The 72,089-nt window shown below is 45.9% G+C and overlaps 1 long non-coding RNA gene across 2 annotated transcripts; it reads left to right on the top strand.

The window, feature by feature from the left end:
* The first annotated feature begins 30,016 nt into the window (after positions 1-30,016).
* Positions 30,017-51,856, top strand: LOC141069549 (uncharacterized). 2 transcript variants are annotated; one of them, XR_012226589.1, is made up of 4 exons: positions 30,017-30,099; positions 33,700-33,847; positions 47,481-47,602; positions 51,774-51,856. It is a non-coding gene; the product is annotated as an uncharacterized lncRNA (long non-coding RNA). The 2 variants fall into 2 exon arrangements; XR_012226588.1 differs by lacking the exon at positions 30,017-30,099 and adding an exon at positions 32,813-32,903.
* The last annotated feature ends 20,233 nt before the right edge of the window (positions 51,857-72,089 follow it).

The following is a 72,089-nucleotide window of genomic DNA, read 5'->3' as shown; positions in this document are numbered from 1 at the left end:
ACAAGTTATCACCTATTCGCAAGATAGGGGATAATTTACTGATCAGTGGGGATCCGAGCACTGGAATTGCACTAATTACCAGATTGAGGAATTTTTATCATAGATGAGGAAATTTTATCTCCGTTAGGCCGGGGTCACACTTGTGAGTGCAATGCGAGAAACTCGCGTGAGTCTCGAGCATCAATACCCGGCACTGCCGCCGGCAGTTCGGACCGGAGTGTTCAGCTGCACAGTCCCGAGTGCTGGTGGCAGTGTCGGGTATTGATGTGAGAGACTCGTGCGAGTTTCTCGCATCACACTCGCAAGTGTGACCTCGGCCTAAGTATAATATAACGCATATAATGACCCACAGAAGGTAATACTATATGACTAGGGTTTCCTGGGTAAAGCTTCATTTGTATGAGATATTTTCTTTGGTTTCACTGAGTAAGTAAAGTGAACGGCAGCATTTCTTTATGTAAAGCAGATAAGCAAACAACATGCGCGTTACCAGCCCTATATACATCATGTAAATTTTTATGTTTGTGCCATGTATTACCTGAAGCCATAACCTATGTACATTTCTTCAATGGGCAAGTTAACACGTCAACTCTAATGCAAGATCCCCAAATTGATTAGCAGTAGTAATGAGTGAGTGTGCTCAAATAATGTGTTATCTGAGCATGCTCGGGTGTTATCGAGTATGCTCGATTGCCTGTTTGCTAGGGAATCCCAATATGTGCTCAGGCTGTCTGACAGCCGCAAATCATGTAGCCGCAGGGACTCTAACATAATAAACAAGCATACCCAAGACACTCGGAGAACACCCGAGCATGTTCGCATAAGACGTTTTCTGAGCACGTTCGCTCATCACTAATTAGGAGCTTTCTGCCTATGAACAGTGTATAACAAAAGATGCCAATCAATGGTTTGGGCACAGTTATGGAGAGCTTCACATTCATAGTACTGCTAAATCTGCAGCGAAGAAAACTGTGATTGTATCAAAATGACAGCAAGCAGACCAGCAAATGTCACATTGCTGGAATCGGAGCCTCAGCCCCTACATCCTACTGCTCTCAGATTACATATTAGAAGCCTTGTGACAGATTCATTTTAAAGTAAATCTAGTAACAGATCCGCTTTAATGTAAAACCTACAAGCTATACGTACTGGATATATGCTGATATTTTGCTGCATGTAAAAGTGATCTGAAAGAGAAGGAAACCCATTTACCCTTTATGTATACATTTACTATTTCTGAAAGGGCATGGTTTATTTTCTTGGAGGTTGGGGTTTTCTGTGATGTTTGCATTTGTCCCATGTGAACATGATGACTCCATCTACACACACTCATCATTCTAGAAGGCATTTTTTTCTAGGATGTGGGTAAATGTATACGTGTTCAGTATATACAGCTTCAGATGTCATTTGTCTAATTTCCATTTTGATCTCACATTCACAAACAATAATAAGTCTAGTTTTAGATTACATTGTTTTCATTCTTTTTACTCTGGACATTATGCCATTAATCACTTTATTAGTCAGCTGGGACTCAAAGAACAGAAGTTTTTTATTCACAGGAATTAAGCCTTGATACATCAGCAGTGTTTACAGGATGACTCCCTGAAGGTGAGGTTGAACTGTATGACTTATATTTAAGCTACCCACATGATGACCTAATATTCGTAATTAAGATATATTTAATATTGTATTTACAAGAGCTTTTGCTGTTGCTGTTGTTGTTGTTTTTTACTAAGTATTAGGTAGAATGTACATGGTTGAATTATTAATCTGTGTTGCACAGATTCCTCAGACTGGTCACTGACCATACTGTACCTCCTGATTTCAAACTTAACACAGATTTTTTTCAAGTACAGTGGTTTGCAAAAGTATTCACCCCCTTTGGCTTTTTACCTATTTTGCTACATTACAACTTGTTTAAGTATTTTTGTAATCTAATTTGTGTGTGATGCATCAGCACTAAATAGAGTACATTGAAGAAGTGAATTCAGAAAATATAGGCATAAATAAAAATGTATGAGATCAAATAACTAAAAACTGGCATGTGCATATGTATTCACCCCTTTTGCTATGAAGCCCCTAAAAATTTCTGGTGCAAACAATTACCATCATAAGTCACATGCTTAGTGAAATGCAGTCCACCTGTGCGCAATCTTAGTGTCACATGATCTGTCAATATATACACACCTTTTCTGAAAGGCCGCATAGGCTCCAACACCATTAACCCTTTCACCTCGAAGCCTGTTTTTACCATCTTAACCAGGCCAAATTTTTAAATTCTTACCAGTGTCACTCTATGTGGTTAGAATTCTGGAACAATTCAACGGATCTCACTAATTCTGAGATTGTTTTCTTGTGACATATTGTACTTCATGATCAGGGGTGAACCTAGCCTCTCTGCTGCCTGAGGCGAGCAGCAAAATGATGCCTCCCCCCGCACACAAAGTAGATTTTTATATCTATCCTGTAAAACTGAGTACAATAGTGGACATTTTGATTTAGATAAATGGAAAAAAAAGGTGTCCAAACACAAGGACGTCAGCACCATCACACGCACATACAAGAACAACACAGAAGTATCCAGAACAAGGGTCATTAATGGCAATGGTAGGCCTGGCACAGGACCGGACTGGGACAAAAAAGCAGCCCTGCCACACAAATCCCACCAGCCCACAAACTATAACAGTCATCAGCCCGATCAGTGAATTTTTGCTATACTTTGTCGTGCCCCTCATCTCTCTTTTAACCCCTTCACTACCAAGGGTGGTTTGCACGTTAACTCCCGGGCCAATTTTTACATTTCTGACCACTGTCCCTTTATGAGGTAATAACTCTGAAACGCTTCCATGAATCCCGGTTATTCTGACCTTGTTTTCTCGTGACATATTGTACTTCATGTTAGTGGTAAAATTTCATTCAAATAACTTGCGTTTATTTGTGAAAAAAATGGAAATTCGGCGAAAATGTTTAAAATTTCGCAATTTTCCAACTTTGAATTTTTATGCCCTTAAATCACAGAGATACGGCACACAAAAAATTTAATAAATAACATTTCCCACATGTTTACTTTAAATCAGCATAATTTTGGAACCAAATTTTTTTTTGTTAGGAAGTTATAAGGGTTAAAAGTTGACCAGCGATTTCTCATTTTTGCAACACCATTTTATTTTTACGGACCACGTCACATTTGAAGCCACTTTGAGGGGTCTATATGATAGAAAATACCCAAAAGTGACACCATTCTAAAAACTGCACCCCTTAAGGTGCTCAAAACCACATTCAAGAAGTTTATTAACCCTTCAGGTGCGTCACAGGAATTTTTTTGAATATTTAAAAAAAAAAATGAACATTTAACTTTTTTTCCACAAAAAAAATACTTCAGGTTCAATTTTTTTTATTTTACCAAGGATAACAGGAGAAATTGGACTGCAAAAGTTATTGCGCAGTTTGTCCTGAGTATGCTGTTACCTGATATGTGGGGGGAACCACTGTTTCGGCGCATGGCAGACCTCAGAAGGGAAGGAGCGCCGTTTGACTTTTTCAATGCAAAATTGGCTGGAATTCAGATTGGACGCCATGTCACGTTTGGAGAGCCCCTGATGTACCTAAACAGTGGAAACCCCCCACAAATGACCCCATTTTGGAAACTAGACCCCCAAGGAACTTATCTAGATGTGTGGTGAGAACTTTGAACCCACAAGGGCTTCACAGAAGTTTATAACGTACAGCGGTACAATTAAAAAATCATATATTTTCCACAAAAATGATCTTTTCACCCTCAATTCTTATTTTTCCAAGGGCAACGGGACCCTAAAAGTTATTGTGCTATTTGTCGTGAGTACGCTGATACCCCACATGTGGGGGTAAACCACTATTTAGGCGCATGGCAGAGCTCGGAAGGGAAGCAGCGCCATTTGATGTTTTTGGCTGGAATTGAGATCGGACACCATGTCGCGTTTGGAAAGCCCCTGATGTACCAAAACAGTGAAAACCCCCACAAATGACACCATTTTGGAAACTAGACCCCCCAAGGAACTTATCTAGATGTGTGGTGAGCACTTTGAACCCCCCAGTGCTTCACAGAAGTTTATAACGCCCGGGCGTGAAAATAAAAAAACATATTTTTTCCACAAACATGATCATTTAGTCACCAATTTTTTTATTTTCCCAAGGGTACCAGGAGAAATTGGACCCCAAAAGTTGTTGTCCAATTTGTCCTGAGTACGCTGATACCCCATATGTGGGAGAAAACTACTGTATGGGCACACGTCAGGGCTCAAAAGGGAAGTAGTGACGTTTTGGAATGCAGACTTTGATGGAATGGTCTGCGGGTTTTATGTTGCTTTTGGAGAGCCCCTGATGTACCTAAACAGTGGAAACCCCCCACAAGTGACTACATTTTGGAAACTAGACCCCCTAAGGAACTTATCTAGATGTGTGGTGAGCACTTTGAACCCACAAGGGCTTCACAGAAGTTTATAACGGCCGGGTGTGAAAATAAAAAAATCGTATTTTTTCAACAAACATGAACTTTTAGTCCCCATTTTTTTTTATTTTCCCAAGGGTACCAGGAGAAATTGGACCCCAAAAGTTGTTGTCCAATTTGTCCTGAGTACGCTGATACCTCATATGTGGGAGAAAACTACTGTATGGGCACACGTCGGGGCTCAGGAGGGAAGTAGTGACGTTTTGGAATGCAGACTTTGATGGAATGGTCTGCAGGTGTCATGTGCGTTTGGAGAGCCCCTGATGTACCTAAACTATTGAAACTCCCCACAAGTGAACCCATTTTGGAAACTAGACCCCCCACGTAACTTATCTAGATGTGTGGTGAGCACTTTGAACCCCCAAGTGCTTCACAGAAGTTTATAACGCCCGGGCGTGAAGATAAAAAAATAATTTTTTTCCACAAAAATGATATTTTTGCCCCCAATTTTTTATTATCTTAAGGGTAACAGGAGAAATTGGACCCCAAAAGTTGTTTTGCAATATGTCCTGAGTAGGCTGGTACCCCATATGTGGGGGTAAACCACTGTTTGAGCGCATGGCAGAGCTTGGAAGGGAAGGAGCACCATTTGACTTTTTCAACACAGAATTGGCTGGAATTGAGATCAGACGCCATGTTGCATTTGGAGAGCACCTGATGTGCCCAAACAGTGGAAACCCCCAATTCTAACTCCAACCCTAACCCGAACACACCCCTAACTCTAATCTCAACCCTAACCCTAGCCCTAACCCTAACGGGAAAATGGAAATAATACATTTTCTTTTTAATTCTATTATTTTTCCCTAACTAAGGGGGTGATAATGGGGGGTTTGATTTACTATTTATGGCGGTTTTTATGTTTGGCATCTGTCACACGCTAAAAGACGCTTTTTATTGTAAAAATAGTTTTTGCATCACCACATATTGAGAGCTATTATTTTTTCATATTTTGACCCACCGAGTCATGTGAGGTCTCATTTTTTGCGGGACGAGTTGACGTTTTTATTGGTATCATTTTCGGGCACGTGACATCTTTTGATCGCTTTTTATTCCGATTTTTGGGACGCAGAATGAACAAAAACCAGCGTTTCATGAATTTCTTTTGGGGGGTGCGTTTACACCATTCCGCCTGTGGTAAAATTGATAAAGCAGTTTTATTCTTCAGGTCAGTACGGTTACAGCGATACCTCATTTAGGTCTTTTTTCATGTTTTGGCGCTTTTATGCAATGAAAACAATTTTATATAAAAATCATTATTTTTGCATTGCTTTATTCTGTGAGCTATAACTTTTTTATTTTTTCGATGATGATGCTGTATGGCGGCTCGTTTTTTGCAGGACAAGATGACGTTTTCAGCGGTACCATGGATATTTAAAGTATATGCGTCTTTTTGATCACGCGTTATTGCACTTTTTGTTCGACGGTATGATAATAAATCATTATTTTTTGCTTCGTTTTTTATTTTTATTTTTTAAGGGGTTCGCTAAAGATTTTAACTAATGAGACAATTTTATAGGGTGGATCGTTACGGACGCGGCGATACCAAATATGTGTACTTTTATTGTTTTTTTTTTATTTCCAAAAAATGAATTTATTTGGGAATATTTTTTTTTTTTTTAATTAGCGATTTTTTTAAAATTATTTTTACACTTTTTAAACTTTATTACATTGTCCCAGGGGGGACATAACTGTCATGTGACAGATTGCTGATCTGTCGCTTCACAGATCATTGTGACAGATCAGCGATCTGTCATAGGCACTGCACAAGGCTTCCTCGTGCCTGCGCTTTGCAGGCACCGAGGAAGCTAGCTCACTGCAGGCCCCCGAAGGTCCCCGTCGCCATCTTGGATCCGGGGACCTGCAGGGATGGAGCCCCCCGCAGCAGCGCTGCACATTGTGCTGCTGTGGGGGGCTCAGGGAAGCACGGAGGGACCCCCCTCCCTGCCGATGCTTCCCCTTTAACCCCTGGTACATCGCGATCGTGTTTGATCGCGGTGTGCAAGGGGTTAGGCCGGTTTCACATTTGCGCTTTATGGCGCTGCGACGGCCTGCGCACGGCCGCCGCTAAGCCCCGCCCCCTGCCGGCTCCCTGCTCGCCCCTTCCTGTCATCGCCTCCTACTAGCGCACATGGACGCTTGCTATCTTTAGCATAGGGTGCGCAGATCGTGCACTGGCCGTGCACTAGCAGGATTTTGCCGTGCGCTGCGCCCGTGTGCGCCGAGCGCAGCATGTTGCATTTCGGAGCGCACGGCGCACCTTCAAAAGTGCGCAGCGCACGGCAAAATCCTGCTAGCGCACAGCCAGCGCACGATCTGCGCACCCTATGCTAAAGATAGGGTGCGCAGATCGCAGGCGTCCATGTGCGCTAGTAGGAGGCGATGACCGGATGGGGCGGGCAGGAAGTCGGCAGGGGGCGGGGCTTAGCGGCGGCCGTGCGCCATAAAGCGCAAATGTGAAACCGGCCTTAACGTGTCGGGGGCAGTCCGTGACACATTGTGCCGGGTGTCAGCTGTGATAATCAGCTGACACCCAGCCACGATCAGCGGTGCTCACCACGTGGGCGCCGCTGATCGCTATGACGTAATATTCCGTCTATGGGAATTAGGTCCAGGGTCACATGGACGGAATATTACGCCCATTGTAGGAAAGGGGTTAAAGGAGTTATTTGAAGAGCCACATGTGAATGGCACCACAGTGCGTATGATTGACCACAGCTCCATTTACATGGTGCTCTTCAAAGCTACGTTTCCTGGGATCATGGGGGTCCTAGCGGTCAGATCCACAACAAACAGAAAGTCATCCCCTATCCCCAAATAATGCTCCATACAGTATTATGGGCCCCATATATTACTTCATACAGCATAATGGGCCCCATATATTACTTCATACAGCATAATGGGCCCCACATATTACTTCATACAGTATAATAGGCACCATATATTACTTCATACAGTATAATGGGCCCCATATATTACTTCATACAGTATAATGGGCCCCATATAATTCTTCTCCCCATACCCCGCTGCTCTGGTCTCCTCAGTGTATTCTGATCCTCCGCACTGCTTGGCACAGGGACATCATTAACTTTACGTATATAATTGTCCACTTGGACTGATCGTAATAGTAATTTGTTTGTACCCTGTTGTCTGGGGCTGGCCCACTTTATGGGGGTGCTCAGGGAATATGATTATACACCAGTAAAAAGTATGAGAGGCTCAATGTGACCAGTGCCACATAGTTTCCTACCCCTCTTATTCTACTGGTACTGTGGGCACACAGACTAGTACTGAGGAAAAGAATTAACAGAGAGAGAGAGAAAGAAAGAAAACAGAGAGAGAGAGAGAGAGAAAGAAAGAACAGAGAGAGAAAGAGGGGAAAGAAAGAAAGAACAGAGAGAAAGAAAGAAAGAAAGAAAGAAAGAAAGAAAAAAAGAAAGAAGGGAGAGAGAAAGAGAGGAAAGCAAGAACATAGAGAGAGAAAGAAAAAAAAAGATTAGAGAGAGAAAGAAAGAACAGAGAGAAAGAAAGATTCTATAAAGATACTATAGCAGCCCGGCTCCCATTGCAATGCCCACCTGAGCCTCCCAATGCAGGACATATCATGATCCGCTCACATGGCTGGCATCCCCGAGTCCAAGGCGATCCCGCTGTCCACGCTGTTGGAGCAGGACACGGTGATGGATCTGAAGCATTCCCTGAAGTGCCTCCATGGTTCCGTCACAATCTCCTCCCAAAATTACCTAATTTCCGGTAAGCTTCTAGCACGTCACTTCCAGTGGAACGTCATGTGAGAATTTTAAAGTGCTCCTCGGGGCTCCGTCGTGTACTCCAGTGTCCGTCGGAAAAGTAAGCTCCCGGCAGGGGCAGTGGGGCAGACTCTCTCTCAAAATCGGGAGTGTCCCGCTGGAAGGTATAAATGCTCCCCACCATACACCTTGACACGTATGGCTCCGCACATCTCATACACACACAGTTCCGCTTTTTATGCCTCGTACACACATGGCTCAGCTCTGTACACCTCACACACACACGGCTCCACTCAGTGCACACATGGCTCCACTCCGTAAACCTCGTACACACATGACTCTGCTCCGTACACCTCGTACACGCGCGGCTCTTCTCCGTAACCCTGTACATGTGTGGCTCTGCTCTGTACACATTGTACACACATGGCTCTGCTCCGTACACCTCACACACGCGCGGCTCTGCTCCGTACACCTCACACTAGTGCGGCTCTGCTCCGTACACCTCGCACACGCGCGGCTCTGCTCCGTACACCTCGCACACGCGCGACTCTGCTCCGTACACCTTGTACACACATGGCTCTGCTCCGTACACCTCTCACACGTGCGGTTGACTGTGCAATTGAGTTGATGCCTGGGTGTAAATTTCCCAAGGGTCGGCTTTTCAACTTATCAGTACCCGAACATGATGCTATGCGATCCTATATTAAGGAGTCATTGGAGAAGGGTCATATTAGACCATCCTCATCACCTTTAGGTGCTGGGTTTTTTTTGTGGCCAAGAAAGATGGTTCATTAAGACCGTGTATTGATTATCGTTCCCTTAACAAGATGACGGTTAAATATCAGTACCAGTTACCTCTGATGTCTGATTTATTCTCCAGAGTTAAGAGTGCCTGCTGGTTTACTAAGCTTGACCTCAGGGGGGCGTATAATCTTATTTGCATCAAGCACGGGGATGAATGGAAGACGGCATTTAATACTCCGGAGGGACATTTTGAGTACCTGGTGATGCCTTTTGGGCTCACTAATGCCCCTTCTCTCTTCTAGTCCTTTATGAATGATATTTTCCGTGACTTTGTGGATACGTTTTTGATCATCTATCTGGATGATATTTTGATCTTTTCTAGTGATTGGGATTCTCTTGTGGAACACGTCCGGACTGTCTTCCGGATTTTGAGGGAGAATTCCCTGTTTGTTAAGGGATCGAAATGCCTCTTTGGTGTACAGAGGATTTCATTATTGGGATTTATCTTATCTCCATCGACTATTGAAATGGACCCGGTCAAGGTACAGGCCATTTATGATTGGGTTCAGCCTACTTCTTTGAAGGCCCTCCAGAAGTTTTTGGGTTTTGCTAATTTCTATCGTAAATTTATAGGTAATTTTTCTGGTATTGTCAAACCACTGACTTATCTGACCAAGAAGGGCGATGATGTGCTGAATTGGTCTCCTGAGGCTATCTCAGCATTTCAGGAGCTTAAGCAGAGATTTACTTCAGCTCCAGTTTTACGGCAACCTGATGTCTCACTTCCATTTCAGGTGGAGGTAGATGCTTCTGAGATTGGTGCAGGAGCTCTGTTGTCCCAAAAAGACTCTGTGACTTCTAAGGCCTCTTTCACACATCCGGTTTGTGCCGTCAGGCACAATCCGGCATGTGTGTAAAAAAACGGATCCGTTTTTTTTTACCGCCGGATGCGTTTTTTTGTCATTGAGAAGCACATGCGCCGGATCGCGCCGCATGTGCTTCCGTTTGTTCCGGTTTTTACCGGATCCGGCTGAATTCCTCTGTCCGGCAGCCGGACAGGACGGGTGCTGCAGCGTTTTTTTGTCCGGCGAAAAAAGCCGGACATGGCCGGATGCGGCCCTCCCGGCTCTGCGGGACAATGTTACGCTATAGCACATTCCGGCCGCCGGATCAGGCTTCTACCTGATCCGGCCACCGCATGCACGGTTTTACCCTGTGCGCATGCCCGGATATCTCTCTCTTTCATACCCCGTTCTCTCTCTCTCTCTTTCATACCCCGTTCTCTCTCTCTCTCTTTCATACCCCGTTCTCTCTCTCTCTCTTTCATACCCCGTTCTCTCTCTCTCTCTTTCATACCCCGTTCTCTCTCTCTCTCTTTCATACCCCGTTCTCTCTTTTTCATACCCTGTTCACTGGCTCGTGGATCCTTTTCTTCCCCGGCGACTCCGCAACATAGCTGTGTCAGGCGCCGTAAGATGCGCCGCAAATACTTCCGGTCCCTCCATTCACGGCTGGATCCGGCACTCCATCTTTTTGCCGCACGGAGCCGGAATGCCACCGACGGACGTGTGAAAGTAGCCTAAGATGAATCCCTGTGCCTTCTTTTCTCGAAAGTTCTCCCCATCTGAACGCAACTATGACGTGGGGAATCGGGAATTGTTGGCCATGAAGTGGGCATTTGAGGAGTGGAGACATTGGTTGGAGGGAGCTAGACATCAAGTTGTGGTCCTCACCGATCACAAGAATTTGATTTATCTGGAGTCGGCCAAACGCTTGAATCCTAGACAGGCTAGATGGGCCTTGTTTTTCACGCGTTTTAATTTTGTGGTCTCTTTTCTTCCGGGCACTAAGAATGTTAAGGCAGCTGCCCTTTCTAGGAGTTTCTTTGCTGATTCTCTTAGTGTGACCAAGCCTACTACCATCCTAGGTGAGGGGGTAGTTCTTTCTGCCATTTCGCCCGATTTGAGACGCACCCTGGAGGAATTTCAGGAGGATAAAGTTGAGCGTTGCCCTATGGGAAAATTGTATGTTCCTGACCAGTGGAATAAAAGGGGAGATACAGGGCGCATCCACTGTGTGAAATCCGTATAAAACAATTAAAATTGTGGAACAGTAAGGAAGGTGCTCACCTATTGGGGTTGTGAGGAAGTCACAACACCCATGAACGCTTAAGAAGCAGCAGCAAGTCTGCACAGGGTCCTAGGACAGAAATGCAGAAATGACGTGGAAGTGCAATAAGGACTGCGCTTGCTTCTGGTAGAGTAAAGGGTTCTTTATTCAGCCAACGCGTTTCCTGAGCCTGCTGGCTCACTTCATCAGGGCAGATTACATTGGAAGACAGTGAAACATACTTATAGACAAAAAAGGCGCCAATACAGGGTCAAACAGAATCAGCAAAGGTAAAAAAAAAACAAAAAAAAAAAAAACAAACAATGAAACTTTATTACAAGCATAAAAAACACAACAATAAGAGTATATATAGAAAAGAAAGAATAAAAATATGTAAAAGTACAAAAAATTAAAATATAAAACAGAGTGCTATGGATCACGGGGTTAAAACATGGCTATAGTTAAAAAAGGTGAGTCCTCAAGGGGTATTAGAAACTGGCTCATAAAATGCAAATGGAAGGTATTAGTCCACTAGACCATAAAGCTTGACTGTGGTGGTGTGAAGAATAAATTGAGGGGTTGTTTGTCACTTTATTTAGAAAAAAAAAAAAAAAAAAAACAATATAAGCAAAGGTCAAAAATGGTAAAGAATAAAAACAATGAAATTACAAACATAGAAAACACAACAATAAGAGTCTATATAGAAAAGAAAAAATAAAATTATGTAAAAGTACAAAAAATATGAAACAGAGTGCTAAGGATCACGAGGTTGAAACATGGCTATAGTTAAAAAAAGTGAGTCCTCAAGGGGTATTAGAACCTGCCTCATGAAGTGCAAGTACAGACTATAAAGTGCAGATGTAAGGTATTAGTCCACTAGACCATTAAGCTTGACTGTAGTGGTGTGAAGAATAAATCTTTTCCCCCTCTTCTATCAAATAAAAGCATCATTGATAATATTGAGGCCATAGGGACCAATTGTCTTTAATTTATAAATCCAATAGACCTCTTTTGTATTCAGTGCTTGGGTTCTATTGGAAACGTGTTCAGGGATGTGTTCTATAGGAAAAATGATAGCTTTAGAAAAATCTCTTTGGTGAAATAAATCAAAGTGACGTGACAAACCGTGTTTTTGATACCCAGTTTTAGTGTTGTGTCTATGAGAATTCATTCTACAGTGAAGGGGTTGTGTGGTTCTGCCAACATACAATTTAGGACAAGGACAAAGGATGACATAGATGACAAAGGAAGACACACAGGACAGGTGGTTAGTGATGGTGAATTTTTCTGAGGTGAATGGATGTGAAAAGATGAATGTATTATGAGCAATATTACTGCATAGGCTGCACCTGGGTTTCAGGCATCTGAAAATGCCTGGTGTCAAGCCAGTGCAGTTATCAGGAGTACACTGGGTCAATCTGCTAGGGGCCAGATGGTTTTTTAGTGATCTGGCCTTCCTAAAAGTGACAGTAGGTCTATCAGGCAGAACTTTATTGAGTATTGGATCTTTTTTGATAATATACCAGAGGTCACCTAACATATTTTTTATCTCTTTATGTTGGGAGTTATAAGTAGTGATGAAGTTGGCCTGATAGTTATCATGTGCATCCTTTTCTTTAGATCTCTTACTTAAAAGAGTTTGCTGATTAAAATTTTTAAAAACATTATTAAAAGTAGAATGAACCAATTGGGAGGGGTATTTTTGAGCAAGGAATCTTCCCTTGAGGACCTCAGCTTGATTATTAAAATCCTCGTCCTCTGTGCATTTCTTTCGGATTCTCTGAAATTGATTATGAGGGATGTTAAAAAGCCATTTGGAATAGTGGCTACTCTTAAAATGGACATAACTATTGGAGTCAACTTTCTTAAAAAAGGTTTTGGTATGAATTTTGGAATTTTTTATAAAAAAAAGTGATATCAAGAAAGTCCATCTGGGTATTACTAATGTGGGGGGTAAATTCCAAACCCCATGTGTTATTTTGTATAGAAGAAATAAAAGCATCAACTGAAACGTGACTGGTGTCCAGGATTAAGAATAAATCATCAATGTATCTTCTATATAAAACAATACCCTCTAAAAATGAATCAATAGTAATAAAAGCATTCTCAAAGACCCCCATAAAAAGATTAGCATAAGTTGGCGCGACCCGTGATCCCATAGCGGTGCTTCTGATCTGATGATAAAAATCCCCCTAGAAAGTAAAAAAATTATTATCTAAAATAAAATCCATCCCATTAAAAACAAATTCCTTTTGAGGGTCAGACAGTCGACTGTCAGTTAAAAGAAATTTTTTAAAACAGCTCAAACCCAGTTGGTGATCAATGTTGGAATACAAAGCAGATACGTCAAAAGAAATAAAAACATAAGAATCTTTCCAAGGTGTGTTATTAGTTAAATTGATCAGTTGTGTAGAATCCTTTAAAAAACTAGGGAGCTGTGAGACATGAGGCTGCATGATTCTATCTATGTAAAATGATAGATTACTGGTGAGGGAGTCAATACCCGAAATAATGGGTCTTCCTGGTGGATTAATAGTATTCTTGTGTATTTTGGGTAAATGGTACAGGAAGGGAGTGGAGGGGTTCTTGACTGTTAAAAACTTTTTTTCATGGTCATTAAGAACCCCAGAATCATGCGCCTTTTTAATAAAATCATTGTAAAAAACAGTGGCTTGGGGGATGGGGTCCTGGGGGATGGGTGAATAAAATTTTTTGTCAGATAAAATTCTAAAAGCCTCGTTCACATAGTCAGTTTTATCTTGAATCACTATCCCTCCACCTTTGTGGAAGCAAGCGCAGTCCTTATTGCACTTCCACGTCATTTCTGCCTGACCAGTGGAGAAAGAGAGTGATGTCTGAAATTCATTGCTCCGCATTGGCTGGTCATCCAGGTATTTTTGGTACCAGAGATTTGGTGAGTCGGTCCTTTTGGTGGCCTGGCTTATCTCGTGACGTCAGGAATTTTGTACAGTCCTGTGGGACTTGTTCTCGGTCTAAACCCTGTTCTCGTTCTAGAGGGTTGCTGATGCCCTTGCCGGTGCCCAAGAGGCCATGGACCCATATCTCAATGGATTTTATTTCTGATCTTCCTGTCTCTCAGAGAATGACTGTTATCTGGGTGATTTGTGATAGATTTTCGAAGATGGTTCATCTTGTACCACTCCCAAAGTTGCCATCTTCCGCTGAGTTGGTGCCCTTGTTTTTACAACAGGTGGTTCGGTTACATGGGATTCCTAAGAACATTGTGTCCAACAGAGGAGTCCAGTTTGTTTCCAGATTCTGGAAAGCCTTTTGTTCCAATCTGGGAATTCAGTTATCCTTCTCCTCCGCGTTTCATCCCCAGACCAATGGACAGACTGAGAGAACAAACCAGACCTTGGAGTCTTATTTGAGATGTTTTATATCTGCTGATCAGGATGATTGGGTCTCATTTTTGCCCTTGGCCGGATTCGCACTGATCAATAGAGCTAGTTCTGCCACTTTGATGTCACCCTTTTTCTGTAATTTTGGGTTTCATCCTCGATTCTCTTCAGGGCAAGTGGAATCTTCGTCCTGCCCAGGTGTGGACACTGTGGTTAAGAGAATGCAGCAGATATGGGACCAAGTGGTGGATAAGTTGTCACTCTCTCAGGAAAAGGCCCAACGATTTTCCAACCGGCATAAGACCATTGGTCCCCGGTTTAAAGTGGGTGATATGGTTTGGTTGTCATCTAAGAATATTCCTATGAAGGTTGCATCTCCTAAATTTAAGCCAAGATTTATTGGTCTTTATAAGATTTTGGAAATTCTTAATCCTGTTTTATTTCGATTGGCTCTTCCAGTTACGTTCAAGATCCATAACGTATTTCACAAATCTCTGTTGAAGAGGTTTGTTGAGCCAGTGGTTCCTATGGCAGCACCTCCTGACCCTGTGTTGGTTGAAGGCAATGTGGAATATGAGGTAGAGAAAATATTGGATTCTCGTTTGGTTAGACGGAGACTCCAGTATTTGGTCAAATGGAAGGGTTATGGTCAGGAGGATAATTCTTGGGTCTCTGCCTCCGATATTCATGCCAGTAGATTGGTTCGTGCTTTTCACCGGGCCCATCCTGATCAGCCTGGTGGCGTGGATGAGGGTTCGGTGACCCCTCCTCAAGGGGGGGTACTGTTGTGAGCTCATTCTCTGGTTCACCAGTTGTGAGTTCTCCTTCCAGACTCCCTCTGGTGGTAACTGGATGTAGTGAGGCTGATTTGATCGGTGGAGATCTGCCACCTGAGAATGAGGATGACGATTGGACCTCAGGAGTCTCAGATTGGATTTATGACAGCCGACGCCCTATTCAGTTGCTGGTGATTCCTTCTGGCTTGTCAGCTCTTGATTTTCAGCTCTGTTCCAGTCATCTAATGCTAAGTTTTTCTGCTAATGTTCACACTTGATTTTGTTGGTCTATTCAGTTTTTTGGTGTGGTCAGCCAGCCCCGGCTGGGGTTGTGCTGAATTTCCACTCTTATTTATCAGTATTTTGCAAATTTGCTTTTTGTCCCTTACTAGTTTGGTCTCTTTTTGCTCTGTCTCAGAATATTTCAGAGTGCTGATATAGTGGGAGAAGTCTAGTGACTTCAGGGTTAATTTTGCTATCAGAAGTGTTGGACATTATTTTTGTAGGGTTTTTTGCAGGTTGCAGACAGTGTCTTTCCTTTCCTCTCTAGTTAGTTTGGGCCCCATCGTTTGCTCAGCCTATTTTCCTGCCTGTGTTTGTGCTTTCATCTTGTTTCACCGTCAATACTTGTGTAGGGGCTATCTATACCTTTGGGGTCTGCTCTGGTGCAGTTAGTTTTTCCCTTTTCATGCTTCAGGCTTATTTAGTCCTCCGGCTGTGACAAAGCGTCTAGGAACATCGTAGGTACGCTCCACGGCTGCTGCTAGTTGTGTGGTAGGATCAGGGATCTGCAATCTGCATAGTTACCAACCTCTCTGGTTTTCTGTGACTTAGCTTGTTTTGCTTTTTTCTCCTTGGTGACCCATTCATAACACGCGGCTCTGCTCCATACACCTCACACACACGCGGCTCTGCTTCATACACCTCACACACGTGCGGTTCTGCTACATCTACCCTGTAAACCCCCCATGACCCCACACATAAACTTACTCATCCAGCATCATGGCAACCAGCACTGCAGAGTCCTGCACACACGGAGGGCTGTGCCACAGGACCTGTGATGAGGTCACAGGAGGGGAGGAGTCAGGAGTCACATGATCAGGGGGCCCTGACTCCTTCCCTCATGTGACCTCATCAATTACAAGCCTCTGCACGCTACTGCAGCACCAGCGTACAGAGGCTAAATTGTAGGTGCTGCGGGTAGCAGAGCGCATAATGCCACCCCCTGTGCACAGCATCTGCCTGCCGCCTGAGGCGGCTGGCTCAACTCGCCTCATTATAGGTGCGCCCCTGTTCATGATTGTCATAAAATTTCTTCAATACGACTTGCAGTTATTTGCAAAAATATCGGAAATGTGGTGAAAATTTGGAAATTATCGAACTTTTAATTTTTATGCCCTTAAATCAGAAAGTTATGCCACCCAAAATAGTTAAGAAATAACATTTTCCATGTGTCCACTTTACATCAGCACAATTTTTGAAACATATTTTTGTTAGAAAGTTATAAGGCTTAAAAGTTGACCAGTGATTTCTCATTTTTCCAACAAAATTTACAAAACCATTTTTTTAAGGATCGCATCACATTTGAAGTCACTTTGAGGGATTTATATGACAGACAATACCCAAAAGTGAAACCATTCTAGAAACTGCACCACTCAAGGTGTTCAAACCAAATTCAACAAGTTTATTAACCCTTCAGGTGTGTAACAGGAATTTTTTTGGAATGTGGAAGGAAAAAAATGAACATATAACTTTTTAAAAAAATATTTTACTTTAGACCCACATTTTTTTTATTTTCGAAAGGGTAACAGGAAAAAATGAAGCACAAAAGTTGTTGTGCAATTTCCCCTGAGTATGCTGATACTTCATATGTGGGGGGAAACCACTGTTTCCACACATGGCAAAGCTCGGAAGGGTTGGAGCGCCATTTGACTTTTTGAATGTAAAACTTGCTGGACTAATTAGCAGATGCCATGTCACATTTGGAGAGCCCCTAACATGCCTAATCAGTGGAAACCCCTAACAAGTGACACCATTTTAGAAACTAGACTCCTAGGGAACTTATATTAGAGCCACACAAAGAAGGAAGTAAGGAAAGCAAGCAATCAAAATTAATGTGTTATTGGTGATTATATAAAATTATTTGCAATTGTTTGGTAGCTAAAAAATGGACTTAGGTAATCAGGACAGTCGTAATTTACCAAAGACAACACAGAAGAACCACGTAACGACCATAAGTCCCTGATGATTAAAATAGTTATTAATACAACAAAATCATATATTAAAATTACATATCAATAGTAGGTCAAAACCAGTTTCTAAAGCATATGCTGACAGATGTAATATTAAAAGGGAAACTACCCAGACATAAATTATACCGTTTACATATAATAGTGCAAAAATTGTGATAAATACACATCAATATTAAATGTGCAAAAATGTGTTGGTTCTAAATCTATATATACTTAACACATTGTTTTATAGAAATAAAGTGCTGTGCAATAAAATAAATAATATGTCTGTGCACAATACATAAAGTGCAATTGCAATTCAACAATACACCAGTAGGTGTCAGTGTGCCTATGCAGATCATACGTATAATACTAAGAGACACACATAGTGTCACAATTCAGTCAGTATGTCTGCAGACCAAGGAAACAGTCAGTGAAGAAACCAATTAAAAAATTCTTTACAAAAGTGACTTACAAAATAATTATGTGTTACTGCTCCAGGTCATCTGGGATAGCCGCCCAGCCCCAATGCGCGTTTTGGCGCTATGCCTTCATCAGGGCTAGCACTGATTGTGGGTGTCACTGCAGGGTGTCAGCTCTCAAATACAGCTGACACTCGCACTCAAATGTGGTGGAGCTCAGAGTGAGTCTGCGCAATCACGGTGCCGTATATATACACAGCGGTTTGCGGGAACACAGCTCCCGTGGCACCATTTGTATATAGCACATGTCGGATTGCAGTTAAGCAAGAGGCACCACTAGCCAAAGAACACCATGAAGGCCAAGGAGGTCTACAAACAAGTCAGGGACACAGTTGTTGAGAAGCCAGGGTTGGGCTATATAAAAAAAGAACACCATGAAGACCAAGGAAATCTCCAAACAAGTTATAGACACAGTTGTTGAGAAGTCAGGTTGGGCTACATAAAAAAACAATCCCTGATGATCTCCCTGAGCACCATAAAATCCATTATCATCAAATGAAAAGAACATGGTACATCTGAGTCAGGTGCTTTACCTGCTCAGAAAGAGTGTACATAGGATCACACACACAGGAAAAAAAGTAGTGGTCAGTTATAATGTCATGCACCCTGTAGGGTACTTACAGACTGGTCCGTGCAGGTGCCCTGAGCTGCAGTGACAGAACACAGGGCAAGCAATTAGGGATCCCAGAGGAGTGGTGTGGTCGTGGCAAAGAGAAGCACTTCAAACATACTGGACCTTAAACATGTGACTATCAGGGGAGTATCCAGGGGAGGAGCCAAACCCCAGAGTCCCGGAGGGCTATGCACTGCTGGGAGAAACAACAGACAAACGAGAGTCACAACCAGAGGACAGCACAGGTAACAGAAGGGGCAGACAGGAATGAAGACAGGGAGAATGCCGAGGTCAGAACCAGATATATAGCGCAGTATCAGAGGGGTCAGACAAACCAAATGTTAAGTGTTGGATTCCTGCCTCTGCACAGGAGGAATCTCAGGCCTTGCCCACTGCGGTCTCCCATTCAGTCCCAGCTGCAGATTAGACTGCTCAGCAAAGTCATTGTTCCTGGCATCTTGCTCAGACTAGCACTGTGGGTTTGGTTGCTGCTGCCACCTCTGGTCCAGCTATAGCAACGCATGCTGATCAGCAACAAGCTGCTCCAGGGACTAAGTCCTCCTTTCGGTCCACTCCAGCTCGGATTGGACCATCAGGAAGGTCCCGGAAGGATGCTGCTATAAAAAGTTTGCATGGCCACTAGGCCATGCACTAATATAGACTCTGATGGGTAGTTGTGTGTGTGATGACGGATGTATGAGACTGGTGACTGACTCATTATGAAATCCCTACCCTCGGTTGTGTATGTGTGGCGCCCCTGAGGCTCAGTCGCCACAGAGGTACTGCACCTTCTCCTAAGGTGTAGTGCCCCACCAACTAGGTAGGTTGGGAACTCCTTTCCACATGCCCAACACCTGCATCCCACACACAGGATAGTTCAGTAGGTCCGCCTAGCAGCTTCAGGCTGGGGGTAGCAGAGCACCCTTCGTGGAACCCTGCTTCGTAACACGAGATGTGCTGGGAGGTGGGTGGAGTTAGTATAAAAGAGAGGGAAAGATGACGATAGTAGGTCAGTCTGACGGGAGGTCAGGCGAGAGGAGTTTAGTTCTGAAGTTAGTTTTGAGTTCAGTTTGAGTTCAGTTTAGAAAGAGTGCTGCAGCTGCCTCAGTGATCTGAGCCAGCTGGCACAGGAAAGAGAAGAGAAGGAGAAAGACGTAGACCTGCAACCTAAGCTTCCATAAGAGGGAGAAGGAACAGCGCGGAACGAAGGAGTAGGAGAACAGAGAGGAGTTGTGGGTTGGAAGAGGAACCCTGCCTATAGGTTCTCAGCGCAAGGCCGGGGCCCGGTCCCCGAGGTTGTATGGACACTTATGGTTCTGTAGCAGACAACGGTGGAGTAGTTGGCTGTAAATGCCCTACTCCCATCAAAGACTTGGGACACAACAGCAACCGATTTGCGAGCCAGGACTCCGAGAGGAGTCCCCGATAGAGGCTACAGCTGTCTGTCATACAAGTAAGGTTCTAGGAACATCTGACAGGAGGAATTCCAGAGAACTACGGTACTGGAGCTATTCACATTAAAAGGCGCAATAGAGGAGTCATTCAGGAAAGGCACATGTTGGCGGAGTGTTGGAGAGGAGAGCCCTGACTTGCCCGGGAGGTTGATTGAGTCTCTACCCCGGAGGACACAGCACGGAGGCAGGCTCCAGTGGGTACCACGAACTGTGAGTAAAGCTTTGAAACTACAAGCCCTGGTGTCCTCCATTCATTCGTCGCTAACACCTTCAGCACCGCTACATCTGGGTACCAGCATCTATACCATTCTGCGCCTCTCCTCATCCATTGCACCCACACTGCCCAGGGACTACAGCTCCACCTGCGGGGAGCTACACCATCTTTGCTGCACCACACCATCAGTCCCAGTGGATCTGCATGCAGCTTTGGCTCAACATCTTACTTGCCAAACACCATGGGTGGCATCACAAACTATTCTACCATTAACTACATCACCGCCATTGATATTGGGCGCCCAGGGCCACGGACCGGGTCACCGCTGCTGTGACACTTTCCCCCTGACACCGGCCCGGTACCGAGTACCCCGCTGCCCTTGGTGTGAGGGGCGACCCATATGACTTAGGGTTTAGGGAGATAGATTATGCCACTACTGACGCTGACTCTATGTGCCACAGAGCATCCCGCTCTCCACCCAAGCATTTACACCTGATAGCGCCAGTCAGCACAAGGTACCACTGGACCGCATGTGCAGCAATGTTCCTCACAGCGGTGCCATGCGCAAGTCAAGCGCTTGCCTCCCTGCTCTGGGTGGTTAGTGGCATCCGCTGAACCGGTGCAGTGCGCAAATGGTGCGATTATATAATTTAATTCTAGCATCGCAGTTGCGGTGTCGAAAGCTAGTGGGACTAGAGGGACTCTAACCCTGTGTCCTTGGGGCATAGTCCTGTGTCTCTAAACTAGTGTTCACCTTGCCAAGCCCTGTGAGTTTAACTGGCTCCGGCACTTGCGTTCTGTGGCTCTGTGCAGTAACAGAGTTCGCTCCTGTACACACCGCTGGTGTTCAGTCAGTGTTCACCATTACCGAGCAGCAGTATACCATCTCTGCATGGGGGACTCCGGGTTGCGAACGAACCTTATTATTATATTTCATTTGGTGCGTTCCGCCAACCCTAACAGTATATTAGCGCCAGAGTCTGGCTCTATAGGGTACCGTCACACTTAGCGATGTACCAGCGATCCCGACCAGCGATATGACGCGGTCAGGATCGCTGGTACATCGCTAAGTGGTCGCTAGTGAGCTGCCACACAGGCAGATCTCACTAGCGACATCGCTGGGGACGGGGGTCGCTACTTACCTGTCACACCAGGCGATCCTGCATCCTCCCGCCCGGCTCCATGCGTCGCTCGTCGTCACTGCAGGAAGCGCCGCAGGAAGCTGACGACGAGAAACAGTCCTGAACGTTCTTGCGCGATCAGCGATAACCAGCGGGGGGTGTGGGTCGTAGGTAAGTATCAGACATAGCAATATCGCTAGCAATATCGCTATAACGTCACTAGTTATAGCGATATTGCTAGCGATATCTCTTAGTGTGACAACTGAGTAATGGCGGACGAACAGCGACTCCGTGCGTACATCCAGCAGCTGGAGAGCAGGTTGGCGGCTCTTGAGCATTCAGCCTCAGCTGCGGATGTGTGGCGCCCTGCGTCTTTGTCACCACAAAAGGGTTAAATATGTACTGTTTTGTGACCAATGGGAGTTATGCTTTCTCTGCTAGAGACCACAACACACACACACAATTTACTTCACTCACTTGTCTGAAGCTTAGAGCTTTACAGACATACCCTAACTGGGAGGGGGAGGAGTCGAGTTGTTGTTTTCAGTGAAGAAGAAGGTGCAGGAAGATGTAGAACGCTCCTGGAAGCCATGACATGTGCTCCCTCCAGGAGTAAAGCTAAGAAGAATCAGGGAATCAGCCCCTAGGACATCCAAGCTTTAGAGGAGGGTGGTAAGCTGAGAGACTGTGTGGGTTTATACAACCAACAGCAAAGTGTTTCCCCCGGGAAGACTGCAGCAAACTAGGATCAGTGAAGGATTGTGCAAGAAGGAACTTGAGCTTCACACAGGAGCCAAGCTGCAAGTTGCCAGAGGAGGAAAACACAGTGAGTAGTGGCTATACTGGAAGTTCCAAACTCCGGGAAGCCTTGGTCCCTGAAGGGATTAGAATAGCAGGAAGCTTACACCGACTCACAGCAGAGGGAATGATAACTCCCATTTTGCAAAGCAGACTGTAACCTGGTGAGAGTTGTAATATCCCCTCTGAACTGCATCTGAACTTCAGTAAGTGATAAAGTGACTTTCCTTGTCTCCTGCCTTATTACTCCGTGTCTTCTACTTCCATCACAATCTCTGGGGGTCAGCCCTGGTTGGAGAGGGTTAAACATCTGCACTGCCATCACCATGTATTCCCCCAGGGATCATCTGCAGTGCCGGCTATACTACAGTCGAACACTCCAACTGGCGTCACGTACTCTTTTTCCAATTTCTTTTATTTTTACTTTATTTTTCAATCCCCATTTCACTGTCCCTGGAGCACGGGCACCAGGTATGGCCGCCACCCCCGTGACTTCCCAAATCTAATGCCGCCCGACGAACTGAGTACCCCGCTCTGGGCGAGACAGATGTTACTGCGGTCGTACTCCAGACAGCCACAGAGGCTGTCTCCCGTGTGACCACTGCCATCCCTGCCCCGACTTTGTCCCACCTCCCGCTGACCGAGAAGTTCTCAAGTGATAGTACCTCTTGTAGGGGTTTCGTGAGTCAGTGCGCTATACAGCTAGAGCTGCTGGCTGCACGATTCCCCTCTGAGCGGGCTAAAGTGGGTTTGTCATCTCCCTCTTGTTGGGCAGGGCTTTGGAGTGGGCCACACCGCTGTGGGAGCGTGGTGATCATGTGGTGCGGAGTGCTTCTCTGTTTTTGGCCACTCTGAAGCAGGTTTTCTTGGGACCGCAAGTCACCCATGACGCTGCGCTCCGGCTGCTGGCTATGTCACAGGGCTCGTCCATGGTCAGTCACTTCACCATCCAGTTCCAGACACTGGCCTCTGAGTTGGAGTGGCCAGTTAAGGTCCTCATTCTGGCTTTCTGGAGAGGCTTGACTGACCATGTGAAGGACGCCCTGGCCACCAGAAGGTTCCTGCCACACTGGAGGAGCTTATCACCATCTCCAACCGTATAGACCTTCGCTTCTCCGAGCGAAGGTTGGAGCGGTCCCAGTGCAGGCAGAGGTTTAGATTGGCACTCAGTTTAGCTAAACCTCTTGAATCTCCCAATCAGGCGTCCGAGTCGCGGGGGCTCTTAACGCGGGGTCCAGGCCCCGGTCCGCTCGAGCACATGTGGTATGTCATGTTTGCCGGCAGTCTGGTCACCTTGCCAACCAGTGCCCACAGTGGTCGGTAAAACGCTCGCCTCTAGTGGTCATAGGAGGGGGCTCACTAGAATCAGCAGCGTTTTCCTCTAAGCTGACCTTTAAGGGGCGCTTGGGTTTGGTTCATCCACTCTGGAGGTGGAGGTCTGCGTGGACTCCGGAGCGGAGGGCAATTTTATGTCTTCTGCCTTCGTTCAATGGCACACAATACCCTTGGTTATGATGGCCAAGCCAGTTACCGTCAGAGTGGTGAACGGTGCGACTCTACCCTCACAGATTATCCACCAGACCACCCCTTTGATACTCTTGGTGTCTCCTTCACATCCTGAGATGATATCCCTCCTCATCATGCCCGAGGGTATCGACCAGGTCCTTTTAGGGGTTCCCTGGTTACAGTTCCACTCTCCCCATATGGAGTGGTCCTTGGGGAGGATTCTTGGTTGGGGTAAAGCCTGTGAGGGTAGATATCAGAGGGAGTGCGTTCAGGTTGCTTCCACCGAAGTCCCCGCAGATCTTTCCTCTCTCCCCAAACACTATCAACAGTATGCAGACGTGTACTCCAAGAGGGTGGTGGAGACTCTTCCGCCCCATCGCCCCTATGACTGTCCTATTGACCTCTTGCCTGGTGCTGAGCTTCCTCGAGGTCGAGTCTATCCCCTTTCGCTCCCAGAGACAGAGGCCATGTCTCAGTATATCAGGGAGCATCTGGCAAGGGGATTCATTAGGAAGTCGGTGTCACCAGCAGGGGCGGGATTCTTCTTCGTCCAGAAGAAGAACACAGAACTGCATCCTGCGATTACAGGGGTCTTAACACCATCACCGTTAAGAATCAGTACCCCCTGCCCCTGATATTGGAGCTGTTTGATAGGTTACAGGGAGCGAGAGTGTTTACCAAACTCAATCTACAGAGGCCTTACAACCTGATTCGCATCCGCGAGGGGGACGAATGGAAGATGGCATTTAACACCAGGGATGGGCACTATGAATACCTGGTGATGCCCTTCGGGCTCTGTAATACTCCGGCCATCTTCCAAGACTTTATGAACGATATCTTCCAGGATATGCTTACCACCTCGGTAGTAGTCTATCTGGTTGATATTCTCATCTACTCTCCAGATATCGACTCCCACCGGAGAGATGTTTGCAAAGTTTTCGACCTCCTGCGGGCAAACTCCCTCTATGCCAAGTTGGAGAAGTGTGTGTTTCAGCAGGAGTCCTTGCCTTTTCTGGGCTATATCATCTCCGCCCAGGGATTCGCCATGGATCCTCCCAAGTTACAGGCGGTGATGGATTGGCAGGAGCCCCATTCTCTTAAAGCGGTGCAGCGCTTTATGGGGTTCATAAATTACTACTGCCAATTCATCCCCCACTTCTCGACTTTGGTAGCCCCCTTGGTGGCCCTCACCAAGAAGGGTGCAAATCCCAAGTCGTAGTCGGAACCTGTCTCCAAGGCTTTCTCCTCCATTAAGTCCCATTTCACTACCTCTCCCATTTTACATCACTCTGATGTAGATAAACCCTTCATTCTGGAGGTGGATGCCTTTTCCGTTGTTGCTGGAGTGGTCCTGTTCCAGAAGGACACGCAAGGTTAAAAGCACCCATGCTTATTTTTCTCCAAGACCTTCACACCGGCGGAGATGAATTATTCCATCGGGGACAGGGAGTTGCTAGCGATGAAGTTGGCCTTCTCGGAGTGGAGACACCTCCTGGAGGGGGCTCGCCACTCTTTCCAGCTGTTTATCGACCACAAGAACTTGGTGTATTTGCAGACAGCCCAGTGGCTAAATTCTTGCCAGGCCGGATGGTCCTTGTTCTTCTCCCAGTTCCACTTCAACCTCCATTTTCTCTCCGGTGAGAAGAACTTCCGGGCCGATGCTCTCTCCCGCTCCGTGGTGTCATCGGAGGAGGAGGAGCCTCGGCTGATCGTCCCGTCCGAATGCCTGAGGACAGTGGCTCCGGTCGTCCTTAAGTCAGTACCTCCGGGCAAGACATTTGTCCCTGCCCGTCTGCGACCGGAGGTCCTCTCTTGGGCTCACTCGTCCAGGGTGAGTGGACATTTTGGGACAAAACGGACCTCTGTGCTTCTGGCGAGGACGAGGTGAGGACGTACTAGTGGCCGCATATGGCCCGTGACGTCAGGGACTATATTCAGGTGTGTGTTTCTTGCGCCCAGAATAGGTCTCCTTGGCAGCAGCCTGCTGGGTTACTTTACCCCCTGATGGTAGCGGACAGGCCCTGGAAGATGGTCGGTATGGACTTTGTGGTGGGACAGCCCAAGTCCAGTGGCAGCATGGTCATTTGGGTTGTCACCAACCATTTCTCCAAGATGGTGCACCTGGTACCACTCTCCAGGTTACCTTCTGCACAGGGCCTGGCAGCGTTGTTTATTAAGCACGTTTTCCGCCTGCACGGCATGTTGGACAAGATTGTCAGCGACCGGGGTCCCCAGTATGCGTCTCGGTTCTGGAGAGAGCTCTGTAGCCTGCTCTGCATTGAGCTAAATCTCTCCTCGGCCTATAATCCTGAGACGAACGGATTGGTAGAAAGGGCCAACCAGACCCCGGTTACATATCTACGACATTTTGTCTCTCCCAGGCAGGATGACTGGGCATCCTTGCTGCCGTGGGCGGAGCTCGCTTTGAACAACGCTGTGGCCGACTTAACCAGTCAGACCCCATTCCTCCTTAATTACGGCCAGCATCCGCGCGTTCCTGTGCCCATGCCTGTGTCGTCCACCGACTCTAGGGTGGCAGACTGGGTGGTGGAGGCATGTGACATTTGAGACCGCACTCAGGATGCCATCCGGACCTCCAAGGAGAGAATGAGGTCCTCCGATCATGCACACCGGCACCCCGCTCCCAGCTTTGCTCCCTGCGACTTGGTGTGGCTCTCCGCTCGTAACATCAGGTTGCAGGTTGAGTCCACTAAGTTCGTGCTTCATTTTGTAGGTCCCTTCAAGGTCCTTGAGCAGGTTAACCCTTTGGTCTACCGTCTGGCCCTTCCTCCACACGTGGTTATCACTGACACCTTCCATGTGTCCCTCCTTAAGCCGTTCACATGTCCCGCTTTTCGGAGTCATCTACTGGGACATCAAGCTTGTCCTCGGATGAGTACGAGGTGAACGCCATCGTGGGGTGCAAGGTGGTACAGGGCAAAAAATATTATCTAGTGGACTGGAAGGGTCATGGCCCAGAGGATAGGTCCCCTCCCCCTGTGCCTCGCTTTGAGCATAGCAAGAGGAATCTCAAGCCTTGCCCTCTGCGGTCTCCCTTTCAGTCCCAGCCGCAGAGGAGACTGCTGAGCAAAGTCATTGTTCCGGCGTCTTGCTCAGACTAGCACTGTGGGTTTAGTTGCTGCTGCCACCTGTGGTCCAGCTATAGCAACGCATGCTGGTCAGCAGCGAGCTACTCCAGGGACTAAGTCCTCCTTTTGGTCCACTGAGCATGTTCGTAGGACGATCTCTCATTGGAGATTGGAGGTCACATGCTCAGGTCCTTCTCCAGCTCGGACTGGACCATCAGGAAGGTCCTAGAAGGACGCTGCTATAAAAGGTAGACTCTGATCATCAGTTGTGTGTGTGATGACGGATGTATGAGACTGGTGACTGACTCATTATGAAACCCTTACCCTCGGTTGTGTATGAGTTAGGATTTAGGGAGATAGAGTCAGCGCCAGTAGTGGCATAATCTATGTGCCACAGAGCATCCCGCTCTCCACACAAGCGTTTGCACCTGATAGCGCTAGTCAGCACAAGGTACCACTGGACCGCATGTGCAGCAGCGTTCCTCACAGCGGCGACGTGCGCAAGTCAAGCACTTGCCTCCGTGCTGTGGGTGGTTAGTGGCGTCCGCTGAACTGGTGCAGTGAGCACATGGTACGATTATATAATTTAGTTCTGGCACCGCAGTTGCGGTGTCAAACGTTAGTGGGACTAGAGGCACTCTGTGTCCTTGGGGCAGAGTCCTGTGCCTCTTAACTAGTGTTCACCTTGCCCAGCCCAGTGAGTTTAATAGGCTCTGGCACTTGCATTCTGCGGCTCTGTGCAGTAACAGAGTTCACTCCTGGGTCAGCGGTTACCCCGCCGGTGTTCAGTCAGTGTTCGCCATTACCGAGCGGCAGTCATCTCTGCATGGTGGACTCCGGGTTGCGAACGCACCTTATTATTATATTTTATTTGGTGCATTCCACCAACCATAACAGCGGGTAGTCAAGAGACAATGCAAGAGTCATAAACCAAGCAAGCAAATACACAGTACCAAGACAGTAGACAAACTCACAACGAAGAGACGGACCGGGTCCATGGCGGGTTTTTATGTTTGGCAGCTGTCACACGCTAAAAGACGCTTTTTATTGTCAAAATGGTTTTTGCATCACCACATTTTGAGCTATAATTTTTCCATATTTTGACCCACAGAGTCATGTGAGGTCTTATTTTTTGCGGGACAAGTTGACATTTTTATTGGTACCATTTTCAGGCACGTGACATTTTTTGATCGCTTTTTATTCCAATTTTTTGGAATAATTATTTTTGCATCGCTTTACTCTGCGAGCTATAACTTTTTAATTTTTTTGCTGATGACACTGTATGGCGGCTCATTTTTTGCAGGACAAGATGACGTTTTCAGTGGTACCAAGTTTATTGTCCTGTCTTCAGCTAAATGAACGGGATTCATATAGCTTAACAAGCAGTTAAACCCCTATACCGGGGTCCAATAAGGGAGACTGTAGCTGAATCTGTGGTTTATTGAACGTAGGTATATAGATGGTGAAACTACAGCAAAAATACATGAACGCAATCAGTGGTAAGTTCATAAGAATACATACATATGCAACATACATGTCTGCACTGATAGCTGAGCAGGGGAACTAACTAAGCTGGCTAATGTAGGAGATAGGAATATATAGAGGGAACATGTCACCTACCGGCGATGCTAACACAGGGGGAGAAGAGGGATGAGGTGCTTCCAGTAAGCAGACTTGATAGAAAATAGCAGACTGAAGAGAAAGAGGGGGCTGGAATAGACCATGGTACTTTTCAAACTTACCCAGAATACATTGTGAATTGGAGGGAAATAATACAGGAAATACCATGCATAATAACATGCAGTTATGACTTTGGCCACTAGATGGAGCCAAAAACACTAAACATTAAACTATGGAAATCTGAACATTCTATACATACAGCAATCATTGTATGCTATCAAAATAGACAGTTCAGGAGTCATTAATTATGTCAGAGACAGAACATTTATTTATATTCGTCTTTTCGATCGCGTGTTATTGCACTTTTTGATTGGCGAAAGCATTGTTTTTTGCCTTTTTTTTTTTGAAGGGGTCACACTAAAGGGGTTAACTAGTGGGACAGTTTTATAGGGCGGGTCGTTAGGGATGTGGCAATACTAAATATGTGTACTTTTATTGTTTTTTTTATTTACAAATAAAAGAATTTATTAGGGAATTTTTTTTTATTATTTATTTAGGAATTTTGAAAAAATTGTTTTTACACTTGTTTTTTTTTTTAACTTTATTATATTGTCCGAGTGTGGAACATTACTATAAAGTGTCAGATCGCTGATCTGACACTTTGCAGTGCACTGTGTCAGATCAGCGATCTGACAGGCACTGCAGGAGCCTTTCTCAGCGCGTGCTCTCAGCAGGCACTGAGAAAGCCGCCTCCCTGCAGGACCTCAAAGGCCCCCCGGCCATATTGGATCCGGGGGCCTGCAGGGAGGAGACCCTCGGAGCAATGCTAGCACATCCCGTTGTCCCGAGGGGCCCAGGGAAGCACGCAGGGAGCCCCCTCCCTGCGTGATTCTTCCCTATGCCCCCGGTACACTGCGATCATGTTTGATAGTGCCTGGTGTCAGCTGTGATAATCAGCTGACACCCGGCCGCGATCAGTTGCGCTCCCCCTTTGAGCGCAGCTGATCGCGGTGGCGTATTATCCCGTCCACGGTCATACGGGCCTGGGTCCCGTGGACGGGATAGTACGTCCAATGTCAGAAAGGGGATAAAAATGATAAAAAAGTGTGTTTGTTAAAAAGTCCTAAATGCTGCCCACAGCGTGCACTTTGACAGATAACTTTTCCTTTGTACAAACTATCCAGCTAATACATCTATACCCTTAGGATGCAGATGAACAAAGATTCTCTCATCTGAGAGAATTGGGCCGATTATAGAAATGATGCTCTGATCAGAGGGTCAGCATAGTGTGATCCAACTCTGGTGAGGAGAAGATGGAGAAAAAATATCTCCATCTTCTCCACTGTGTCAGTGAGTGAAAATCGAACTTCACTCACATGTCATCCGAGTGAAGTCCGATGTTTTCTATACACTCATTAACTTGCATGGTCTAGTGCGATCCAAATATCAAAGAATAAATGTTACTTCTTTCTTTTAACTTTTTCCCACTTACTCAAGCCTGGAATCGGTTAAAAGAAGTAACAAAAGGCTGAACACAGCCTTAAGGGCCTGTCACACTAAGCGATATCGCTAGCAATATGCTGTGTCTGATACTTACCTACGACCCGCTCCCCCGCTGGTTATCGCTGATCGCGCGAGAACGTCCAGGTCTGTTTCTCGTCGTCAGCTTCCTGCGGCGCTTCCTGTGGAGAGACGAGCGACGAGCGTGGAGCCGGGCGGGAGGACGTCAGGATCGCCTGGTGTGACAGGTAAGTAGCGACCCCCGACCCCTGCGATGTCGCTGGTGAGATCTGCCTGTGTGGCAGCTCACTAGCGACCACTTAGCGATGCACCAGCGATCCTGACCGCGTCACATCGCTGGTCAGGATCGCTGGTACATCGCTAAGTGTGACAGTACCTTTAGACTCACAGCCCCTTCCAGGTGAGCTTTATCAGCATTTTCACAGCGTTTTTCACTAGGTTGAATTAAAAAATGAAATAAAAGAATATATGTCATTGCCTCCCCAAATTTCCAAGACTATTATAGGGAATCATATAAAATGGGAGTTTATGTTAACCTGGATTTTATCAAACATAATTGAACAGTTTTTATTTGTTACTGGTTCCTGTTTATGATCTAAAGGCCATTAAGTTTATCATTTTACAGGATATAACTCTATTGCATGTACAGCTTTATGCTGGTCCTTATCATTGCAACATAAGATAATAGTGGACAGAAGCCGTATTCTGCCATCTAGTGGAATAAGGTGTTAGTGAACTAATTCCACCTGATACCTCATCTTTACATTCAACATTACACTAGAGGCCTGCTCATGTATTGTATGTATTAACCCTGCATATGATACATATATCAAAAATGACTTTAATGTATCAGCAGTGCATCAGCACAGAGGCGGCTGTCAGTCAATGTGAGGGTTTAGTTACAGTCGCTGCTGAAGCCTGGTCCACCACTCCTTTATGACTGAAAGCCCGAGGCAACTGGGAGGAATAAAGTTCATTTACTCCCGGTAGCCGATCTCTTTGTATAGCAGACCAGCTTCTTTGGAACGCTATTAACCTGCATATTAACCCCATAGCTGCATGTTAATAGCATTTTGAGATGTGACAATTTCCCTTTAAGTGCTCAGGGAAACTAGCCCATTAAGGTAAGATATCTTGGTGAGTATTTTTAGCACTTTCCGAGTGTTTTTGCTTCAAAATTGTTGCTGTTTTCTTAATTTCATTTATTGGGAACACCAGTAAAAAAGATAGCCCTAATAAAATGTTGGACAAATGCTAAAAAGGTGCCAACAAACAAAAATGTAAAAAAACAACATTAAAGAAAAAGAAAAAACCTTAACTTGTAATAGTAGATTGTGTTGTGTGTGGCTGTCAATTGTTCTCTCTGATATTAATTAAGAGAAGATTCTTAATTTCCATTAGTGGTTAAATACTTGTAACAAGATGCACTTACAAGGGTTCTGCGGTGAAAACAAGTAATCAACCCTCCATAGGATATCACCTATCCTATGGAGCTCATGGATTGGTGTGTTTTAGCCAAAGAACTCCTTTAATGCAAATTTCCGTAATTGTCCATCCCAGTTATGGTGTGCGCACAGTAGTTGTGCAGGAGCCATCTGTGTAGCTCCACTACCGTATAACTGAGATTACAGTTACAGTTAGGTATTTTCATATAGCTGTAGGGTGGGTCCCTACGGTCAATTCCTCCTGTAGGCCCCAGACACCCCTTGTCTCTGGGGCGTGGCCCTCATGTCCCTGATCCACATATCCCTGGTCTGCAGCCGTATGTCCCTGGTTCTTGCCCCGCATCATGCTGTATCCACGGAAGAAGGAATAAAAAGATTCTTCTTAACTGCCTGTGCTCCCTTTATCTTTTGCCTTCAGTGCGGTCATGTTAAAATGGTCGCCAACCTATCAGAGGTTGGTTGCTGATATCAGGGCACCCATCAAGGTCACTTTAATGCAGGTTTGGGTTGGTGCAAAGGGATACCGGATAATTCTCTGGTAGGCCCGAGTCCTCGGGGGACCTCGAGCAGGACATAGAGGGGGCCTGCTGGTTTTAACTGAACGTGTGTCCAAGATGCCCCTACATCCCTGGTCCTGGCTCCATATCCCTTCTGCTGGCTCCATGTCACTCGTGCTGTCTCCATGTACCTGGTCCTGGCCCTTTGTATCTATTCCTTGCCCATGGTCCCATGTCCTTGGCCCCATGTCCTTGACCCCATGTCCCTGGTTTCATGCACCTGGTCCTATGTCCCTGGCCCCATTCCCCTTGCTCCATGCCCCTGGTCCCATGTCCTGACCCCTTGCCCTGACCCCCACCCTTAGTCCCTTGTCCTGGTCTCATGTCCAAAACGAAAGGCTGAAAAAAATGTTCAGAGGGTTATTTTTTTTTAAACAGCCGCAAAACATGTGGGGCGGAGACTCGAGCATATGCACAAGCACCAGGGATACTCAATCGAGTACTGAGTGTGCCTGAGCACCCCAATGCTCGAACGAGTATCGAGCAGCATGGCTGAAATTAGGAATTTCAGGGCCCATATTGGCTAAATTTTAGGACCCCCTTGAGACTTTACCCAGGCTTCACCCCAGTTCAGACTCCATCTAAGATCCGCATCCACCCCTCAAACTTTCCACAGTCCCACTGACCTTTCTTGGAAAAATTCCACTTCTGCACCAAGTCCTCACCAATCACACAATAACAGGTCCCATCAAACACCATATCACATAAATAGCCAACAACTTTTGTTTTGACCAAATGATTTTTTAAGCCTGCCACCACGACAAGGTAAACTCTTATGACAGGGCCCTACTCTACTCTAACCTATTAAACATCTTTGAAAATATCAAATACTCTTTTTTAGGTATATTTTTATTTATTTTTCTTTAAGGGAATGTGTCACATACATTTTTTAATCTAATTGATACCAGATGGTGATAATTTTTTTATAATTTGTATTTCAGGTTTGTGGATTATTTTATTCTGTTTTCTGGACATTTTTGGAAGCTGCTCTCTTGTCTGTTTGGAGATATGGACATTGGACATATGCATGTATGTATATATATCATAAGACATTATAAGGGACTCTATTTCCTTGGGAGACTTTTCTATACATGTTTTCCTCCTAGTTATGACAATGAGGTGACAGCTGAAAATGGCTCTCTTGTCAGTCTGGACTTGTCAGTCAATTAGAAAAGCAGTTTCTGTTTATTTATTATTATTAGGGATGAGTGAATAGCTTCGGATAAGTCCTTATCCAAATAGGTATAGCGGTTACCGAATATCTGCATCGGGAACCCGGACACCTGGAGCGCTCCCGATAATCAGCTGTTCGGCACCGCAGTTGCATGTGTCGCGGCTGTTTGACAGTCACAACACATGCATGGAGAGCACAATAAACAGGCTCTCCATGCATGTGTTGTCTCCATTTTCTGTGATCTGGGGCTGGGTGAGGGCCTATTTTTTGTGCAACGAGCTGACATTTTTATTGGTGTAGATGCAATCTGTTGATCACCTGTTAATGCAATTTATTGTAATGTAGCGGCGACCAAAAAAACTTAGTCGGTGAGGGCTCTGGGACCTGAGATATAGAGATTGGCTCTCCACAGCGACCCAATGGGGCCATGTTTGCTCTCCACACGACAGGCAAAGCAAACCGCATTCACTGGTACCTCTCATGTCCTGATCTGATCATGCTGTTGAAAGTGACCCACTTTCTTAGATATTGGGAATAAGTTCTGCAGGGAGCTAAAGGATGGAGATTATTAGCCCACTCTCTGACACAGGGGGAGGGACCAAGCATGCTTAAGAACAGCAACACATGGCAGAGACTCTCACTCTCTTTCAGAAGAACCAGACGATGATGATCTAAGAAAGGAACTGGGGACAGATCTGCCAAGGGGAGCAGTGGCCGCACTTGGGGTCTGTCCGGCAACTAAGATTCTTGTACCTGTGGACTGCAGAGCTCCCGACACCCACATGCAACCTACAATCTGGTAAATTGACCTCCAGCTTAATATCTAAGTCTTGTACCCTTATTGATATACTTTACTCTGACTGCAAATCCACTGTACTTCCATTGTATAGCTTACTGTATATTCCTGTAATTATCTAGTGCGCCCTTAAGGCAATTAAACTATAAAATTAATCTTGGGCTGATGCTTTTACTCTGATTACGAATCTTAGAATACCCAGCGGGTAACAGGACATCCTCCCCGGCAGCCATTTGCTCTAGGTGCAGTTCCCTTACTGACCTGAGAGACAAAGGGGGCACCGGAGAGCTGTGCCTGTGTAGTTACGTCACATTGGTGACGTGGGAGGAACGGGTCCTGTTCCTCCACATAGGCCAACCACAAAGTCCATGCCAACCATCTCCCAAGGTCTGTCTGCCACCGGCAGAGGATACAATAACCCAATCGGCCTCTGTCTAGAGGGCCTGTTCCGCGCACACGAGACGCATGCCTGTATGTATTCCTTTGTGTCTCGAGCCATGTGCGGCCACCAATAAGACCTTGCCAGGAGTTCTGTGGTCCGCTTATTGCCGAAGTGACCACCCACCCTGGACGCGTGTGCCCACGCGAGAACCTCCGGCCGTAGCTGAGGAGGGACAAAGGTCTTGACCGGCGGCACTGACTCGAGAGCAACTGGAGCCACGGTCGTAAAACTCTCAGTAGGCAGAATTAGCCGAGGCTCAGCCTCCTCTTCCTCCGCTGAAACTACCAAGCGGAGAGAGCATCCGCACGGACGTTCTTCTCTCCAGAGAGATAGTGCAAGGTGAAGCGGAAGCGGGAGAAGAAAAGTGACCACCTAGCTTGACGAGAGTTCAAGTGCTGGGCCATTTGTAAATAGACCAGATTTTTATGGTCCGTGTACACCTGGAAGGGAAACCGGGCTCCTTCCAGAAGATGTCTCCACTCGGAAAAGGCCAATTTCATTGCCAGTAGCTCCCTGTCCCCGATGGAGTAGTTCTTCTCCGTCGGTGAGAAGGTCTTAGAGAAGAAGAAGCAGGGATGCTTTCGACCTTGAGCATCCTTCTGGAAAAGGACTGCTCCTGCACCGACGGAAGAAGCATCTACCTATAGAATAAAAGGTTTATCCACATTGGGGCGGTGTAAGATGGGAGCGCCAGCAAAATGGGATTTTAGAGACGAGAAGGCCTTGGAGACTTGTTCAGACCAAGCCTTAGGATTAGCTCCTTTCTTTGTGAGAGTAACTAGAGGAGCTACCAGTGTGGAGAAGTGGGGGATGAACTGGCAATAATAGTTGACGAACCCCAAAAAGCGCTGCACCGCTTTGAGTGAATGTGGTTCCTGCCAGTCCATTACCGCTTGCAGTTTGGCCGGATCCATAGTCAACCCCTGGGCCGAGATGATGTAGCCCAGGAACGGCAAGGACTCCTGCTCAAACTGGCACTTCTCCAGCTTGGCGAAAAGAGAGTTCGCCTGCAGACGGTCAAAGACCCTAGAGACGTCTCTCCGGTGGGAGGTCAAATCTGGTGAAAGAGGAGGATGTCATCCAGATAGACCACCACCGAGGTAGAGAGCATATCGCGGAAGACGTCGTTAACAAAATCCTGGAAGACAGCAGGCGCATTACAGAGGCCAAAGGGCATGACCAGATATTCATAATGGCCGTCCCTGGTGTTAAATGCTGTCTTCCACTCGTCTCCTTCACGAATGTGGATCAGGTTGTACGCCCCCCCGTAGATCTAATTTTGTAAAGATCCGGGCCCCTCGCAACCTGTCAAATAACTCAGAGATCAACGGAAGAGGGTACTTATTTTTAACCGTTATGGCGTTGAGACCTCTGTAATCAATGCAGGGATGTAACTCTCCCCGCTTCTTCTGCACAAAGAAGAACCCTGCACCAGCCGGCGACACCGACTTTCTGATAAAACCTCTTGCCAGGTTCTCCCGGATATATTGAGACCTAGCCTCCGTCTCAGGGAGTGATAGCGGATACACGCAGCCTCTAGGAGGTTCCGTGCCTGGCAATAGATCTATCGGACAATCGTAAGGACGGTGCGTCGGAAGCGTCTTCTCAGATTTTTTTTAGAGAAGACGTCCGCGTACTGATGGTACGGTTTGGGAAGCGCGGAGAGATCCGCGGGTACTTCAGTGGAAGCTACCTGAACACTGCCCCTCAGGCACCTTCCCTCACAGTCCTTGCTCCAACCCAGTATATTCCTCGAAGCCCAATCAATATGAGGGGAATGGCAAAGTAGCCAGGGAACTCCGAGAAGCACCTGGTCGATGCCATCAGGCAAAATGAACAAGGACAAAATCTCACGGTGGACGGTGAGATTGAGAGACCGTGTGGTGCTGTCTGGTGGGTCACCTGAGATGGTAAAGGTGCACCATTAACCACCCTGATGGTCAGGGGTTGGGGCAGTAACACCAGAGGAATAGCGTGCTTTAGGGCGAAGGTCGAGGACATAAAGTTCCCTTCTTCCCCAGAATCCACCGTGACCTCTACCTCCCAGGTGGAGGCCCCGCTATCTAAGGTCCCTCGGAATACTGGTTTAGGAGAAAAGGGTTTCATGTTAGTTAGACCACCACCTACGACCACTGGACGTGATCATTTTTTCGACCGCAGAGGACACGTGCTAGCCGAGTGACCAAACTGCCGGCACTGGTAACAACGTGTGGAGTTTTGCACCTGACGTGGCTTGGGGCCGGCGCGAGACACCTCCATAGGTTCAGAGGGTGTAAGCTCCTGAGCGGGAAATCTTAGCGGCTCAGAGAAGGTGGGAGCCAAGTTAACCCTTCGTCTGCATTGCGCACGTTCCAGCCTGCGCTCCGTAAACCGGAGATCAATGCGGGTGGAGATGGCAATCAATTCCTCCAGACTTGTGGGGACCTCTCTGGTTGCTAGAGCATCTTTGACATGCTCCGCTAACCCTCTCCAAAACACAGGGATGAGTGCTTTATCAGGCCACTCCAGTTCGGAAGCCAATGTCCGGAATCGGACGGCATAATGGCTGACCGAGAGAGACCCCTGTGTTAGGGCCAATAATTGGAGAGAGGTGCCGTGCGTGATCCGTGGTCCCAAATAGACCTGCTTCAGGGCAGTGAAGAACTGAGCAGCGCCCTGAACCACGGGGTCATCACGCTCCCACAATGGCGTAGCCCACTCTAATACCCTGCCTGATAGGAGAGAAACAATAAACCCCACCTTAGCCCGCTCTGTAGGAAATCGCGTGGCCAGTAACTCAAGCTGGATAGAGCACTGACTCACGAAACCCCTGCAGGCGGTGCTGTCACCGGAAAACTTATCGGGAAACGGGAGGCGGGTTATTGTTGGCATAGGCGTGGGTGTGGACACGCGTGGAACAGCCTCTGCGACTGCCTGAGCAGCGGCCACTGTAGCATTCGCTGCTGAGGTGGAGCTCTCAATAGCCGCCAACCTGCTCTCCAGCTGCCGAATATACCGCTGTAGTTGCTGCAGGTCTGCCATTACTAGCCAGACCCTGGCACTAGTATAATGTTAAGGACGGCGGAACGCACTAATAAATAAATAATAATAAGTGCGTTCGCCGACTGGGGTCCACTGTGCAGTAGGTGTTGCACTACTGCTAGATAATGGCAGATGCACAATATGGCGGTATATCGCACACAGGTTGAACGTCACCCGGTGTGCATTGAGCGTACTCTGTTATCACCACAGAGACGCTTAGAACTTAAATGTAAATGCTGAGCCTGTTGACCTCACAGGTCTCAGCGGTATGCACACACGGTATACGGTCACAGGACTAGGCCCAAGACTAAGAGTCAATGTCTGTCTAGATCTACCGTGCGTGCGGCGTCGCTACCGCGGACGCCAACAAGTGCTGCTGACTGCAGCGCGGCGACCGACCCAGCCGCCACACGACAATGCCCAAGAGGAGGCGCACTGTCGGACGCTAGTGCTGTAAGATGTGAACTGTGGCCTGTAGCGCGCCACTGACTGGCGCTGACTCTATGACTAAGTCCCTATCCATACACGTAATATCAGAGGGAGGGGATTTAATGAGTCATTCGCAGGCACATGCATTCATCATCATTCACACAAATAGCAATAAGAGTCTATATTAGCGCATGGCCGAGCAGCCATGCGGGCCTTTTATAGCCGTGTGCTTCCGGGACCTTCCAGATCTCTGAGATGGACCAATCAGATCAGGAGAAGGACCTGAGCACGTGACTCCCGATCTCCACTGAGAGATCGTCTCGTGAGCATGCCCAGTAGCGCGGGGAGAGGACTTAGCCTCTGGAGTGGCTTGCTGTAGAGCAGGCAGCAGCAACCAGACCCAGAGAATTGGTCTGAGCAGGGCGTCTGGATCGCCGAGCTTGCTGTGTAGGTCCCTGAGAGGTCAGAGGGGAATGGGAGACTGCTGGCTGCGTGGCTCTGGATTCCTGCTGTGCAGCTGCAGGAACCCGAAGCCTAACAGGTCCTGACTTAATCACTGATTGCCGATGAGCTGACGTAGCATGCAGTAATGAGTTTACTGATGTTGGTTTCCGAAAAATATCAGATTGTAACACATTATTAGAATCTCGTGTAATTGTGACATCAAGAAAATCAACTGAGTTATTTTTTTTTTATGGGTGCACCTGTAAAATGGGCATGAAACTCTGACAACATTGTTTAGAGCTGTGACCTGAGGCCGGAGTCACACTGGCGAGGAATACGGGCGCGTGAGAGGCGCAAAAAGCACGCATTAGACACGGACAAATGATTTTTAATGGGGTCACTTGCACCAGCCGTATATTTCTCATCCGTATCCTACGCTCCGTGCCAATCGCAGCATGCTGCGATTGTCAGCGTACTACGCCCGTAGTACGCCAATGCAAGTCAATGGGTGCGCAAAAAATACGCATTACACACGGAACACACGTGTGACCTGCGAGCAATACACAGGTCTTTTGGCTGGTGACAGGAAATGGGCCAATCCATCATCAGGAAGCCTAGACATGCAAATGAGCTCAAAAAGCGCTCCAGACATCCAGTAAGTACGCCTCCACGGAGTACAGCAGCAGCATGGCGTCCACATATATTAATGTTGAGATGCTCATTGTGCTGGTGCAGGAGCGTCCCGAAATATGGGACCCACGCGATGCAAATTATGCGAACCGGACAAGAAAGGAGGCGTCATGGAGGCGCATCTGTCGCCAGGTGTACCATGACTTTGGTGACAGACCACGTGATGAGCAGCATAAAATTTGTAAGTGCAACCATAAAAACATCATTAACCTTAGCGCGCGCTTAAAAATGATTCTACAATCAGCACCCCCCCTTCCTGGGCATGTAATTTTATTAGCCTCATGAGGCCGTTACATTTGGATGTGACACGTGGCTTCACACAGCCATAATTAGGGGTTAGGCCACAAGCTCCTCATCCTCCTAGCCAATAAAATTAGTTTAAGTGTAGCTAATGAGACCCTGTGTATCGGCCCAATTACATATGCCACCATGGGTAGAAAGCACAAAAAATGTGACCTCTCAAATATGTGATTTTGACAATCTTTCCTGTCACATTGCAGTGGAAGATGTGATGAAACGCTGGCGAAGCATCCGGGACCAGTTCCGCCGGGAACGCCAGCAGCGGTCCAGGAGTGGGGATGCTGGGCATGTCAAAAGAAAATATATATACTATGACCGGCTGAACTTCCTCGCCCCAATTCTGGATCTGAGACCGTAAGTACATACCTCACACCACATTACACAAATACATTACAGAGACAAAAATATTGATGTATTTTTGCCTCTGTTCTATTTCATAACAGAACTCAATCCAACCTTACGGATCGAGGAACGGCCTCAGAGGCAGAGCCCGTTATAGATCCTGTAGGGGATGAGGTGGCTGGCCCATCTTCTCCCCCTACAAGAAGGATGGCTGAAGATGAGGCATCACAAGACCACACAATGGCTGCCCAACACACCACACCACCAGGACGGTCTGCTGCTGCCACCTCACCCATCCTGGAAGAGCCGGGCAACTTGAGCAGCAGCCCAACTGCCCAGATCAGGGCATCCCCACAGGCTGCTCTAGCATCACGGCTAACAAGAAGAAGGCGCCAGGTCACTCTTCAAGAGAGCAGGACCAATGTGGACACAGGGGTGCTCAATTATTTGTCCAGAGTAACTACAGATGATGGGGAGGAGGCCTATGCACATAGCCTCACCCTTTATCTCCGTGCCCTTACCCGTGAGGTCAGGCTCCGTATTAGGGGATGTATTCAGATCCTGCTTGATGCAAGCACCCCCCCAATACCCCATATGAGGTTTTTGAATTTCTGGAGAGGTGGCAGCTCTCACCACGAAATTTAATGCGCATGAGACCATCTACACAGATGCTTGCTCAAGCAGGGTCTGAACAGCCCCTAATACGTGGGCCAACACCTCAACCCCTTCCTCCCCCTACCTAACCGTCTATACCGCAGCCCCAAATGTCTTCCTCAAGCCAACCCCACCAATATGGCCACTTGTACCCACCCAGTGTTGGAGGCTGGTCCCAACCTGGTTGGGGACGATCTGGCTATCTTGGTGGGTATGAGCCACGGGCCTACCAGAGTCAACAAGAAGCCCCTCACCATCATCATTACTCTGGCCAGTATCCCCAACAGTCCCAGGAGGCTGGACAATTCCAGCATCATGGGCAACAGTATGGCCCCACACAGGGCGATGTTGGCCACAATGTCCAGCAGCACCCACAGGCTGTTCTTCCACGTTCCCCTTCCCCAACATATGAGGATTTATGATTCTGATGGTTGGAGATGTCCAGTGAGATGTAACTGGTGCTCCTAATATAAATGAAAAAACAGGTGTTCTCCTTCACATTTAGAACATAATTTACCATTCACATTTTTAAACAATGTTTTCCAAACATATGAAACAATCCATCATGACAGGCAACGCTACCTCACGCCTTTCACACAGATATTACATGTGTGTAGAAAAGAGAATCTTTAAATGCGCTATGCTGTAAAATGAAAGGATGAAAATACACTACTCACTTGCTAACGCCTAGGAAAGGCGTGCTCGCCTTAGTTAAGTAGTCACCTTTTTTGTTAGCAATCTCTAGTACAAAATTTCTAGGCGACAAGCATTCAGAATAACCCGCTCTCTCTATGTCTTAACAAGTGAGTTTTGTATTTTCATCCTTTCCGGTATAGCATGCTTAAATATTGTCTGTTCTACAGACAGGTAATATCTGTGTGAAAGCTGTGAGGTAGCCTTGCCTGTCATGGTGGAATCTTTCTATGTTTGGCTAACATTATGAGGAAATGTGAGTGTTATCTTGTTGCCTTTATTTTGGTGATGGAGCTCACCTTTTGTTGGCAAATCTAGGTTAATCTAGTGATGCAGCAATGTTGTTTTTGCCTAATGTTTGTGGCTGTTTTGTTATGTACTGTTCATTTTACAACAAGTTAAAGAAGGCACAAAGGGTCATTTTGGCCATTGCCAAATTTGTCTTATGGCAAATTATGTTTGCCTTTAAGCGAAAAAAAAAAAAAAAGGCAAAACTAAATATTTGTCTACTCTACTTAACGTCTCTGTGTGATTTTTCACAATCCCTCACAACATACTAACAGACACCAACCAATGCAATGAAACACTCATAGAATCATAAAGGCTTGAGTAATATATATTTTGACACACTTAAAGCAACAAATTATAACATAGACACAGCATGCTCTTGCCAAGAAGTTGCCCCCTCAGGTGAGATAAAGTAATTAGTGAAAATATCACGCACTTTGAGGCCAGAGAGCGGTCTACGTTGAGGGTTCATAGGTGGTCTCACCCTGCGCACATTTTCTGGCCAACGCACAACACCATCAGAGGAGGAGCAATCTTGTATCCTGGTGAAGTTATGCAGAACAACACAGGCTTTCACAACTTCATTCACATTTTGCTCACTCAACTGAATGGCAGACTGGAGTACTCGCCATTTGGCACAAAGAATCCCAAAGGAACACTCCACCAGTCGCCTAGCACGTGATAGGCGCAAGTTAAAAATTCTGCGCCTGTGGTCAAGGTTGCGCCGGGGATATGGCCTCATGACATTGCGCGATAAGTGAAAGGCCTCATCTGCCACAAGGACATAAGGGACTGATTGTTCGGGGGAGCCTGGTAGCTGGCGTGGTGGTGGTAGATCCAACTGGTTGGTGCGTAGCCGCCGAGCCATTATGGAAGTATTGAAGACTCTAGAGTCTCCCGTCCTTCCATAGGCCCCAATGTCAACAATTATAAACTTGTATTGAGGGTCTACCAGAGCCAACAATACAACAGAAAAGTATTGTTTATAATTGAAGAATTGGGAGCCTGAGTTCGGCGGCTTACGCACCCTGATATGTTTGCCATCCAGGGCCCCAATACAATTTGGAAACTGGCAGTCCTCCTCAAACTCCCTTGATATCCTTAACCAGTCTTCCATCCTGGGCTCGGGCATGACCACTTGATGGAGTCTTGTCCAGATTTCTGCACATGTAGACCTCACTATGCCTGAAATGGTTGATTTTCCTATGAGAAACTCATGGTGGAGGGCGGCATAAGACAGGCCAGTGGACAGGAAGCTGTAGAACAACAGAAATAGTAAAGTTTAGAATGGCTAAAGTAAAAAAAAATCAGTTACATGCCGACCAAACTTGTTAGGAAATGAGAGAGAAGAACACACACATATTTGGTGGCACAATGACTAAGTGATATGCTGGACATATTAGATGTAACATTCTGCTGTGTCTGGTGAATCATATTTGGAGTAAGATGATGGCATTAAACTTTGTCCAAGAAGGCCAAAAAACATAATTTAGCACACACATTAGGAATGTAGAGAATGTGGTTGTGTAGTACATACCGTATTGTGAGTAGAAGTCGCTCCTCTGCAGATATGGCTTTGCGCATCCTTGTGTCCTGAAAGGTTATCCCAGGGCGCACTGTCTCCAAGAGTCGATCAAATGTGGCAATGCTCATGCGACAGTACTGGTAAAATTTATCCGGATGCTCCCGCAGAGAAGAATAGAGGCGGTGAAAATGCCCTCTTGTGAGTCGTTGTCTCAAAAGTGGATGGACCCACATGCGTCTCCTCCTCCGCGGATCCACTATCACAGGATATGGTTGCCCAAAGCACCATGACAAAAGCCAGGTAAAGAGAACCTGCTCAGTTGTATTGAATCGCAGACCCTCTGCCATGCTGAGCAAAGAACACCAACACACCTCGTGAAAGCAAGGTGACAAATGTACAGAATGTAGGCATCCACCTGTTTCTGAGTGTCTAAATAGGGTGCAGGCTAATGATTTAAATTGTTTGCAGGCCTCAAAACTGTTAAATGTCCATTTTGCAAGGCTGCGAGAAAATCTCGCCATACGGATTGCATACGGATGCCACACGGATTACATACGGATGCACACATGCGCAAAATACGCGACCTCACCTTGCTTACGGATGACCTACGGAGCACTATTTAGTGGTCATTCATCCGTATTACGCAAGTAAACTACGGACCGTAGGTTAGTGTGACTCCAGCCTAAGAGTGAAAAATGCTTCCAGTGGCAGGTGCCATGATGCTTCCGTGGTATTTGAGCAGTGTTGCCATGATTTTCTGATGTTTTTTGACCTTGAAAGGACACCTGGGGGGGGGAATCAAGGTAAAAATGCTCGGATCTACCATAGACTTACAATGAGCTTGTTGTTCTGTCCGAGTACCAGAGTATTCCAATTTGCTCGACCCGAACAAGGAGCACCCGTAGTGTAGTCCTGTGTCTACCTTGAGGAGCAGCTGAGTGAGCCAACCTTCCACACTACTTATATTTTATGTTCATTCCTTACCTACCAAGCTCAGGGAATATGATGCATACACACGTGGTGAAAATTGTTGGTACCCCTCATTTAATAACAGAAAAACCCACAGTGGTCACAGAAATAACTTGAATCTGATCAAAGCAATAATAAATAAAAAATCTTTGAAATGAACTAATGAAAGTCAGACATTGTTTTTCAACCATGCTTCCACATAATTTTTAAAAAAATAAAACTCATGAAATAAGCCTGGACAGAAGTGATGGCACTCCTGAAAATAATGTGACAAAAGGGACATGTGAAATCAAGGTGTGTTCATTAATTAGCATCACATGTGTCTACAATCTTGGAATCAGTGAGTGGGCCTTTATATAGGGCTACAGATACACACCATGTCACCAAACAGCACAGAGATTATCACACTCAACATGGACCAGAGGAAGTGAAGGAAAGAGTTGTCTCAGGAGATTAGAAAGAAAATTATAGACAAACATGTTAAAAGTAAAAGTTATAAGACCATCTCCAAGCAGCTTCATGTTCCTGTGACTACAGTTGCACCCGGTCCAAGCCCTGTTCTCGTTCTAGTGGGTTGTTGATGCCCCTGCCGGTGCCCAGGAGGCCATGGACTCAAATTTCAATGGATTTTATTTCTGATCTTCCTGTCTCTCAGAGAATGACTGTTATCTGGGTTATTTGTGATAGATTTTCTAAGATGGTCTATCTTGTACCACTCCCAAAGTTGCCATCCTCTTCTGAGTTGGTGCCCTTGTTTTTACAACAGATGGTTCGGTTGCACGGGATTCCTGAGAACATTGTGTCGGACAGAGGAGTCCAGTTTGTTTCCAGATTTTGGAGAGCTTTTTGTTCCAAACTGGGAATTCAGTTATCTTTCTCCTCTGCGTTTCATCCTCAAACCAATGGGCAGACTGAGAGAACAAACCAGACTTTGGAATCCTATATGAGATGTTTCATATCTGCTGATCAGGATGACTGGTTCTCATTTTTGCCCTTGGCCTAATTTGCGCTAAACAATAGGGCTAGTTCTGCCACTTTGATGTCGCGCTTTTTCTGTAACTTTGGGTTTCATCCTCGATTTTCTTCAGGGCAGGTGGAATCTTCAGCCTGCTCAAGTGTGGTTTCTGTGGTAGAGAGAATGCAGCAGATTTGGGACCAAGTGGTGGATAAGTTGTCCCACTCTCAGGAAAAAGCCCAACGGTTTTCCAACCGGCATAGGACCATTGGTCCCCGGTTTAAAGTGGGTGATATGGTTTGGTTGTCTTCAAAGAATATTCCTATGAAGGTTGCGTCTCCAAAATTCAAGCCAAGATTCATTGGACCTTATAAGATTTTGATACAGGAAAGATGTATATCTTTGTACCGTGTTAGCCAGTGGATAGAAAAATATTCAGGATTGAGAGTCCTCAGTAGTTGATACCTTTTAATGGCTAACTGAAAAGATGGTAATGTGCATAAATATGTGACTTCAGATTTTGTATTAGTCTAGCCTGATGAAGAGACCTGAGTAGTCTCGAAAGCTTGCAATGTATTACCATCTTTTCAGTTAGCCATTAAAAGGTATCAACTACTGAGGACTCTCAATCCTGAATATTTTTCTTATAAGATTTTGGAAATCCTTAATCCCGTTTCTTTCCGTTTGGCTCTTCCAGTTACGTTTAAGATTCATAATGTGTTCCATAAATCTTTGTTGAAGAAGTTCGTAGAGCCAGTAGTTCCCATGGCAGCGCCTCCTGACCCTGTATTGGTTAAAGGAAATTTGGAGTATGAGGTAGAGAAAATATTGGATTCTCGTTTGGCTAGACAGAGACTCCAGTACCTGATCAAATGGAAGGGTTATGGCCAGGAGAATAATTCTTGGGTCTCTGCTTCTGACATTCATGCCGAAATATTGGTTCATGCCTTTCACCGGGCCCATCCTGACCGGCCTGGTGGGGTGGATGAGGGTTCGGTGACCCCTCCTCAAGGGGGGGTACTGTTGTGAATTCTCTCTCTGGCTTCCCTCTGGTGATTACTGAAGATAGTTGAGCTGGTCAGATTGAGAGTTCTCTTTCTGGGCTCCCTCTGGTGGTTACTGGAGGTAGTGGAGATGATCTGATTGACAGAGGCTTGCCACCTGATAATGAGGAAGACGATTGGAGATCTGGGGTTTCGGATTGGGATTTAAGACAGCTGACTCCCTTTATCCCTGCTGGTGATTTTTTTCCTGTGCCTCCTGAGGTCTGATGTCTCCTGCTCTTTCTCTGCATGTTCAGTTAAGTGGTTCATTTGCTATTCTGTTTGCATTTGATCTGGTTTTGTTTATCTCTGCTTTGTGTGGGTCAGCTAGCTCCGGCTGGGGCTGTGCTGAAACACTGCCCATAGGTTACTGCATGTGCCAGTTTGTTTTGTCCCCTGTTATATTGGTCTCTTTTTGCTTTGCTTTCAGAATATACCAGAGTGCTGATATAGTGGGGGGGTGAAGTCGTGCGACTTCAGTGTTTTGTGCATCAGACGTGTTGGACTTTTTGCATGGTTTTTTGCGTGATTGCAGACAATGTCTTTCCTTTCCTGTCCTGTCTAGTCAGTGTGGGCCCCATCGTTTGCTCAGTTTATTTTTCTGCCTGCGTTTGTGTTTTCATCTTGTCTCACCAACAATATATGTTTGGGGGCTATCTATTCCTTTTGGGTCTGCCCCGGGGCAGTTTAGATTTACCCTTTCTTGCTTTATGCTTAGTTAGTTCTCCGGCTGTGCCGAGGCGTCTAGGATCATCGTAGGTACGCTTCACGGCTACTGTTAGTTGTGTTGACAGGATCAGGGGTCTGCATCCGCTTAGTTACCAACCTCTCGGGTTTTTGTGGCTTAGCCTGGCCTGCTATCCTCCTCGGTGACCCATTCATAACAGTCTTATGGACACATGAGACAAAAATGGAACTTTTGGCAAGGCACATCAGCTCTATATTCACAGATAGAAAAATGAAGCATATCAAGAAAAGAACACTGTCCCTACTGTGAAACATGGAGGAGGCTCTGTTATGTTCTGGGGCTGCTTTGCTGCATCTGGCACAGAGTGTCTAGAATCTGTGCCGGATACAATGAAATCTCAAGACTATCAAGGGATTCTAGAGACAAATTTGCTGCCCAGTGTCAGAAAGCTTGGTCTCAGTCACAGGTCATGGGTCTTGCAACAGGATAATGTCACAAAACACACAGCTAAAAACACCCAAGAATGGCTAAGAGGAAAACACTGGCCTATTCCGACGTGGCCTTCTATGAGCCCTGACCTAAATCCTATTGAGCATCTTTGGAAAGAGCTGAAACATGCCGTCTGGAAAAGGAAACCGAGAAAACTGGAGCAGTTTTCTCTTGAGGAGTGGGACAAAATACCTGTGAAGAGGTGCAGAAGTCACACTGACAGTTACAGGAATTGTTTAATTGCAGTGATTGCTTTAAAAGGTTGTGCAATAAAATATTAAGTTAAGGGTACCATCATTTCTGTCCAGGCCTATTTCATGAGTTTTATCTTTTTTTAAATTCTGTGGAAGCATGGATGAAAAGCAATGTCTGACTTTCATTTCTTCATTTTCATGTATTTTTATTTATTACTTTTGTCAGATTCAAGTTATTTCTGTGACCATTGTGTTTTTTTCTGTCATTAAATGAGGGGTACCAACAATTTTGTCCACGTGTGTACCTGTTTATATGGGATATGTGTTCATTCCACTATTATCTACATATATTTTATGTTCATTCCATATCCAAGATGCATAAGAAATCTACAGTACCTCTGCATATTTTTGGACCTGTATGTTATTATGTTCATTCTTTTTATTTATTCTTTTTTTTTCATTCTTTTTAGTACGTCCCCTGGGCCAGGGAAGAAGAGAGGAATGATTCATGCAAGGAAAAGAGACTTCCTGTTGCTACAGAGAGCAGAGAAATGAGAAGAATTAGCTGAGCAGAGGAGTAAAATGAGCAATCGTAAGTACACAGTGCTGTATAATATGACTGCAGTATATTAAAAGGATAAACACTTTTATGGGAGGAGGAGGAGTGCTTCTTTAATTGTAGGGATGTGCTATGTATGACGTACCCGCCATCCTGGTACTGTTGTGTAATTAGTACATCTGTTTTTGTATAGCATACTGTGTAATAAGTATATTATGTTATTCTTTCTAATGCCACATTAACTATACTATGGATCGGTACTGCTACACTTTAAATGTGTGGTTTACCATTATGCTTTGTTGGTATTGCGACACGTGAATGTGTATTACCATGATGTAAACTGTGTATAATGATGTGTTATTGTATTATTAGAATAGGGTAAGCGTAGTTACTAATAATAGCCACTAGATGGGGGCATTATAGTATTCAAGGCTTTCAGTTAGTGTATAGTGTATAATATAGGAATAAGGATAGGAAATGGTTAATATAGGAGGGGCTGCTGTGTGGCAGAGTAAGAGACAGTGAGAGTTAGAGTCAGATGGGGTCAGGGTGCGACCACCTGGGCTATAGGCCCCGGACAAGGCAGCAGCCACGTAACATTATAAGAAGAAGCTCAGCCATTCAGTGTCTATAGGACAGAAGTATGGTGTCAAGCAGCGGGACTGCATCAGTTCACAGCTGGAGAAAGGAAGCGGTCCAGAGAAGTACAAGGTGCAGATTGTTCAGCATGTGGCAGATCATTGCATGGGCAGAGGCCATTAGGACCGAGGTGAAATGGACTAAGGGATTCCCAAGCACAGTGAGTCTGAGCAGGGTGGACACTGCGGTACTGCCTAGGGCGCTACTACCCAGGAATGTACTTGAGGACGTGGATCTGAGTGCAGGGCAAGAGCAGGATGGGAACTGCATGGAACTTGCTGATGATGTTAGTACTGAAGAGAATGTGCTGCCAAGTTGTTCAAGTAAAATTTCTCATGTTGAAGTTGAACCGGACTGTGTCTCAGTTTTTGTGGAATCGACTAGAGAACAGCTCCAGCCCCACAGAGCTATCCCTAATGGCGCAGAGAAAGGAGACACATGTACGCGGGTCATTGGCAGCTATTTTCATAAGAGGAGGCCTGGGCACTGAAACGATTAAGTGTCCGGCCACGACTACACCCCTGGCACTCCCTTACATAATAACCACCCTCTCTTTCCTATCACTGAGCCAGTTGTTAACCCAATTGCATATATTGTCCCTTAGTCCCATTGCTCCTCAATTTCTTCACCAATAATTTATGTGGCACCAAATCAAATATGTTTGAAAAGTTGAGACAGACGGCATCCACAGTCTTACCTTGGTCCAATCTGTTACTTTACTCCTCCTAGAACGTCTCAGATTAGTTTGTTCGGACCGAATCCTCTCAAATACATAATTCTGATGAGTTATGAAGTTTTTAGTGAGATACTCAAGAATAGCATTTCAGAAATCTGAAGTGACTGGAGAAATGGGTGTAGTGCACTGAGAAGTGCTGCCTTATCTTAACCGATTAACTATAATTCGGGGCAGAATTTGTTGCTAGTAATAGTGTAAATATACACCAGCAAAAATTTAATTTTCTGGCACAAAAGGACAGATAAGTCAAATTTATTAAAATAGCACTCAATCTATACATTCAGGAACCTTTCACTATGAGCAGCTGTGTCATGGCACCTCCAGCAGTGAGAAAGGAGCTATGTCCACACAATGGCTAATTGCAGTTAGAAAATTCCTCACTTGCACACAGCTCTGCAAGGGTAAAATTGTTTGAAAATTAAGAGGTGATTTTTATATACTTTCAATTGCTGAACTCAGTAAAAATGTCCAGAAAATTCCATCACGTAGTTTTTTCACAAACTCTGACTCCACACCAAAATCATCCACAAAAGGTCACGCAAAGGGGTCAAAGTATGGTGCAAGAAAAAGCCTGTGTGTGGTGGTGTCCATAACCAGGACTGCCACCAGGAATTTCAGGGCCCCATACTGGCAAAATTTTTGGGACGCTTGAGACTCCACCCAGGCTCCACCGCAGCTCCGAAATGGAGGGAACATCTGCTGATTTTCACTTAGATGCTATAAGTATTTTTGCCACAGCAAATATATGGATTGTGAGATATTTAACCTCTTAACGACCACCGATATGCCTTTTAACAGCAGCAGTTAATTAAATTAATAAAACTGTACATAAAGAGCTAAATAAAGACACACACAGTCATACACATACAAATCTGCATGAAACACAATATCTTTATTTTTCAAAACATTTTTTTCAAAAACTGCGTGGGTTCCCGCGTAATTTTCATAACCAGCAGAGGGAAAGCCGACAGCTGAGGCCTGATGCTAATAATCTGGGAAGGAGCCAATAGACATAAAGGTTCCCAGGGTGTTAATATCAGCTCACAGATGTTTGCTTAGCCTTTACTGGCTATTTTACAGGGAAATCACGCTGGCATCTACCGGCGGTAGTGTTACCGCACACACAGACGCTCAGAAACCCCCGCAGACACACAGACACCCGCACACATAGCACATACACACAGATAGCCGCACACGACAGCCGCACACAAACACAGACAGTCGCGCACACAGCCGCAGACAGCGGCAGGCAGACACACATATTCTCCGCTAAATTTCAAATGCAACATTGTTCACAGCAGTGACCTGGGAGTCAGAAATACTTCTAGGTGTCTTCCTCATGCTGTTCCCATGTAATTTGAGCACTTTTCCCATACATTTCCGCAGTTTTTAGACCCTCAAAAGACCTCTGGGGGGAGGGTCGCGGAAAAAAGCTCGGGTTTCCCATAGACTTAGCAATCAACTCTCCACAGGATATCACCTATCCTGTAGAGCTCAAGGATCGGTGTGTTTTAGCCAAAGAACTCCTCTAATGCAAATGACCATAATTGTACCTCCCAGTTATGGTGTGCGCACAGTAGTTGTGCAGGAGCCATCTGTGTAGCTCCATTACCGTATAACTGGGATAACCGTTAACAGGTATTCTCATATAGCTGTGTGGTGGGTCCCTAGAGTCAGTTCTTCCTATAGGCCCCAGACACCCCATGTTTTTGGTGCGTGGCCCTCATATCCCGGGTCCCCATATCTCTGGTCTGCAGCGACATCATGCTGCACCCACGGAAAAAAAAATTCTTCTTAACTGCCTGTGCTCCCGGTGTCTTTTGCCTTCAGTGTGGTTGTGTTAAAATGGCCGCCAACCTATCAGAGTTTGGTGGCTTATGTCAGGGCGCCCATCGAGGTCACTTTAATGCAGGTTTGGATTGGAGCAAAGAGACACCTGGTGATTCTCCGGTGGGCCCGTGTCCTCGGTTGGGGCCTCGAGCAGGACATAGAGTGGGCCTGCTGGCTTTAATGTACAGCACCATTTAATTAATTGCGCTATATAAATAAATAATAATAATAACTGGATGTGTGTCCAAGATGCCCCTGCATCCCTGGTCCTGGCTCCATATCCCTTCTGCTGGCTCCATGTCACTTGTGCTGTCCTCATGTAACTGGTCCTGGCCCTATATATCTATTCCTTGCCCTTGGTCCCATGTCCTTGGCCCAATGTCCCTGGTTCCATGTCCTGGCCTTATGTCCCTTGTCCTTTTTCCCTGGTCACATGTCACTGGCCCCATGCCTCTGGCCCTGTGTTCCTGACCTCAAGTCCATGGCCCCATACCCCTGGTTTCATGCACCTCGAGTGTCGAGCAGCAGGGCAGCCATTCGGAATTTCAGGGGCCCATACTGGCCAAATTTTAGGACCCCCTTGAGACTTTACCCAGGCTTCACCCCAGTTCAGACTCCATCCAAGATCAGCCTCCACCCCTCAAACTTTCCACAGTCCCACTGACCTTTCTTGGAAAAACTCCACTTCTGCACCATGTCCTCACCAATCACACAATAACAGGTCCCATCAAACACCATATCACATAAATAGCCAACAGTTTTTGCTTTGACCAAAAGATTTTTTAAGCTTGCCACCACGACAAGGTAGACTCTTTTGGCAGGGCCCTACTCTACTCTACTCTACTCTAACCTATTAAACATCTTTGAAAATATCAAATACTCTTTTTTAGGTATATTTTTATTTATTTTTCTTTAAGGGAATGTGTCAGATACATTTTTTAATCTAATTGATACCATATGGTGATAATATTTTTTATAACTTGTATTTCATGTTTGCAGATTATTGTTTTCTGTTTTCTGGACATTTATGGAATTGCTCTCTTGGAGATATGGACAGTGGACATATGTATGTATATATATGGTAAGACATTCTAGGGGACTATTTCCTTGAGAGAGTTTTCTATACATGTTTTCCTCCTAGTTATGACAATGAGATGATGGCTGAAAATGGCTCTCTTGTCAGTCTGGACTTGTCAGTCAATTAGAAAAGCAGTTTCTGTTTATTTATTATTAGGGATGAGTGAATAGCTTCGGATAAGTCCTTATCCAAATAGCTATAGCGGTTACCGAATATCTGCATGGGGAATCCGGACACCTGGAGCGCTCTCGATAATCAGCTGTTCGGCACCGCAGTTTCATGTGTCACGGCTGTGTGACAGTCACAACACATGCATGGAGAGCACATTAAACAGGCTCTCCATGCATGTGTTGTTTCCATTTTCTGTGATCTGGGGCTGGGTGAGGGCTTATTTTTTATGCGAGGAGCTGATATTTTTATTGGTGTAGATACAATCTGTTGATCGCCCGTTAATGCAATTTATTGCAATGTAGTGGTGACCAACAAAATATAATTCTGCCGTTTTGAAAGGAGGGTGGTTTGAACTTTTATTTTTTTTAAAATTTTTTTGCATGTTTCAATACTCTTCATGGGAGACTAGAAGCTGCAATACTTTGATCGCTTCTGCTACTCACAGGCAATGATCAAATCGTTTGTGTGTAGCAGAAATGATCACTTGCTATAAGCGCTGACCACGGAGTGGTGCTCATAGCAATCTGGCAATGACAACCATAGAGGTCTCCTGCCAACCTCTGGTTGTCATGTCGACCCATCGGTGACCCGCGACCATTTGACGTGGTCACCAGTGGTGGGGATTACCAACGCTCTTCCTATAAGCGCGAGTTAAATGCTGCTGTCAGAGAATGACAGTGACATTAAACTAGTGGACAGCAGCGCGTGGATCGCAATTCCACCCGCATCTGTTGCGGGCACATGTCAGCTGTGTAAATCAGCTGTCATGTGCCCGGAAAGGTGCAGGCTCAGCGCCAGATCCCGCATCAAACAGGGGGAGTCAGTCATGGGCGTACTATTATGCCCAATGTTAGGAAAGGGGTTAAAAGGATTGGCCATTTTCTGATTATTGTTGATGAATGTGTTTGAGATAAGGTACCTGCTAACATGGACTTTATTGAATTTTGGCACCAAATATCAATGGAAAAATAGAAATATAGGCTATGCTGAATGCTTTTTAATCATGTCACAAACGCATTGGTTAACAATAACCAGAGAGTGGCCAATGCCCAACACATAAAGTACATTCCGTAACACAATTTCACTAATCATTTTGCTAACTAAATCTATTTTCAGAAGAGTAATTTAGTTAAATCCTTTAGTCAATTACGTCAAGTGCAATATTATAGCGCCAATAACAAAAGAGAAAACACACAAAACAACCAAAAAGACAATACATATAACCAATCAATACAATGAAAATAAGGTTAGCACCGCTCTCATGTCCTGATGGCAGCCCTGTTCCTGTCTATCGTGAAATGACACTTGTTGACAGCCCATACTACTTGAAGCATGCAGCTAGTCTACATAGATCATGGGATGTCAGACATCTATTCCTGGCTACCTTATAGTTGCCATTTTATCTAAGCATTCACTCAACGTTTGCTAAAGCATTCACATGATTTTTCGAACAGTGCCAATACTTTTGTCCACCCTCTTTTTTATGTTTGGTGTGGAATTATATCCAATTTGGCTTTAGGACAATTTTTTTTGTGTTTTTTCATTAAAGACAAATTAAATGAAGATAATAATACCAAAGAATTTGTGTTTGCAATCATTTTCAGGAAGAAACTGAGTATTATCTGACAGAATTGCAGGGGTGTCAATACTTTTGGCCACAACTGTACATCACTCCTTGAAAACTTTTCTCAATTTTTTGGGACACAGAATGACATGCATCCCACCACAGCAACCACTCCGGAGTAGTCACTGGAGAATGAAATGATCCTCAGTGACGAAGATAGGCGCTACAGAAGATCGACTCTCCACTCTACTCTCAAGATCACATCTCACCACCTGTGCACTCGACCCGATCCCATCCCACTTCATCCCAAACCTCACCACAGTCTTCATCCCAACCCTAACCCATCTCTTCAACCTATCACTAACAACTGGTGTTTTCCCCTCAAGCTTTAAACATGCCTCCATCACACCTATCCTCAAAAAGCCCTCTCTTGACCCATCCTCTGTATCTAGCTATCGCCCTATATCACTTCTCCCATACGCCTCCAAGCTACTGGAACAACACGTCTACCTTGAACTGTCCTCCCATCTCTCTTCTTGCTCCCTCTTCGACCGCTTACAATCTGGCTTCCGGTCACACCACTCCACTGAAACTGCCCTTACTAAGGTCACCAATGACCTCTTAACTGCCAAGAGCAAGCGACACTACTCTGTCCTCCTCCTCCTGGACCTGTCGGCTGCCTTTGACACAGTGGACCATTCCCTATTATTACAGACCCTCTCATCCCTCGGCATCACAGACTTGGCCCTCTCCTGGATCTCATCATACCTAACAGACCGGACATTCAGCGTCTCCCACTCACACACCACCTCCTCACCTCGCCCCCTATCTGTCGGAGTCCCACAAGGTTCAGTCCTAGGGCCCCTGCTGTTCTCTATTTACACCTTTGGCCTGGGACAGCTCATAGAATCTCATGGCTTTCAGTATCATCTTTATGCTGATGACACACAGATCTACATCTCTGGACCAGATATCACCTCCCTACTAACCAGAATCCCTCAATGTCTGTCCACTATTTCATCCTTCTTCTCCACTAGATATCTGAAACTCAACATGGACAAAACAGAATTCATCATCTTTCCCCCATCTCACGTGACCCCCCCTACGAACCTATCAATTACAGTAAATGACTGCCCACTCTCCCCAGTCCCACAAGCTCGCTGCCTCGGAGTAATCCTTGATGCTGATCTCTCCTTCAAACCACATATCCAAACCCTTTCCACTTCCTGCCGACTTCAACTCAAAAATATTTCACGCATCCGTTCATTCCTCACCCAAGAATCTGCAAAAACCCTAGTCCATGCCCTCATCATCTCTCGCCTGACTACTGCAACCTCATGCTCTGCGGCCTCCCCTCAAACACTCTCGCACCCCTCCAATCTATTCTAAACTCTGCTGCCCGACTAATCCACCTGTCCCCCCGCTATTCCCCAGCTTCTCCCCTCTGTCAATCCCTTCACTGGCTCCCAATTGCCCAGAGACTCCATTACAAAACCCTAACCATGACATACAAAGCCATCCACAACTTGTCTCCTCCATACATCTGTGACCTCGTCTCCCGGTACTTTCCTGCACGCAACCTCCGATCCTCACAAGATCTCCTTCTCTACTCCCCTCTTATCTCCTCTTCCCACAATCGCATACAAGATTTCTCTCGCGCATCACCCCTACTCTGGAACTCTCTACCACAACATATCAGACTCTCACCTACCATCGAAACCTTCAAAAAGAGCCTGAAGACCCACCTCTTCCGACAAGCCTATAACCTGCAGTAACCACCGATCGACCAAACCGCTGCACGACCAGCTCTACCCTCGCCTACTGTATTATCACCCATCCCTTGAAGATTGTGAGCCCTCGCGGGCAGGGTCCTCTCTCCTCCTGTACCAGTTATGACTTGTATTGTTTAAGATTATTGTACTTGTTTTTATGTATACCCCCCTCACATGTAAAGCGCCATGGAATAAATGGCGCTATAACAATAAATAATAATAATAATAATAATACCTGCCCCCCTCTTCTTGACTCTAAACAGAGTGCTGCTCAAACTGTTGGGGTGCAGCTTTGGGACCCTATTTTCAGAGATGATGTCCTCCATCCAAGTCTCAAAAGGCTGATCGGGTCTTCAGGAGAGGTGGGTAGTCGAGCTAGGCTATCAGGCGGTCACCTATGTAGCTGTAGTGTCATCCTTCCTATGTTTCCAGGGGCGAACATACTATTGGTGCAACTTGCTACTCACAGGCCCAAAAGACTGATCGGGTCTTCAGGAGAGGTGGGTAGTCGAGCTAGGCTATCAGGCGGTCACCTCTGTAGCTGTAGTGTCATCCTTCCTATATTTCCAGGGGCGAACATACTATTGGTGCAACTTGCTACTCACAGGCCCAAGAGCTCTGGTCTGCCCCTGTACACTCCCAGTGCGTGCACTGCTCTGTCGAAGATCCTGTACCCTCTGTGTGAACTCTGCCAAGTCCTGGACTCCGGGTCTCTCTGTGGCTGCACTGCCCCGTCTGTTCCTTGGTAAGTACCCCAATTCTTGTTGTTGTCCTCGAGCCGTCCCTCTGGCACTAGCTATTGCGGTATACCTTCCTCCCAGGCCTGTCCCTAGCGGTCCCTGTATAGGGGTCGGTTCCACCTGGCCAGCTGGCACCCGGGATCGGTCGGTACCGCGATCCAGTGGGTCCACTCCAGGATTCATTACAATGTACAATACAAAATAATATTGTGGTACCGTGTTAGCCAGAAAAATCAATGTAAATACTTATGTTCCGAAAAAAATGAGAAAACTATTCTAGGAGTGGTTATTTCCTAACCATAGAAATTACATCACTCCTTGAATACTTTTCTCAATTTTTTGGGACACAGAATGACGACAGCTGTCCAGACCTGCATCCCACCACAACAACCACTCCGGAGTAGTCACTGGAGATTAAAGGATCCTCAGTGATGAAGAGAGGCGCTACCAGCCCCCCTCTTCTTGTGTCTAAACAGAGTGCTGCTCAAACTGTTGGGGTGCAGCTTTGGGACCCTATTTTCAGAGATGATGTCCTCCACCCAAGTCTCAAAAGGCTGATCGGGTCTTCAGGAGAGGTGGGTAGTCGAGCTAGGCTATCAGACGGTCACCTCTGTAGCTGTAGTGTCATCCTTCCTATATTTCCAGGGGCGAACATACTATTGGTGCAACTTGTATGGCTACTCACGGGCCCAACAACACTGCTCTGCTCTGTCCCTGTACACTCCCAGTGCGTGCTCTGCTCTGTCCAAGATCCTGTACCCTCTGTGTGAACTCTGCCAAGTCCTGGACCCCGGGTCTCTATGTGGCTGCCCTGCCCTGTCCAGTCCTTGGTAAATACACCAATTCTTCTCGTTGTCCTCGAGCCGTCCCTCTGGCACTAGCTATTGCGGTATAGCTTCCTCCCAGGCCTGCCCCTAACGGTCCCTGCATAGGGGTCGGTTCCACCTGGCCAGCTGGCACCCGGGATTGGTCGGTACCACGATCCAGTGGGTCCACTCCAGGATTCATTACAATGTACAATACAAAATAATATTGTGGTACCGTGTTAGCCAGAAAAATCAATGTAAATACTTATGTTCTGAAAAAAATGAGAAAACTATTCTAGGAGTGGTTATTTCCTAACCAGAGAAATTACATCACTCCTTGAATACTTTTCTCAATTTTTTGGGACACAGAATGACGACAGCTGTCCAGACCTGCATCCCACCACAACAACCACTCCGGAGTAGTCACTGGAGATTAAAGGATCCTCAGTGATGAAGAGAGGCGCTACCAGCCCCCCTCTTCTTGTGTCTAAACAGAGTGCTGCTCAAACTGTTGGGGTGCAGCTTTGGGACCCTATTTTCAGAGATGATGTCCTCCACCCAAGTCTCAAAAGGCTGATCGGGTCTTCAGGAGAGGTGGGTAGTCGAGCTAGGCTATCAGACGGTCACCTCTGTAGCTGTAGTGTCATCCTTCCTATGTTTCCAGGGGAAAACATACTATTGGTGCAACTTGTGCGGCTACTCATGGGCCCAAGAGATAAGGGGGCACATTTCCACCTCCAAAACAGATGGAATTATGCAATATGATGAGCTATTGGGCTGCAAAGGGCTCATATATTGTTGTTGCACAGGGGCCATCTTCTGTCTGTGTCCTCCAGTGGCTCCAATGTATACCGTATTTTTCGCTTTGTAAGACGCTCCGGATTATAAGACGCACCACAATTTTTGAGGAGAAAAATAAGAAAAAAATATTTTTTAATAAAATGGTGGTGCCTCTTATAATCCTTGCATCTTATTGCTTACCAGGGTTGGTGGCTGCGGTGTAGCGGGGTCCCAGGCTCGCTGCTGGAGGAGGCAGGCGTGGAGTGATGCTGCAGGCCGCATTCAGGGATGAGGGGGGGCTCCGATGTGTGCCGTTGCTGCTGCAGAGTCTTGTGCTGGTGTCAGGTTTCTCCACTTGTCCGGCGGTTGGAGGCCGGTGCTGCGGGTGCCTCCGGTGCGGCATTGTGTGCCCATCGATGCCCGGGGCTCTGCCGACATTGTTCGACAGACCAGAGCCCCAGCATTTCCTCAGTTCCCTGTATACGTGCGCTGAAGTGCCGGTAAAAAAAAAAAATGGCCGCCGGCGCGTGCGCAGATGGGATCTCGGGACCCAGTTCTCGAGAGATGAGATCTGAAATCTCATCTCTCGAGAGCTGGGTCCCGAGATCCCATCTGCGCACGCGCGGCGGCCATTTTTTTGCAGGCACCACCGCGCGCACACAGGGAACCCAGGGAAAATGGCCGCCGGCGCGTGCGCAGATGGGATCTCGGGACCCAGCTCTCGAGAGATGAGATTTCAAATCTCATCTCTCGAGAACTGGGTCCCGAGATCTCATCTGCGCACGCGCCGGCGGCCATCTTTTTACCGGCACACAGGGAACCGAGGAAATGCCGGGGCTCTGGCCTGTCGCACAATGTTGGCAGAGCCCCGGGCATCGACGGGCACACAACGCGGCACCGGACACACCCGCAGCAGCGGCCAGCAACCGCCGGACGCCCCCGATCACAGCCTAGGTAAGGCATGTCCGCTTTGTAAGACGCACCCCTGTTTTCCCCCCAAATTTTGGGGAAAAAAAGTGCGTCTTACAAAGCGGAAAATACGGTAATTAATTTCCTGCAATCAGAAACACATCACTATCATCAATATCATTAATAATTTCCAGGCAATTAAGATCAATTGAATTAATCCTATCACTACCACAATGAGCTTTAGCTAAGTTGAGAGAATATTGTTTAACCAAACTCCGATAGACCCCATCCAGAAGGGATTCCATCTCTCCTTGCATATATCTCTAGCTTTTTGTTGTAGCTCCTTTTCCTTATCCATGTTTCTCTAAATTGAATCATGTGCATTTTAAATCCAGGAGCAGTATTCCTCACCTATAACAGCACAAATTGCACCTTCAAATGCTAAAATGTAATCAAGAGCCAGTCTGTTCTGAAGGGCTACCTTCCACATTTGGTCACATCACAAGTAGAAGTTCAAAAGGGTTAAAGCAAAAACCCAATTTGTAGCTTATGAGGGTGAAACCAGCAACCAAAACTTTCTGTGAAATAAGAAATAATGTGGGCGGAGCCAACTATAACATTATGTGATATCATATGAAGCATCTAATGTGGGTGGAGCCAACAACCACATTTCGTGACATCACAAGTAGCAGCCAATGGGTGCGGAACCAACAACCTCAGCATTCTGTGACCTTCCAAGTGTTGGCTGTTACTGCTGGCTTCCATTGAAGTGCATTGCCCAATTTACTAGAGATTAAACAATATGAATCCTACCTATGTGGAGGAGTATTTGAATAGTTTCACCATATATGGATCTAATATGTATATACATTGGTGTTGTACGTTGTCATGTTCCAGTTATAGCTGAATTATTCTATGAATCTGATGAGCAAGAAAGCCAGGAACCAATAAAATGTGATGGATAATGGGTAAATCATCATTTCTGTGCTTGGAGATAAATCCCGTCACATTCTATATCTCTCTTAACTATTGGAAGAAATTCTGTAAGACCTGGACATCACCTAATCTGAGGGGTTCAATATTTGTTTTGGACCTGCTTGAATTATATAGAATAAAGGCTCCTTAATGAATAAAAAAATAAATGAGAACTAGATGATAGAAGAAAATGAAGGACACAGCAAGAGGTGACATAGAGCCGACTTACCTCTCTCTCCAGTAACTGCAACCCTCTAATGGAATGTTAGCTCTGCAGCTCCTTATAGAATGTGAGTGATGTCATAATGCAAGGGGGCGGAGCCAGAAACCACAACATTCCATGACATCATCAGTAGCAGCAGCAGAAGTTATTTAAAGGGACTAGGCCATGCAACCAATTCATTACCACACAAATGAAATTGAATTTAATTATCCACCTTGACCTCTGAAACCTTTTACAAAATGCCATAATGTCATTATTGCCATACAATGTAAGTGCGGAGTCGTTCCTACTGATTTGAACTGTGATAAATCCACAATAATAACCCATATATCCCAGTAGTAGAGAAGATTAGATCATATAGATAAATAGATGGGGAGGTAGATATATTACTGTATGATAATTGACCAGTAAATAGGAAAGGAAACTATAGACAGTGTTACTATATACCAGGGTTGGGCAATTAATTTTCCCGAGGGGCTACATGAGAGACCGTGACTGTTGTGGAGGGCTGATCTAATAAGCTGAAATTAGTTCTGTTCAATATTAAAATTAATATATTAATTACAATTATTATTTTATATTAATAATAATTGTATAACTTAATATTAAGTAGAATTATATATGCTGACACCCCCTATATACCGTATGAGACTGTCATGATCCATGCTGGATCAGGACTGATATAAAGCACAGGTAACCTTTTTTTCTGTGCTTAGGTTTGGTTTTTTCCCCCGGTGGCCATTAGGATTATTGCACTGTGGTGTCGTTTGTTCTGGGTTTGCCCCCGATGGCGGTGAGCGTCATTGCACTCTGGTTTCTTTAGTTAAGTGCACATTATTTAATGCAGGTGTGATTGCTGGCTCTTACCTATAAAAGAGTCACAGGTGTTGCAATCTGTGTTGGTGATAGTGTTCATTTCAACCATCCTTGGTGGAGGAAGGAGCTGGAGAGCTTTCCTTGCAGCACTGTCTTAGCCCTGGTGTGGAAGGAGTCAGATGGGATTTCCTTGTCGCGCTAACAGAGCTTGGTGGCAGCTATTCAGGAGGAGAGCTGCATTCTGGTGGTGGACTCTGTTGCCAGGAGCAAGTGCAACAGAGTAAAGCTAAGTGGTGTTCCCATGTTTGAGTTTTTCCTTAGTGTGTATTAGTACAGCGGTGGTGCCAGTGCCTGCACCACCCAGCTCCCTAGCAAGGGATAGGTGTAGGGTGTGCCAGGGAGACAGGTTCCTGAGCAGCGCCTGGAGCAGAACTGGCATAGGAAACATTAGGAACGTTAGGGACACTGACTCATGGGAGTGCAGGAGGTCTCCACGTCCCCTTTCCCTAACGCAGGGCCCACCATTGTAACTGTTTCCCCTTTCCCCGTGTCTTGTTGTTTCAGTTACCGGCCTGCGGGCCGCGTCACACAGGACCGTATCACGTGCCGCGTCTTGTTGTTTTAGTTACTGGCCTGCTGGTCGCGTCACACAGGACGGGTCAACGTGACATTATTACCAACCGACAACTTTTTTTTCCTGCTGAGCCATGGACCCAGTTCAGACCTTTGCCCAAATGCTGCAGACCCATACTGAGATTAGGGGGCTGCGCGGTGAGTTGGTGCAGCAACTGCAGCAGTTGGTGGGCTTTGGGGGTTTGGTTCAGAGACAGGCTCAGCCAGCCAGAACCCAAGATATCCCTCCTTGACAGATTTTCTGGAGGGAGAGATCAATTCTTGGTGTTTCAACAAGCCTGCAAATTATTTTTCAGGCTGCGCCCTCGTTCATCAGGGAGTGAAGAGCAACGGGTGGGAATCAATATTTCCCTTCTTAAAGGGGATCCCCAATCCTGGGCATTCTCCCTACCGGACGATTCTCCATCATTGGTGTCCGTGGACGAGTTTTTTTGCGGCTTTGGTGCTTGTGTATGGGGATCCTGATGGCGTCGCCCTGGCGGAATCCTGACTCCGTAGGTGTAAACAGGGAGCCCGGGTTTCTGAGGAGTACTGCTCAGAGTTTAGGAGGTGGGCCACTAACACTCAGTGGAATGACCCTGCACTTAGGAGTCAATTTGTGCAGGGTTTGTCTCCAAAGTTGCAGGATACTCTGGTGCAGTACGCCGCCCCCAGGTCGCTGGAGGCCACCATGTCCCTTGCCATACGGGTGTATAGACGCCTCAGGGAAAGACATATACAAAAAGTGCCCCCTGTTGTCCTCGCTAGGGAGGAGGACCCACCAGTGCGGACGGAGGAACCCAGACAGCCTGGTGTTGTTGATACAAAGGGGGTGTCTGCGGCTCGTCGTGGTGGGGGGGTATGCTTTTCCTGTGGGAAGCCAGGCCATTTTATGAGAGCCTGCCCAGTTCATGCCAAGTCTCCAGACGAACCTATGCATGTAGGAGTAGCTAGTTTGTATTCGGAGCTGCCTACGGTTGGGGAAGTGGTGTCGGCATATTTGTACTGTGGGCAGACTAGTCATGTCCTGAAGGCTTGCACATTGCGCGCCAAATTATCTGTGCCATCTGGAAAGCCGCACTCCCCTGGTCGCTTGGAGGGAGGCAACCAGGGAGTATACATTTCCTCCATTTTGCCCTCCCAAGGTACCATGTCAGCAGAGGTCTTGGCTGGCGGGGTACCGGAGGTGATACCGGTGCTTGTGGACAGCGGAGCAGGAGTCAGTCTGGTGGATGCTCGCTTTGTCCAGACTCATGGTCTGAGGTGTAGGACGCTAGCTCAACCTATTAGCGTCCAGGCCATACACTCTGTTCCACTGAGCCAGGGGGGCTTGACCCAGGTCGTAGAGAATATCCATCTGCGTATAGGACATCATAAGGAGTCCTTGTCACGCTACATCTTGGAGGGGATGCCAGTACCTATTGTTTTATGCCTCCCTTGGCTGAAAAAACACAACTAGTACCTGGGTTCAAAGGCTTATTGGGGTGCATATGACTTGGCAGCAGGGCAGGCCTTGCAGTCAATGCATAAGAAAAGAGTATTTGAGTACAAAATGAGTAATGTAAAGTGGATTTTCCTCTGCCCATCCAGTGTGGGTTGAAAGGCTTTGGGGCAGGCCAGGCCTTTCATTCAAGGTAACATTTTTTCAGGAAGCCCTCCTGTACCTCTCGTGAAAGGGGTATTGGGGTGCGTCGTAATTCTTGGCAGCCCATCCACTCACTGCATAGACAATAACAGCATAGGAGACCCACTGTTTAATAATGGCCCTTTAAGAAGATTAATGCTGCCTAATGCCCCTGTAAAAATAGGCTCTGTGACTTTAAGAGTCCCTCCTTCATAAATGAAACAAGATGTGCCTGCTTATGTGGCACACTCACACACCACATGGCTAGCTAGGGTTGTTAAATGTTACAATGAAATTTCCCAGTGAATGCATTTGTGTTTGGGTGAAAGAAATGCTAAAGGAACATTTTTGTTTTGGTTTAATTATTTTGGCTTGGATAAAAGTCATTAACCTGGAAAGGATGTTCCTTAACATATTTCCCATCAAATTTCACTTGGTTTAGTTTTTGTAGGTTTATGGGTGCACATGTAAAAAGGGCATGAAACTCTGACAACATTGTTTAGAGCTGTGACCTAAGAGTGAGAAATGCTTCCAGGGGCAGGTGCCATGATGCTCCCGTGGTCTTTGAGCAGTGTTGCCATGATTTTCTGTTGTTTTTAGACCTTGAAAGGACACCCGGGGGGGGGAATCACGGTAAAAATGCTCGGATCTCCCATAGACTTACAATGAGCTCGTTGTTCTGTCCGAGTACCCGAGTACCAGAGTATTCCAATTTGCTCGATCCGAACAAGGAGCACCCGTAGTGTAGTCCTGTGTCTACCTCGAGGAGCAGCTGAGTGAGCCAACCTTCCACACTGCTTATATTTTCTGTTCATTCCTTACCTACCAAGCTCAGGGAATATGATGTATACACACGTGGTGAAAATTGTTGGTACTCCTCATTTAATAGCAGAAAAACCCACAGTGGTCATAGAAATAACTTGAATCTGATAAAAGCAATAATAAATAAAAAATCTATGAAATGAACTAATGAAAGTCAGACATTGTTTTTCAACCATGCTGCTACATAATTTTTTAAAAAATAAAACTCATGAAATAAGCCTGGACAGAAATGATGGCACTCCTGAAAATAATGTGACAAAAGGGACATGTGAAATCAAGGTGTGTCCACTAATTAGCATCACAGGTGTCTACAATCTTGGAATCAGTGAGTGGGCCTTTATATAGATCTACAGATACACACCATGTCACCAAACAGCACAGAGAGTATCACACTCAACATGGACCAGAGGAAGCGAAGGAAATAGTTGTCTCAGGAGATTAGAAAGAAAATTATAGACAAACGTGTTAAAAGTAAAAGTTATAAGACCATCTCCAAGCAGCTTCATGCTCCTGTGACTACAGTTGCACTCAGTCCAAGCCCTGTTCTCGTTCTAGTGGATTGTTGTTGCCCCTGCCAGTGCCCAGGAGGCCATGGACTCATATCTCAATGGATTTTATTTCTGATCTTCCTGTCTCTCAGAGAATGACTGTTATCTGGGTGATCTGTGATAGATTTTCTAAGATGGTCTATCTTGTACCACTCCCAAAGTTGCCATCTTCTTCTGAGTTGGTGCCCTTGTTTTTACAACAGGTGGTTCGGTTGCACGGGATTCCTGAGAACATTGTGTTGGACAGAGGAGTCCAGTTTGTTTCCAGATTTTGGAGAGATTTTTGTTCCAAACTGGGAATTCAGTTATCTTTCTCCTCTGCGTTTCATCCTCAGACCAATGGGCAGACTGAGAGAACAAACCAGACTTTGGAATCCTATTTGAGATGTTTCATATCTGCTGATCAGGATGACTGGGTCTCATTTTTGCCCTTAGCCTAATTTGCGCTAAACAATAGGGCTAGTTTTGCCACTTTGATGTCGCCCTTTTTCTGTAACTTTGGGTTTCATCCTCGATTTTCTTCAGGGCAGGTGGAATCTTCAGCCTGCCCAAATGTGGTTTCTGTGGTAGAGAGAATGCAGCAGATTTGGGACCAAGTGGTGGATAAGTTGTCCCACTCTCAGGAAAAAGCCCAACGGTTTTCCAACCGGCATAGGACCATTGGTCCCCGGTTTAAAGTGGGTGATATGGTTTGGTTGTCTTCAAAGAATATTCCTATGAAGGTTGCGTCTCCAAAATTCAAGCCAAGATTCATTGGACCTTATAAGATTTTGGAAATCCTTAATCCCGTTTATTTCCGTATGGCTCTTCCAGTTACGTTTAAGATTCATAACGTGTTCCATAAATCCTTGTTGACGAAATTTGTAGAGCCAGTAGTACCCATGGTGGCGTCTCCTGACCCTGTATTGGTTAAAGGAAATTTGGAGTATGAGGTAGAGAAAATATTGGATTCCAGTTTGGCTAGACAGAGACTCCAGTACCTGATCAAATGGAAGGGTTATGGCCAGGAGGATAATTCTTGGGTCTCTGCTTCTGACATTCATGCCGAAAGATTGGTTTGTGCTTTTCAATGGGCCCATCCTGACCGGCCTGGTGGGGTGGATGATGGTTCGGTGACCCCTCCTCAAGGGGGGGTACTGTTGTGAGTTCTCTCTCTGGCTTCCCTCTGGTGATTACTGAAGATAGTGGAGCTGGTCAGATTGAGAGTTCTCTTTCTGGGCTCCCTCTGGTGGTTACTGGAGGTAGTGGAGCTGATCTGATTGACAGAGGCTTGCCACCTGATAATGAGGAAGACGATTGGAGATCTGGGGTTTCTGATTGGGATTTAAGACAGCCGAATCCCTCTATCCCTGCTGGTGATTTTTTTCCTGTGCCTCCTGAGGTCTGATGTCTCCTGCTCTTTCCCTGCATGTTCAGCTAAGTGGTTCATTTGCTATTCTGTTTGCATTTGATCTGGTTTTGTTTATCTCTGCTTTGTGTGGGTCAGCTAGCTCCGGCTGGGGCTGTGCTGAATCACCGCCCATAGGTGACTGCATGTGCCAGTTTGTTTTGTCCCCTGTTATATTGGTCTCTTTTTGCTTTGCTTTCAGAATATACCAGAGTGCTGATATAGTGGGGGGGTGAAGTCGTGCGACTTCAGTGTTTTGTGCATCAGACGTGTTGGACTTTTTGCATGTTTTTTTATGTGATTGCAGACAGTGTCTTTCCTTTCCTGTCCTGTCTAGTCAGTGTGGGCCCCATCATTTGCTCAGTTTATTTTTCTGCCTGCGTTTGTGTTTTCATCTTGTCTCACCGACAATATATGTTTGGGGGCTATCTATTCCTTTGGGGTCTGCTTCGGGGCAGTTTAGATTTCCCCTTTCTTGCTTTAGGCTTAGTTAGTTCTCCGGCTGTGCCGAGGCGTCTAGGATCATCGTAGGTACGCTTCACGGCTACTGTTAGTTGTGTGGACAGGATCAGGGGTCTGCATCCGCTTAGTTACCAACCTCTCTGGCTTTCTGTGGTTTAGCCTGGCCTGCTATCCTCCTCGGTGACCCATTCATAACAGTCTTATGGACAGATGAGACAAAAATGGAACTTTTGGCAAGGCACATCAGCTCTATATTCACAGATAGAAAAATGAAGCATATCAAGAAAAGAACACTGTCCCTACTGTGAAACATGGAGGAGGCTCTGTTATGTTCTAGGGCTGCTTTGCTGCATCTGGCACAGAGTGTCTAGAAACTGTGCCGGATACAATGAAATCTCAAGAATATCAAGGGATTCTAGAGACAAATTTGCTTCCCAGTGTCAGAAAGCTTGGTCTCAGTCACAGGTCATGGGTCTTGCAACAGGATAATGTCCCAAAACACACAGCTAAAAACACCCAAGAATAGCTAAGAGGAAAACACTGGCCTATTCCGACATGGCCTTCTATGAGCCCTGGCCTAAATCCTATTGAGCATCTTTGGAAAGAGCTGAAATATGCCGTCTGGAAAAGGAAACCGAGACAACTGGAGCAGTTTTCTCTTGAGGAGTGGGACAAAATACCTGTCAAGAGGTGCAGAAGTCACACTGACAGTTACAGGAATCATTTAATTGCAGTGATTGCTTTAAAAGGTTGCTGTCATGGTCACGCGTGTCTGGACGCAGTGAGTACCGCAAGGCGAACCCATGTGACACACGTGACCCTGGATACACCGCCTCCAGTGGGGCGAATTTAAATAATAAAAACGTGCAGCTGGATACACCGCCAACTGGCGAATTTAAACAATAAGGGAAACCTGGGAAACATTAACAATGGTGGGCCCTGCGATAGGGAATAGGGAAGTGGAGTCCTCCTGAGCTCCCCTGAGCCAGTGTCCCTGCACTTCTAACGTTCCTTATGCCGATTCCGCACCAGCCGCGCAACAGGAACCTAAAAACCCTAGCTCGCCCTGACCTAAACCCTCACTAGGGAATTGGTCGGTGCGGAAACTAATCCCACCACTGCACTGAAACACACATGAGGAAAGATGACAAAACAGGGGAAACACCACTTAGCTTTGCTCTGTTGCGTGCGCTCCTATCAACAGAGCCCACCACCTGCGTGCATCTTCTCCGCCACCCGGATCCATCACCATAACTGGATCCTTCACCATAGTGCAGCCTTGGAGCAGAGTCCACCACCAATTGCAGAAGTCCAGTAACAGAGTCCCAAAGATAAGTTCAGCTCCTGCCCAAAAAGTCAAGCATGCTTGAGTGCAGCTCTCAGCAACCAAGTCCCGCATGCTGAGTGCAACTCTCTCCATAGTCGTCACTCCACCAAGCCATGCAAGCACTTCCTGCCAACACCATAAACTGTGACTCCACCACGCCATGCCAGCCCTTCTTGCAGACCACCTAGCTGCCACTCGTCCCCTCTGGCTGGGCTGCGCAGGACTCATGTTCAGCTCTTCCTCCCCCAGGCTTACTTGCCAAATGAACACACAATATCACGAACAGTGATTGAACACACCTGGCTCTCTTATATAGAGCCTAACACCTGATTTGTAATTAAGTGCACATTAAACCAAAGAAACTAAAGTGCACTACCACTCACCACCACCGGGGCAACTTAGAATGAACGACACCACGTGTAATAATTCTAATGGCCACCTGGGGCAATCACATCACTTTGGCAGCACTAAACCAAAGAAACTAAAGTGCACTACCACTAACCACCACCGGGGCAACTTAGAATGCACAACACCACGTGTAATAATTCTAATGGCCACCGGAGGCAATCAACCCACTTTGGCACCAAGCCAAAGGAAAAAAAAGTTCAATTTGTGCATTTAAACTGTCAGATCCAGCCTGAATCATGACAGTTGTGCAACAAAATATTAAGTTAAGGGTACCATCATTTCTGTCCAGGCCTATTTCATGAGTTTTATCTTTTCTAAAATACTGTGGAAGCATGGCTGAAAAGCAATGTCTGACTTTCATTTGTTCATTTTCATGTATTTTTTATTTATTACTTTTGTCAGATTCAAGTTATTTCTGTGACCATTGTGTTTTTTTCTGTCATTAAATGAGGGATACCAACAATTTTGTCCACGTGTGTTCCTGTTTATATGGGATATGTGTTCATTTCTCTATTATCTACATATATTTCATGTTCATTCCCCACCTAACAAGAACAGAGAATATAATATACCCCTGTTTATATGGGATATGTGTTCATTCCACTATTATCTACATATATTTTATGTTCATTCCATATCCAAGATGCATAAGAAATCTACAATACCTCTGCATATTTTTGGACCTGTATGTTATTATGTTCATTCTTTTTATTTTTTATTTTTTTTTTTCATTCTTTTTAGTACGTCCCCTGGGCCAAGGAAGAAGAGAGGAATGATTCATGCAAGGAAAAGAGACTTCCTGTTGCTACAGAGAGCAGAGAAATGAGAAGAATTAGCTGAGCAGAAGAGTAAAATGAGCAATCGTAATTACACAGTGCTGTATAATATGACTGCAGTATATTAAAAGGATAAACACTTTTATGGGAGGAGGAGGAGTGCTTCTTTAATTGTAGGGATGTGCTATGTATGACGTACCCGCCATGCTGGTACTGTTGTGTAATTAGTACATCTGTTTTTGTATAGCATACTGTGTAATAAGTATATTATGTTATCCTTTCTAACGTCACATTAACTATACTATGGATCGGTACTGCTACACTTTAAATGTGTGGTTTACCATTATGCTTTGTTGGTATTGCGACACGTGAATGTGTATTACCCTGATGTAAACTGTGTATAATGATGTGTTATTGTATTATTAGAACAGGGTAAGCGTGGTTACTAATAATAGCCACTAGATGGGGGCATTATAGTATTCAAGGCTTCCAGTTAGTGTATAGTGTATAATATAGGAATAAGGATAGGAAATGGTTAAAATAGGAGGGGCTGCTTTGTGGTAAAGTAAGAGACAGTAAGAGTTAGAGTCAGATGGGGCCAGGGTGCGTCCACCTGGGCTATAGGCCCCGGACAACGCAGCAGCCACGTAACATTATAAGAAGAAGCTCAGCCATTCAGTGTCTATAGGACAGAAGTATGGTGTCAAGCAGCGGGACTGCATCAGTTCACAGCTGGAGAAAGGAAGCGGTCCAGAGAAGTACAAGGTGCAGATTGTTCAGCATGTGGCAGATCATTGCATGGGCAGAGGCCAATAGGACCGAGGTGAAATGGACTAAGGGATTCCCAAGCACAGTGAGTCTGAGCAGGGTGGACACTGCGGTACTGCCTAGGGCGCTACTACCCAGGAATGTACTTGAGGACGTGGATCTGAGTGCAGGGCAAGAGCAGGATGGGAACTGCATGGAACTTGCTGATGATGTTAGTACTGAAGAGAATGCGCTGCCAAGTTGTTCAAGTAAAATTTCTCATGTTGAAGTTGAACCGGACTGTGTCTCAGTTTTTGTGGAATCGACTAGAGAACAGCTCCAGCCCCACAGAGCTATCCCTAATGGCGCAGAGAAAGGAGACACATGTACGCGGGTCATTGGCAGCTATTTTCATGTAAGAAGAGGCCTGGGCACTGAAACGATTAAGTGTCCGGCCACGACTACACCCCTGGCACTCCCTTACATAATAACCACCCTCTCTTTCCTATCACTGAGCCAGTTGTTAACCCAATTGCATATATTGTCCCTTAGCCCCATTGTTCCTCAATTTCTTCACCAATATTTTATGTGGCACTAAATCAAATATGTTTGAAAAGTTGAGACAGACGGCATCCACAGTCTTACCTTGATCCAATCTGTTACTTTACTCCTCCTAGAACTTATCAGATTAGTTTGTTCGGACTGTATCCTCTCAAATACATAATTCTGATGAGTTATGAAGTTTTTAGTGAGATACTCAAGAATAGCATTTCAGAAATCTGAAGTGACTGGAGAAATGGGTGTAGTGCACTGAGAAGTGCTGCCTTATCTTAACAGACTAACTATAATTCGGGGCAGAATTTGTTGCTAGTAATAGTGTAAATATACACCAGCAAAAATTTAATTTTCTGGCACAAAAGGACAGATAAGTCAAATTTATTAAAATAGCACTCAATCTATACATTCAGGAACCTTTCACTATGAGCAGCTGTGTCATGGCACCTCCAGCAGTGAGAAAGGAGCTATGTCCACACAATGGCTAATTGCAGTTAGAAAATTCCTCACTTGCACACAGCTCTGCAAGGGTAAAATTGTTTGAAAATTAAGAGGTGATCTTTATATACTTTCAATTGCTGAACTCAGTAAAAATGTCCAGAAAATTCCATCACGTAGTTTTTTCACAAACTCTGACTCCACACCAAAATCATCCACAAAAAGTCACGCAAAGGGGTCAAAGTATGGTGCAAGAAAAAGCCTGTGTGTGGTGGTGTCCATAACCAGGACTGCCACCAGGAATTTCAGGGCCCCATACTGGCAAAAATTTTGGGCCGCTTGAGACTCCACCCAGGCTCCACCGCAGCTCCGAAATGGAGGGAACATCTGCTGATTTTCACTTAGATGCTATAAGTATTTTTGCCACAGCAAATATATGGATTGTGAGATATTTAACCTCTTAACGGCCGCCGATATGCCTTTTAACAGCAGCAGTTAATTAAATTAATAAAACTGTACATAAAGAGCTAAATAAAGATACACACAGTCATACACATACAAATCTGCATGAAACACAATATCTTTATTTTTCAAAACATTTTTTTCCAAAACTGTGTGGGTTCCCGTGTAATTTTCATAACCAGCAGAGGGAAAGCCGACAGCTGAGGCCTGATGCTAATAATCTGGGAAGGAGCCAATAGACATAAAGGTTCCCAGGGTGTTAATATCAGCTCACAGATGTTTGCTTAGCCTTTACTGGCTATTTTACAGGGAAATCACGCTGGCATCTGCCGGCGGTAGTGTTACCGCACACACAGACGCTCAGAAACCCCCGCAGACACACAGACACCCGCACACATAGCACATTCACACAGATAGCCGCACACAGACAGCCGCACACAAACACAGACAGTCGCGCACACAGCCGCAGACAGCGGCAGGCAGACACACATATTCTCCGCTAAATTTCAAATGCAACATTGTTCACAGCAGTGACCTGGGAGTCAGAAATACTTCTAGGTGTCTTCCTCATGCTGTTCCCATGTAATTTGAGTACTTTTCCCATACATTTCCGCAGTTTTTAGACCCTCAAAAGACCTCTGGGGGGAGGGTTGCGGAAAAAAGCTCGGGTTTCCCATAGACTTAGCAATCAACTCTCCACAGGATATCACCTATCCTGTAGAGCTCATGGATCGGTGTGTTTTAGCCAAAGAACTCCTTTAATGCAAATGACCATAATTGTACCTCCCAGTTATGGTGTGCGCACAGTAGTTGTGCAGGAGCCATCTGTGTAGCTCCATTACCGTATAACTGGGATAACCGTTAACAGGTATTCTCATATAGCTGTATGGTGGGTCCCTAGAGTCAATTCTTCCTATAGGCCCCAGACACCCCATGTTTTTGGTGCGTGGCCCTCATATCCCGGGTCCCCATATCTCTGGTCTGCAGCAACATCATGCTGCACCCACGGAAAAAAAAATTCTTAACTGCCTGTGCTCCCGGTGTCTTTTGCCTTCAGTGTGGTTGTGTTAAAATGGCCGCAAAACTATCAGAGTTTGGTTGCTTATGTCAGGGCACCCACCGAGGTCACTTTAATGCAGGTTTGGATTGGAGCAAAGAGACACCTGATGATTCTCCGGTGGGCCCGTGTCCTCGGGGGAAGCCTCGAGCAGGACATAGAGTGGGCCTGCTGGCTTTAATGTACAGCACCATTTAATTAATTGCGCTATATAAATAAATAATAATAATAACTGGACGTGTGTCCAAGATGCCCC

This window comes from Dendrobates tinctorius, unplaced genomic scaffold (assembly GCF_039654945.1).
Source record: "Dendrobates tinctorius isolate UK_male_01 unplaced genomic scaffold, ASM3965494v1 ptg000265l, whole genome shotgun sequence".
NCBI lineage: Eukaryota > Metazoa > Chordata > Amphibia > Anura > Dendrobatidae > Dendrobates > Dendrobates tinctorius.
The sequence above is the reverse complement of the archived record's forward strand: the minus strand, read 5'-3'. Positions and strand labels throughout refer to the sequence as shown.